The sequence below is a fragment of the Carcharodon carcharias genome, chromosome 4 (assembly GCF_017639515.1).
Source record: "Carcharodon carcharias isolate sCarCar2 chromosome 4, sCarCar2.pri, whole genome shotgun sequence".
Classification (NCBI taxonomy): Eukaryota; Metazoa; Chordata; class Chondrichthyes; order Lamniformes; family Lamnidae; genus Carcharodon; species Carcharodon carcharias.
Genome location: NC_054470.1, coordinates 17,485,451 through 17,557,539, shown reverse-complemented (window position 1 = coordinate 17,557,539; position 72,089 = coordinate 17,485,451). Strand labels below are relative to the sequence as shown.

The window sequence follows — 72,089 nt, the reverse complement described above, 5'->3', positions numbered from 1 at the left end:
TTGGTGTGACATCAGTTGTCTCAATTTCTCTGCTCTTTTCACCCACTCTAACTTGTCTCTCTCTGAACTTGCTGCACTCCGTTCTCTCAGGTCCAATCCTGACATTGTCATCAAACCTGCTGACAAGGGTGGTGCTGTTGTTGTCTGGCGCACTGACTTCTACCTCGCAGAGGCTGAGCGTCAACTTAAAGACACTTCCTCCTACCTCCCCCTGGACCATGACCCCACCACTGAACATCAAGCCATTGTTTCCAGCACTGTTACTGACCTCATTTCCTCTGGAGATCTTGCTTTCACAGCTTCCAACTTCATAGTCTCCCAACCTCAGATGGCCCCCTTCTACCTCCTACCCAAAATCCACAAACAGGACTGTCCCGGCAGACCGATCGTGTCAGCCTGTTCCTGCGCCAAGGAACTCATTTCTTGCTATTTTGACTCCATTCTCTCTCCCCTTGTCCAGTCCCTTCCCACCTACATCCGTGATTCCTCTGACACCCTATATCATATCAACAATTTCCAGTTCCCTGGCCCCAACCACCTCCTCTTCACCATGGACATCCAATCCCTCTACACCTCCATCCCCCACCAGGATGGTCTGATCTTTCTCCGTTTCTTCCTCGAACAGAGGCCCGAACAATCCCCATCCACCACTACTCTCCTCCGTCTGGCTGAACTTGTTCTCACACTGAACAATTTCTCTTTAAACTCCTCTCACTTCCTCCAAATAAAAGGTGTGGCTATGGGTACCCGCATGGGCCCCAGCTATGCCTGTCTCTTTATGGGGTATGTGGAACATTTCTTGTTCCAGTCCTACTCCGGCCCCCTCCCACAACTCTTTCTCCGGTACATCGATGATTACTTCAGTGCTGCTTCATGGTCTAGTCTGGACCTGGAAAAATTGATTAATTTTGCTTCCAATTTCCACCCCTCCATCATTTTCACAAGGTCCATCTCTGACACTTCCCTTCCCTTCCTTGACCTCTCTGTCTCAATTTCTAGTCATAGACTGTCCACCAATATTCATTACAAAACTACCGACTCCCACAGCTACCTCGACTACAGCTCCTCACACCCCGCTTCCTGTAAGGACTCCATCCCATTCTCTCAGTTCCTTCGCAAAGGTTCTGATGATGCCACTTTCAAAAACGGTTCCTCTGACATGTCTTCCTTTTTCCTTGACCGAGGTTTTCTGTTCATGGTGGTTGACAGGGCTCTCAACCGTGACCGGCCAATCTCCCGCGTATCCACCCTCACACCTTCCTCTCCCTCCCAGAACCACGATAGGGTCCCCCTTGTCCTCACTTATCACCCCACCAGCCTCCGCATTCAAAGGATCAGCATGATGCCACCACCAAACACATCTTCCTTTCACCCCCCTCCCCGGCGGCATTCTACAGGGATCGTTCCCTCCGGGACACCCTGTCCACTCCTCCATCACTCCCTACACCTCAACCCCTTCCCACGGCACCTTCCCATGCAACCGCAGAAGGTGCAACACCTGCCCCTTTACTTCCCCCCTCCTCATCATCCAAGGGCCCAAACACTCCCTTCAAGTGAAGCAGCATTTCATTTGCATTTCCCTCAATTTAGTCTACTGCATTCGTTGCTCCCAGTGCGGTTTCCTCTACATTGGAGGGACCAAATGCAGACTGGGTGACCGCTTTGCGGTACACCTTCGGTCTGTCCACAAGCATGACCCAGACTTCCCTGTCGCTTGCAATTTCAACACACCACCCTGCTCTCTTGCCCACATGTCTGTCCTTGGCTTGCTGCAATGTTCCAGTGAAGCTCAACGCAAACTGGAGGAACAGCACCTCATCTTCCGACTAGGCACTTTACAGCCTTCCGGACTGAATATTGAGTTCAACAATTTTCGATCATGAACTCTCTCCTCCATCCCCACCCCCTTTCTGATCCCCCTTTTTTCCAAATATTTATATAGATTTTTCTTTTCCCACCTATTTCCATTATTTTTAAATGTATTTCCATCCATTGTTTTATCTCTACCTTTTAGTCTATTTTGATTCCTTCCCCCCACCCCCACCCCCACTAGGGCTATCTGTATCTTTATCATCACATTCCTTAGATAATATCACCACCTTCAACACCTCTTTGTCTTTTTGTCTGTGACATCTTTTGGTTATCGCCACCTATCACTGGCCCTCTATCCAGCTCTACCTGTCACCCCCCCACCACCCCCCTTAAACCAGCTTATATTTCACCCCTTTTCTATTTTTCCTTAGTTCTGTTGAAGGGTCATACAGACTCGAAACGTTAACTGTGTTCCTCTCCGCAGATGCTGTCAGACCTGCTGAGTTTTTCCAGCTATTTTTGTTTTTGTTTTGGATTTCCAACATCCGCAGTTTTTTTGCTTTTAGAAAATCCTACTTCATGTCTTCAGACCAGGCGATTGGTGGCCCCCAAAGCAAAGAAGACGACAGCCACCAAATTCAGTGAAACCTCTCTGGGGCACCTGCTGGAAGTCCACCGCAATGTCGTCTGCCCCTGCTCTGGCCACAGGAGGTCGACCAGAGTCACCAATCTGTCATGGAAGGTGGTAGCAGCGGTGGTCAGCACCACCAGAGAACAAAGGAGGACAGCTATCCGGTGCAGGAGGAGGATGAATGCTCTCATCTGTTCCGCCGGGGTAGGGCAACCACCTCATCACCCTCAACTCACACACTCAAAACCGTCACACATCCACAGAGACCTCACACCTCAGGGGACAACACCACTAACTCTCACACACATCCTCACCTCTTCCCTCAGTCTCATATCCTCTGGAGCTCGCGTCCTCATCCCATCCGTGGCTCCGCTCACCGCACAGACATTCCACGCAGTGCCATGTGTCCTGCTCACACCCTCTCCATCTGTTTTCATACAGGAGAAGCCAGCTCACATCAGTAGGGAGAGGCCCCAGACCGGGGATGGAGTGGCCCACATTAGGCCCCTCACTCACTTTGAGGAACAAGCCATCGTGCTGACTGGTGAGAGTGTTGACCATGCCTGTGGCAATGGTGAAGACAGCGGCTAACTCCCACATGAGGATCCTGCACCACATCATCCCTCCCTCAATGCAACTGCTTTTGACTCTGCTGCCATGCACTAACTATCTTCAATTTGGTTCACAGGGAGCTCTGCCAAGCAACCAATGCCCTCAGCCAGCCAGTCCCTCAGCTCCATCCACGTCCTCACCTCCAGTCAAAAAGGTACCTCCTCCATTGAAGAGCTAGACATAAGCAGCCTGGAAGATCCATCACAGTGCTCACCCACACCCTGCACCAGGGCAGAGACACACACCTCGGTGGGACCTAGATCTAGATCAAGCTTGGGTTCACAATCTGGTGGTCATCACATGGACACGCGTCCTTGGAAGGAGGAGGCAGGTTCAGCTGAGCTACCCAGAACTCAGAGGACTAGTGGAGAAGCTGCATCTGTGACGTCCGAGCCAGATGATGAGCCTCTGGATTTGGCCTTCCAGCTCATCCTGGAGAGTCAGCAGAAGGCGGGGGAAGATCATGCAGAGCTGTTGAAATCCCTCAACAAATAGGCACATGAGGTCTCGGAGTGCGCCTGCCTGCTCTCTGATGAAGCGATGCCCACTTGAGCAGGTATGGATGTCTTCATGAGAAGGATGATGGACGCCATGGAAACCCTGGTCCAGCAGGACCCGGAGATTTGTGCAGACCTGCACTCCATCATGATAGCCATGGGTGAGTTCTTGCAGTGGATTTGCAAGAGGAAAACGTGGCACTTCGACATCCCTCCAGGTGCTCCTTCCCCTCAAGTAGTCAGGCAGGGGCTCTCTGACACCTGAAGGGAGGAGGAGTGGCAACTGGACACCCCTGGGTCATCCATTCAGGAATCTTAGAGGCTGTCCTCTCTCTCTGAATCCCCTTTGCCTTTCACCCACTCAGCCTTGTCCTCTGTCACTGCAGAGGGAGCAGTTGGCCCACAAGAGGACAGCCAGAGCAAACCAGGGCCTTCAGCCCTCCAGAGGAACCATGCCAAAGTCATCAGAGGCAACCGGGCCAACCATTGCACAGGCTGTTTCCACCCCTGCTGCAGATGTCAGGGCAGCACCTAGAAGAAGTGGTAGGACTAGAACAGTTAAGAAATTCGGATCACAAGTGGCTACATGGGTGAACATATTTTGTGACTTGATAATCTGAAAATATATTCACATCCACTGAATAATGATTAATGTTGTTTTTCAGCTTCAGTTACAGGCTTCGCGAGTTCTCCCACTGCATCCATCCCTCCCCCCCACCCCAATTAGCAGCTCAGCTCACCCTTCCTGATACATCTTCCTCTCCAAGTCAAACCTAAAGCTTGCTCTCCCCGGCCTTGCCAATCGTCCAGAGCTGACCACGGCCAAGACAATGATGTCCTGAAGCAGACTGCAGACAACAATGGAGACCTCCCACCTTCCGTGAGCTGCTTTGCGGTGGAGACATGTGCATGAGAATCCACCCAGCATGCAATGCATGTGCTCCTCCAGGGTCCGGTAGCTGTGGGGCTCCAACACCTTCTGCCCCTCGAATGCCTGTGAGCTGAGCAAGGCCCTAACAGTAAGTCCCGACTTCTGCACGTCACACTTATCCAGATGTGTCCTGGGCCAGTAAATCTAGCATGGGGGGCAATTCCGCATGGGTCTCATTTTGCATCCCATTAGCGGGATGCAAAGCGTGTTCACGCCGGCCACCAGCAGGTTTGGTGGACGCCATCGGATGTGAAACCGATTTTTGGCCTTCTTGCCATATTGTCCCCTCCCCACCTGCCATGACACCTGACGCCAACAGGGCGGAAAAATTCCAGCCTGACTCGTCCCTCAGAAATGAGGTGCCTCATTTTCTTTTTCCGGCAACGGCGAAGAGGTTGCCTCAAGTTTGAGAATGGAAGGTCCAATTTGGTGGGTAAACTCTTTTTCTTGTGGCTTGGTGAAGGGCTGGTGCAGTATTGGATGGAGTCTATCATGTATTTTAGCCTGGAAATTTGTGGGGTGATGTGGTCCAGTATCAGTCAACAGGCCCAATGCTGCCAGCCAGTCCCACAGTTGCACCTGTGTTCAAGTTTGCCTTTCCACTTTGGTTCAATGACACCTTTTCAACTTGGACAAAGCTGCAGGTAGGTTATTAGGGCTGGGACTTTTTCAGGTTATTTTATCGGGTATAGCGATGGATGATCAAGCTGACTGCGGGCCGCGTGCACTTGAGATAACAACTTCCAGGAGTTACATTTTGACTGAGTCAATTATATTTCTAGAATCTGCTTTCTGAAGCTTTTCCCCTGCATCCATTTAGTTCCATCTATTTGTCTCCCTTCAGTCCAGTGATCTCCACTGAACAGAAGAGCAGTGACTGAACAGATCTCCACTGAACAGAAGAGCAGTGACTGAACAGATCTCCACTGAACAGAAGAGCAGTGACTGAACAGATCTCCACTGAACAGAAGAGCAGTGACTGAACAGATCTCCACTGAACAGAAGAGCAGTGACTGAACAGATCTCCACTGAACAGAAGAGCAGTGACTGAACAGATCTCCACTGAACAGAAGAGCAGTGACTGTGGGGGCATCAATTACTACAGTTGTTTTTGATTTGAAGCAGCTGCCACAACACTGTTATTAGGGTCAGTCCCTTCGTTTCAAAAATGTTTTCTTTCTGTCCCTCATTCTTGGGGTTGCACCTAACAGCACAGGTTACATTGAGTCATTTGTAGTCCAAACGCAAATGTGACCAGAGTGCATTTGAACACTCCATCAACTGCCTAACTGCCACCTCAGCCTATGACCCATGGTGATGAACATGGGTGAACTGCATACTCCACATTTTCTCTGTTAACAAGATCACTTTCTTCCAATCTTTCTAAGTCTGTCCTTGGGATGTGGGAGATTTTGGCCTAGCTTCTCCGGGAAGGTAGGAGTGGACCTTCTTCAGCTGCTGCAGTCCTTGATGAAGATGTGGCCACTATCACAAAATTCCCTGCCTGTTCTGCACTGCTGTTAAAATCCTCACCTGAATCTTTGTTAGCTTGAGGCTCAATCCAGATGTTCTTTTAAAGAAAAATAAAAATAAAAATACCTGGAAAAACTCAGCAGGTCTGGCAGCATCTGAGGAGAGGAACACAGTTAACGTTTCGAGTCCATATGACTCTTCAACAGAACTAGGTAAAAATAGAAGAGAGGTGAAATATTAGCTGGATTAAGGTGGTGGGGGGGGTGGGTGGTGGGACAAGTAGAGCTGGATGGAGGGCCAGTGATAGGTGGTGATAGCCAAAAGATGTCATAGACAAAAGGACAAAGAGGTGTTGAAGGCGGTGATATTATCTAAGGAATGTGCTAATTAAGGGTAGAAAGCAGGACAAGCAAGGTACAGATAGCCCTAGTGGGGGTGGGGTGAAGGAATCAAAATAGGCTAAAAGGTAGAGATAAAACAATAGATGGAAATACATTTAAAAATAATGGAAATAGGTGGGAAAAGAAAAATCTATATAAATTATTGGGAAAAAAAGAGGGATCGGGAAGGGGATGGGGATGGAGGAGAGAGTTCATGATCGAAAATTGTTGAACTCAATATTCAGTCCAGAAGGCTGTAAAGTGCCTAGTCGGAAGATGAGGTGCTGTTCCTCCAGTTTGCATTGGGCTTCACTGGAGCAATGCAGCAGACCAAGGACAGACATGTGGGCAAGAGAGCAGGGTGGAGTGTTGAAATGGCAAGCGACAGGGAAGTCTGGGTCATGCTTGTAGACAGAACGAAGATGTTCCGCACAGCAGTCACCCAGTCTGCGTTTGGTCTCTCCAATGTAGAGGAAACCGCATTGGGAACAGCGAATGCAGTATTCCAATTGAGGGAAGTGCAAGTGAATGCTGCTTCACTTGAAGGGAGTGTTTGGGCCCTTGGATGGTGAGGAGAGGGGAAGTAAAGGGGCAGGTGTTGCTCCTTCTGCGGTTGCATGGGAAGGTGCTGTGGGAGGTGGTTGAGGTGTAGGGGGTGATGGAGGAGTGGATCAGGGTGTCCCGGAGGGAACGATCCCTGTTGAATTTTTGCTTTTGTTCTTTTAAGGACTTCGCTCTTCACAAATTACAACTCATTTAGAAACACTTGCAGAAAGTCCTGCACTCCAATCACTGTCTTTGTGAACTCCAAGAACTTAAGACGCTTTAGCAACTTGTCTTTGTCTTTACATTAAAATCCCTTCACGACCTTACCACATTTTTCTTTCTGGTTTCCTCCAGCCATGTATTGTAGAGTGCATTCTTTGCTTGTTTGAAACTGAGGTATCTCTTGTTTCACTTCTTCATTTACTATACTCGCAGGGACTCATTCTCTATATCCCTGTGGCTTGCTATTTTGGGCATGGTTTCAGAGAGCTCCTCAATGCCCTCCTCTTGAATCATGCCTTCACCTTCACACCCTAAACATTCACTTTCCCTTCTGCTTTGATGTCCACTGTCATCCCCTTGTCTTGTAAGACACTGCAAGATGTCACTGTATGTGAGTAGCGCCATAGGAATTTAAGTTGCTATTGTTGGAGTTGGAACAGAGGTTGCATGATTATATGCACAGTATATGCATCCACTAACCTAATCTCTTAAAGGTGCAAATGTAATGCACAGATCAGTCTTCAAGAATGGGGGAAGGAACCTAAAGGGCTTTGTGGAAATACTTCTGTTTCCTGTATTTCTGTACACTTGTGTACTGTATCACTTATTATATCATTCTTTAGTGTTTGAACAGCTGCAGAAAATGATAATAAAATAGTCATAAAATTATACAATTCACAGAGGCCCTCCGTTTACTTAAACAGTCAATTCAAAAAATGTGATGTTTGTTTTTCAGCATTTATTCCAGAGCTGCACATTTTAGTTTATAATCTGTTGCAGCAGATGGGACTGAAATGATCCAATGTATTGCTTGTGCAGAGAAGCATAACTATTTTAGATTGGTTCAATTGTGCAGACACAGAATCTGTTTAAACGAGTTTTAAAAAAAAAAGTATGAAATGGTTATTTTGTGCTCCCCGATACAGGAAACTGGAAAGAATTACTTCAAAACCTCATTTTCTTTTATTTGGATGTGTAGAACAGCTCATTCAAAGGGAAACAAAATCAAATGTCCACGAATTCAGCGGGGATAGTCTTAGGTGCAGTAGTGACAACTCGATATCAATGGGTTTAGCCAAAAATTTAGTCAGAGTTCCATTCCTGATCACTATCCATTGATACAACCAGGGCCCAGGGCAGTGTGTAAAGTGGGACAAGAATGTCAATGTTGATGATGATCGTAGGCTGTCGAATGCAGGAATAAAATTCTCAACTTGTGATTGTCCAGGTTTACACGTAGAGAATGACCACTTAGCTAAAATATCAAAGAACGGCCAATACCCAAAAACGAAGAAAAGACTTGCATTTTTATGGCCTTTTATGACCTCAGGACATTCCAAAGCACTTCACAGACAATCAAGTACTTTGCCAGTGTAGTTAGGAAACCTAGCAGCCAATTTATGCAAAGCAATCTCCCACAAATGCCTATGTGATAATGATCAGGTAATCTCTTTGTTTATTGATGTTGAATGAGGGATAAATATTGGCCAGGACACCAGGGACAACTCCGCTATCCTTCTTCAAAATAGGGCCTTCAGATCTTTTACATGCATCTGAGAAGGGAGATTGGAGGCGGAATTGTCTGTGCCCGCTGGCGTCTGGCGTGCTCAACAGCATGAGTGGACAATATGGCAAGAAGGCCAAAAATCGGTTTCACAATGTCACAGAGTCATAGTCATAGAGTTATACAGCACAGAAACAGGCCCTTCGGCCCATCGTGTATTTGCCGGCCACCAAGCACCTATCTATTCTAATCCCATTTTCCAGCACTTGTCCTGTAGTAGCCCAGTATGCGATGGCGTTTCAGGTACTTATCCAAATACTTCTTAAATGTTGCGAGGGTTCATTCCTCTACAACCCCCTCAGGCAGTGAGTTCCAGATTCCAACCACCCTCTGGGTGAAAAATTTTTCCTCAAATCCCCTCTAAACCTCCTGCCCCTTACCTTAACTTTATGCCCCCTGGTTATTGACACCTCTGCTGAGGGGAAATATTTCTTCCTACCTACCCTATCAGTGCCCCTCATAATTTTGTATAAGTCTATCAGGTCCCCCCACAGCCTTCTCTGCTCTAAGGAAAACAACCCTAGCCTATCCATTCTCTCTTCATAGCTGAAACTCTCCAGCCCAGGCAACATCCTGATGAATCTCCTCTGCACCCTTTCCAACGCAATCACATCCTTCCTGTAATGTGGCAACCAGAACTGCACACAGTACTCCATCTGTGGCCTAACTAGCATTTTATACAGCTCCAACATAACCTTCCTGCTCTTATATTCTATGCCTCAGCTAATGAAGGCAAGTATATCCCATATACCTTCTTAACTACCTTAACTACCTGTGCTGCTGCCTTCTGGGATCTATGGACATGTACATCAAGGTCCTTCTGATCCTCTGTACTTCCTAGGGTCCTACCATTCATTGCATATTCCTTTGCTGTATTTGCCCCCCACACCCACCCCTCCCCCTGCTCAAAATGCATCACCTCACACTTCTCAGGATTAAATTTCATTTGCCACTGCTCTGCCCATCTTACCAGCCCATCTATATTGTCCTGTAACCTGAGGCTTTCCTCCTCACCATTTACGACACCACAAATTTTCATGTCATCTGCGAACTTACCGATCATACCTCCTATATTCACGTCTAAGTCATTAATGTATACCACAAACAGCAAGGGTCCCAGCGCCAATCCCTGTGGTATACCACCTGTCACAGGCTTCCAATCGCAAAAATAACCTTTGCCCATCACCCTGTGCCTCTTGCCACTAAGCCAATTTTGGATCCAATTTGCCAAATTGCCCTGGATCCCATTGGCTGTTACCTTCTTGATCATTCTCCCATCACTTCAGCCTTACTGAAGTCCATGTAGACTACATCAATTGCACTATCCTCATCTACACAACTAGTCACCGCCTCGAAAAATTCAATCAAATTTGTTAGACATGATCTCTCCCTGACAAAGCCATGCTGGCTATCCCTGATTAATCCCTGCCTCTCAGAGTGGAGTTTAATCCTGTCCCTCAGAATGTTTTCCAATAGTTTCCCTATCACTGATTTGAGACTCACTGGCCTGTAATTACCTGGTTTATCCCTGCTACCCTTCTTGAGTAATGGTACCACATTCACTGTCAAGTTGTGAAGCCAGTTTGTGAGCGTCTGCTCAGCCCGCTGAAGGAAGGCCATGTTCACCACCATCGGATGTCAGGATCCTCATTGTATTGCATCTGCATATCATTATTAGGTCAGCCCTCTGGACTGCCGCTAGCCGCACACCCCCCCCCACCCCCCCCAACCCCACTCCATCCCCGCCCCACAGGATCATGATTGCACGCTGGTGCAGGGCACATCTTGACAACTGTGATGTGCAGAAGTCGGGACTTACTGCCAGGGACTTGCTCACAACGCGGACATCCGAGGAGCAGAAGATGCTGGAGCCCGACACCAACAGGATCCTGGAGAAACGTCCATGGCTTGCTGGGTGGACTCTCATGGACATGGCTCTGCTGTGAAGCAGCCCACCGAATTCAGAAAGTCACCATTGAGGGTCTGCTCACAATGGTTGGTGGTCAAGTGGGTGGAGAGGAAGGTCCAGCTGTGTTTGGGAGAGGAAGATATACTGGGCGGTGGAAGAGGAAGGTCTAGGATCGACTGGAGGGAAAAGGGTGTCAGGACGGGGTGAGTTTGGGAGGGGGGAATGATGGTGTCGGGGGGGAGGTTGGGAGGAGGGAGGGAGTACGAGGGGAGGGGGGATAATAACAGGTGGGAAGACAGCAACTGGAGATTTAGTGGTAAAGTGGGTGGAAGGTGTGAGGGAAGGACTATGGGGGGAGGGCAGAGGAAAGTGGAGAGGGAAGGGAATCCATAGGGAAGAGGGAGTGTAGAGAGGGAAAGGAGTCCATGGGGAGGAAGGAGTGCAGAGAGGGGAGGGAGTAAGGATGGAGAAAGAAATATGGATGGGGGAAGCATTGAGAGTGTCTGAAGAAGTCAGGGTAGGGGAAGGACTAAGCAGGAGTGGAGTCCGAGGGCAGGGGGGATAGGACCAAGGGCAGGGGTGTCTTGGGGGAAAGGGTGGTCAGGCGTTCTAAGGGGGGAAATGGTGCCAAGGGAGGGAGTGGGTTTCAAGCGTGGAAGGGGTCCAGAGGGGGAGAAATCCAGTTGAATGTGCAAGGGAGGGCTCTGATGAGTCCATGACTGCCTCCTGGGGAGCAAACTGAGGGTGGGTGTGGAACAAGGGAATGGTGAAAATGACTGAGGGCAGAGTGAGTTGGTAGGGTGGGAGGGTAAGGGTTTGACTGTAGTGATAGAAGGGACGGTAAGGGTGGTCAGTGAAGACTCAGAGATAGTCACGGATCCTGGAGGTGGGAAGGAGGAGGTTGGGCAGGTGAATGTCGATGGGGTGGGAAGGAAGGGCATGTACATGTTCACCTAGACAACCCCGAAGGAAAAGGATTGTGGCTGGTGGGTCACAAAGGGGAGGTGGAAGGTGACGCCAGGGGGTGGGGGAGGGGGGGGTGGGTCAACAGTGATGGGGGAAAGAAAATGGGTGACTGGAGGAGGGGAAAAGAGAAGAGAGCTGACAAAAAAGTGAATCCAGACCATGCTGCCTAAATCAAAATTGAAATGACAGTCGTGGTGGGTAAGCTCAGGTGCTGCATGGGAGTGTGATCAGTGGGTGGGTGGAGATGCAGGTCAGCTCAGATGGACAACTGAAAGTGAACCCCAGCAGGCAACATTGAAAATGCTCAGGCTATTGAGGTGAGTATGATGCGTGAAGGCTCCATGTGCGTGGCAGATCGTCTGCACAAGGCTCCAAAAGGTCGTGTTAGGAAATAGAGACAGTTTAAGGCAGCTATATTGGTATTTGTAGGTGTTAGGAATGTGTTTTAGCTTTAAAGTTTAAGTTTGATTTGTATTTCTGTATCTGTGTGTTAAGAAAGGTCAAATGGAGTTTTAGTTTCACTTTAAAAAGGTGCCTGCATTTCTAATGAGGTTTTTTACAACTATTGCAGCTAAGGTAAACAAACAGGAAGAATTGGGCTGTTGCCTAGCAACAGGGGTCCAGAGAGGCAGGCCCTTCCCACGGACACACACACAAAAGCTAGAAACAGCAGTTTGTTTTGGACTTGTTGGAGTTCAGCAGGCTTTGAAGATAGCTGCCAGCAGGAGCAGCCTAGAGGGGGCAGATAACCACCTCCATCTAAAGTTAGTAGCAGCCAGAGAGAGACTGAAGCCAGAGGGACAGATAGTCAGGCCCAAGCTAAGAAAAACCCCCAAAATTCAGGGGAATGGAACACTGGAAAGCCCCAAGAAAACCTTCTAGACAAAGGAAGGACAGGAACCTGGAAATGGTCCTGATAATGAAGTCAAGAGGGGGAGGCAGAAAGGCTCCAAGCTTCAGATTTAAAGACACAGAAGCTGCAGAGAGCAGATTTAAAGCGAGAACAGCTTGCAAGAAGCAAGAATGTCCAAAGAGACAACTGAAGGCCTGTAACTCTTTTATATGGGCAAGTGATGCAGTGCTGTTCTATTGATGGCTGAGTTGGTGAGAGAGAGTGCATGGAAGACAGTTTGAATGCACATGGTGACCCAGGGGAGATGAACATCGGAAGAAGAATTCAAAACCCTAGAGGTGAACACTTGCAGAAGGCGTCTGAGAGAAAGCATCAGTTTGGGAGAAAATTCCAAAGCGAGTTCTTTGAGAGTGGAGATTGAAAACCCTTGTGTGAAAGAAGGAATTCTATGAGACAAGTGTGACAAACATCTGGGGTCTGTTGCGGAGAGATCCATAGCACCTGTCACTTGGTTTTAGGGTGTGGTGTGTCTGACCACAGGGTGCCTATTGGTACATGGACTGTGTACTTATTGTGGCCTTTACAGTATAAGTTAGCTTTTGTAACTTGTGTTATCTTTACAAATCTGTATATATCTGTAAAGGTATGGTTGTGGGTGTAGGAGAATTGTAATATAGTTCATAATTTTTTGTTGAATAAATGTTTTATTCTTTTGTTAAAAATTCATCAGCTGACTCCTGTGACTCTGTTCAATAGCTACTCTCTACGTATCTAAACAAACGAATAAAAATTAGGATCTATCAAGCTGTGTTCCAACCTGGGATCAGGTTTGTCCAGGGGTAACCTCAGCTGGGGGTCATAACATCTGCCGCACGCACACCTCTCCCTCCAGAATCACTTGCTGGCCAGTTGCTTCTTCATTGGTGACAGAGGACGAGGTTGAGGGGCTCACAGGCAAAGGGGACGGGGAGGAAGAGGACAGCCTCTGAGATTCCTGAGTGGATGACCCAGGGGGTGTCCAGCTGCTGCCGCTCCTCCGCCCGCTACCTTACTTAGTGCAAACCTGGGACGATTCTGCCCCGGGCCTTGGATTAAAGTCTCATCTGAAAACGGCACCTCGACTTCGAGTTTCTGGAGTCATGTTTGAACCTACAATCTTCTGACTCAGAAGCAAGAGTTCTAGTAAACAATTCACAGCTGACATGTAGCTCAGTGGAAAATAGAAAGAAAACTGAAAAGTAATAAAAACAACTAAAATATTAAATATTCAAACCTCTAGCTCAAGTTTTGCAACGCAGCAAGTGCTCTTCTTCAATTGCATTTCAATAAGCTATGTTACATATAAATATACATTGTTTCACAAACTGTGTCCCATTTGCTTGCCATTCAGACACAGTGATAGATGTGAAAGCAAGCCATTCATAACTGCTAATGTACCATGTAGTGCCTTTGAAATAAAACTAGACAACAGGTGAATGAGAATGTATTCCCATTGTCCCTCACATGCCTTTAAAGTGGATAGGCATTTGGAGCAGAAGCAAGGGCTTCTGTAGAACGAGCAAAATTGGCTGATTTTGCTACCCGGGAACTTTGCATGTTGCTGTTGCTTTTCTCTGTGAAATATTCTCATAAAATGTGGCAGTTGCAAGGGATGGTCCCTTAATTCACCCACGTCTAAATGCTCATTTTGGCAACGCAGCAAGTGCTCTTCTTCAATTGCATTTTAAAAAGCAACATTTTATATAACTTTACATTGTTTTACAAACTGAGAGCAAGATTGATTATGACACTTGCATTTCTGCAAATAGCAAACAGAGAGTTGTAAACTGTTCCTCCTAATGATGAGGTTCCGTGTTTGAAAAGCTAAACAGGATTTCGGCAAACGTACTGGACCTCGTTATTAACCCTCCGTGACGGGTGGGACAGGGTCAGGAGGAGTTAAAAAATGAAAAATATGGGGAACATGACCCCAAACGTCCGCGTACATTTTTATGGCATTGGGTTTTGTGGTGTCTAACTATCAGGATGCCTTGCTGAGGTCTCCTGCCATTAGCTTTGCCATCTGCCAGCTGGCCAGGCCATTAATTTGGCTGGCTACCAGGCAGAAAAGGGGAGAAAAAGAGATTATAAATACATTGCTGCATTTGAGTTCAGCATGACATTCGTATCCCTGGCCTTGTTGGGTTCTTCAGCCCTTTCTGGCCTCCCCTGCACCTTCCCCTCCTCCCTGTAAATACCGGAACCATTGAATCTATTTAAATGAGAGGGGAAAAAAAACAGAGGAGTCTGTGAAACAATTAAATGTACAATATACTGTGCTCGTTCAGTTTTTCTTACCAATCATATTTATCAACCAGGCCATTTAATCTAAATGCATTTAAACTAGGCAGAGAAATTCATAGCCTGGTAATGACCTTTGTACAGTGCAGCACAAATTGATTTTAAGGACCTTTAGCCCCAAGATAATAAGGCTCGTTTCATATATATTCGTCAGCCACCTGCTGTGAGGAGATCACACGGGGCTAGTCCACTGCTGGTTCATCTTTAATGGCTGTTTGTTGTTGTGCCATGACTTGTGTGTTTCAGTTTCAGCTCGTTCTTTTGCGTGTTGTTACATGTCATCAGAAATTTCTTCCTCCAGTTTGCTTGAAGTATGAAGTTCCTGTTGACAGAGTGCTGAGCAGCCCTCACTGTTGATTCATCAGCGTATTTATCATTATTAGTAAGACTAACTTTACAATAACTGTTTTTCTGAACAAGATCACAAGATAATATGGATGACGAAGGTTGTTTGGCCCATCTTAGATCATTCATTTGTACGTGCGTTGCCCATAAATCCAACCCTGAGCATTCTTTGTATGAAGAGAAATTTCCCTTTCAGAATTTGCCTTTCAGCAGTTTGAACCTTCTTATCATGCTGTGAATGATTTACAACAACAGCAACCTGTATTTATATTGCTCCTTTAACATAATGAATGTCCCAAAGCTCTTCACGGGAACATTTAAACAAAATTTGACACCAAGCCACATATTAGGACAGATGATCAAAAAATTTGACAGAGAGGTAGATTTTAAGAAGCACCTTAAAGGAGGAAATAGAGATAAAGATTTATAAGGAGGGAATTCCAAAGTTGAGGACATTGGTAACTAAAGAAATAATCACCCATCAGAGATGCTCAAGAGGCCAGAATTACAGGATTGCAAATATGGGGTTGAATGAGATTACAGGAATAGGGCGTGGCGAGGCCATGGAGAGGTATGAAAACAATTATGAGAATTTTTCAAATCAAAGTATTGTTCGATCGGGAGCTAATGTAGCTCAGTGTTGGAACTTGATTCAAATTAGAACATGGACAGCAGAGTTTTCAATGATCCCAGGTTTACAGAGGGTAGAATGTGGGAGCTGGGCCAGGAGCCCCTGAGAGTATTCAGGCCTAGTAGTAAGAAAGGCATGGCTGAGGGCTTCAGAAGCAGATGAGATGAGACAGGCAGAGATGGGCAATGTTACAGAGATTGAAATGAGTGGTCTTAGTGACCCTTGTCCTATCATTCTTTTAACTATATTTGTCCTTTTCATATGTTTATAAAAGATTTCTCATTTCCCCATTAGGTTATCCACTAATCTTTTGTCATGCTCTCACTTTGGCCTTTTTTTAATACTTTTTCAATTTCCTCTCTGTATTGTGGCTTGTTTCTGTGCTATAGGTTGTATGAGCAGAATTTGTATGGGCCGTTGGCAGTGGGTTTGTTTTGGGGGGGGGGGACATAAAATGAAAATTAAAAGATAGTCTTCCTGCTGCATCCCACCTACCCCTGATCTGTCTGCAATTTACAGGTGGTGCTTATTGAGGCTCTTATGTGGTAATTGACTGGTTTGAATTTGTCCTGCTTTTTGTGGACAGGATATACCTGGGCAATTTTCCAAACTATCGTGTAGATGCCAGTGATGTGGATGTAACTCTTTTGAGTACAAGCCTGTTTCCATCTGTTTCAGATGAAGTTACATTATTTCATAGTTTGTCATTGGGAGATTTGAACTCTTGATCTTGGGGTTACAAACCCAGTACCATAACCACTTTACTATGATGTGGATGTACTGAGACAGTTTGGCCAAGGGTGTGGATAGTTCTGGGGCTCAAGGCCTAAATTTTCACTCCCGAGTCGGGCGCACAGAGTCAGGAGAATTCCCAAACAAAAACAGGATTACCTGGAAAAAACTCAGCAGGTCTGGCAGCATCGGCGGAGAAGAAAAGAGTTGACGTTTCGAGTCCTCATGACCCTTCAGCAGAATTCCCGCTCCACAAACCCAACTCAGGAGAAATTGCCCCGGACAATCGGTTTTTCATTCTGGGAAATGGGGCAGGTGGGAAGTCAGGTCTGCCGCTCCCGGAAAGTGTTGGGAAGCAGCCACAGGGGCTGCCGCATGCAGAGGTGCACTGTGTGAAAGGCCCGCTTCAGCGCTTCAGGGCTTTGTCTGAAGTGTTAAAAAAACAACAAAAACAGCTCTCTAGCCCTCACCCGCACAGTCCCCATGCCCCGTCCATGCCAGCCCAATCCATCCCATGCCTCCTCACCTATCCCCTATGGCCCTTCATACCTTCCATGCCAACCTATGCTCTTCTACTCACCCCCCCCCCATGGCCGTTTAAGCTGCTATGCCACCTCATGCCAACACAGCCCCCACACTCACCATCCTTTGCTCTTACACCCTCCATGCCAACTCACCCAGCATCTACCATGAGCAGACCTCAGGACCCAGGTTAAGATGAAATAAAGTTCTAAGTATCAATTGCAGGCTTTACTACTTTTAAAAAAATCATAAAAACCCATTCACTACATTTATATTCCTTCAAATGATTAATTCCTTATACAGATAAACATTCATTCAACTGCTTAATCCCTTATAAAAACAAGAAGTTTGTTCATAGATCCACATCAAAGATGTTATAATCACTTGGAACTGTCAATCGACCTGAACTGATAGGCATCCTACTATGTTAAAAATATGTTGTAGAATTAGTCATGCAGCACAAATCCTATAATTATAACCCTCAGGCTTGTGACAAGAGACAGAGTGAAATAGCAAGCACTTATTATTTTTTAAACTGCAGACTGCTTGTTTTTTTTAAATTTAAAGGCCAGAAGATTTTACTGCCTTGACAGTTTGACAGTTCCCTTGACAGCTTTACAGTTCCAGTGAGGTAATCCACTTTTTACGCAAATTCATGTTCATTTTAAACAATCCTAAAGGACTCTTGACATCTCCAAAAGTGCACATTATTTCTCCCAAAGGTGTCCCTGGACACATGCAAAAGGGCACCCTACCTCTCCAGATAACTCTGGCAGCTTCAGGTATTCTCCTGAAAAGCATAAAGTCCACAAGTCATGTTTTGATCATCCCATTGGTGAAAATTGGTTCTGTTTGAAGTCAGCTACACTTTAACACATGCAGCTGCCTCTGTGAACCATGGATGTGCCAAGTACCACCTGTCTCCATTCACCGCATCCTCCCCACCCCCCAACCAGCCCGTCACTCCTCTGGCGAAAATGGTGGATGCTGGGTTCAAGGTGCGACTCGCAGCTCTCTAGTGCCATTTTGGCTAAGACAGTGACCTTCTCTGTCTTAACAAAAATTCAGGCCCAAGTCTTCAGTACTACTGTCAGAATGTTGTCAAGGCCCATAGCCTTTGCAGTATTCAGCCTTTACTTGATATCATGTGGAGTGAATTGAATTAGCTGAAGACTGGCATCTGGTTTGTTGAGGACCTGAGGAGGAGGCTGAGATGGGTCATCCACTCAGCACCTCTGGCTGAAGATGGCTGCAAGTGCATCAGCTTTCTCTTTTGCACTGATGTGCTTGGCTCCCCCATCATTGAGGATGTGGATATTAATGTTTAATTATCCACCAGCATTCATGATTGTACATGGCAGAACTGCGGAGCTTAGATCTGTTCCCTTGGTTGTGAGAACACTTAATTCTGTCTATTGCATGCTGTTTCCATTGTTTAGCATGTAAGTATTCCTGTGTTGTAGCTTCACTAGGTTGACACCTCATTGTTAGATATGCCTGGCATACCCTCACACACTCTTCATTGAACCAGGATTCATCCCCCGGCTTGATGGTAATGGCAGAGTGGAGGATATGCCAGGCCTGAGGTTATAGATTGTGGTTGAATACAATTTTGTTGCTGCTGCTGATGGCTCATAATGCCTAATTTTGAGCTGCTAGATCCATTCTGAATCTGCTCTGTGCCACACAGCATGGTAGAGGATATCCTCAGTGTGAAGAAGGGCCCTCGTCTTCACAAGGACTGAACAGTGTTCATTCCTGCCAATACTGTTGTGGCCAGATGCATCTTTGACAGGTAGATGGTAAGGGTGAGATGCAGTAGGTTTTTCCCTCCTGTTAGCTCCCTCACCACCTGCCACAGGGAAACATGTCCTTCAGGATTCAGCCAGCTTGTTCAGTAATAATACTACCAAGGCAGTGATGGACATTGAAGGCCCCACCCAGGTACATTCCGCATCCCTTCCCATCCTCAGCGCGTCTTCCAAGTCTTGTGTTCAACATGATGAATACTGATTCTTCAACTAAGTGGGTGCGGTAGGTGCGATTCATTGGGAGGTTTCCTGACCCATATTTGACCTGATGCCATGAGACTTCATGGGGTTGGGAGTTGATTTTGAGGATTCCAGGGCAACTCCCTCCCAACTGTATACCCCTGTGCTGCCACCTCTGCTGGGTCTGTCCTGTTAGTGGGACAGGATATACCCAGGAAAGGTGATAGTGGCGTCAGAGATATTCTCTGCAAGGTATGATTCCGTGAGTATGAATATTTCAGGCTGTTACTTGACTAGTCTGTGAGACAGCTGTCCCAATGTTGGAACAAGCCCAAGACGTCCGTGAACAAGACTTCCCACGGTCAATAGGGCTGGGTGTGCCATTGTGATTTCCTATGCCAAGGCCGATGTCTCATTTTTATCCTTTTTGACTTTTCTGTAACTGTTGGTAGAACTGAGTTGCTTGCTCGGGCATTTCAGTGGACAGTTAGGAGTCAACAACATGGCTGTGGGTCTGGAATCACATGTAGGCCGGACCAGGTTAGGACAGCACGTTTCCTCCCCTAAAGAACTTTAATGAACCAGGTGGCTTTTTACAACAATCCAATAGTTTCATGGTCACCATTACTGATACTAGCTTTTAATTCCATATTTATTAATTAATTGAATTTAAATCCCACCAGCTACCATGCTGGAGTTTGAACTCATGTCCCTAGAGTATTAACCTGGACATCTGGAATAATTCTTCAGTAACATTACCAGTCAGCCATCATTCCTGAGTTCAATTTACCTGTTCCCTGACAGGCAGAACTTGCATTTATATAGTGCATTTCATGATGTTAAGCTATGTCCTATTGCTTCAAAGGCAATTAACTATTTTGGAATGCAGTCACTGTTACACTGTAGGAAGACACGACAACCATTTTGTGTACAGCAAGGTCACAAAAACAGCAATAAGATAATGACTAGTCAATTTGCTTTAATCATGGTGGCTGAGGAATAAATGTTGGTTATGACATCAGGTGAAACACACCTGCTCTTCTTTGAATACTGCCATATGGGCTTTTATACATCCACCCGGGAGCACAGATGGATTCTTAGTTTAATATCCATGAGATGGCGCCTCTAATAATGCAGCCCTTTCTCAGTACTGCATTGTCAACCTAGGTTTTGTACTCAAGTGTTTGGAGTTTGGCTTGAATCCAGAATGTCCTGACTTAAAGACGAGAGTGATATCACTGAATCAAGACTGACAGCTCAATAATTTTGAATATTTCAATAACTTCAATAACACGTGTTTCTCACATGTCGGGGCAGACTCGATGGGCCGAAGGGCCTCTTCTGCACAGTGTGATTCTGTGATTCTGTGAACTTTCTCCAAAATAAATCCAAAGCTCTTTAGCCTATTCTCATAGCCCAGATGCATAAATATATAGGTTTGGATGCCCTTTTCTACTTGGCTATCCCTGCTGTAGTACAATCACCATAATTGTACACAGTATTCCAACAATGGCTGTATCTGTGCCTGGAACATATTCATTATCACCTCCAAAGATTTATGGTTTACCCCTTTAGATCTACATAACAAGATCCTTACTGATGCTACTCACTTTAAAATTTGTTCACTGGATATGGATGACTGGCAAATCTGCAATTATTGCCCATCTCTAGTTGCCATGAGAAGCTTTTCCTTAAACCACTGTAATCCTTGTGTGGGTGCTGTTTCCACAATGGAAGTTAACAGGATGATGATGAAGGATTGGTGACATATGTCTAAGTTCAGGACATTGTGTTACTTGCTTGACAGGAACTGGATCTTGGCCTGTCAAGCACACTTCTGCCAAACTTATGCAAGTAACCTGGAGAGTCATAGAATTCTTTTATGAAAGCAAAATACTGAGAATGCTGGAAATTTGAAATAAAAACAAGGAATGCTGGAAAAACTCAATCGGCCTGGCAGCATCTGTGGAGAGAGAAACAGAGTTAACATTTTGGAAACATAATGACTCTTCTTCAGAGCTAAAGAGAGGAAGAAATGTGATGGGTTTTATACTGTTTAAGAGGGGGTGGAACATGTGGAGCAAAATAGAGGGTCAGGGATAGATGGGAGCTCAGGAGAGATTGACAAAGATGTAATGGACACAGGACAAAGGAGTGTTAGAGAGAGTGGTAAAGACTAAAGAAGGTGCTGATAGTGGCATAAAGGTAAGAGCAGAATGTGTTAATAGCAGAACAAGGGACAGCACTCTGTGAAAGCACAACATAGAAACCAGTGACAGATAGCCCTGTGGAGGGTGTGGGGTGGGGGATAGGAGGGGATTGGGGAAAAATAATAAAAAAACTGAATAAATAAAAATAAATAAATAGCAAATAAAAATAAAAATAAATAATTGGATTAAAAAAGGGGTAAAGATGGAGGAGAGTGTTCATGGTGTGAAGTTGTTGAACTCAGTGTTAAGTCCGGAAGGCTGTCAAGTGCCTAATCAGAAGGTGAGGTGCTGTTCCTCCAGTTTGCGTTGAGCTTCACTGGAACATTGCAGCAGGCCAAGGACAGACATGTGGGCATGAGAGCAGGGTGGAGTGTTGAAATGGCAAGTGACAGGAAGGTCTGGGTCATGCTTGCGGACAGACCGAAGGTGTTCTGCAATGTGGTCACCCAGTTTGCATTTAGTCTCCCCAATTAGAGGAGACCACATTGGGAGCAGCGAATACAGTAGATCAAATTGAAGGAGATGCAAGTGAATCACTGCTTCACCTGAAAGGAGTGTTTGGGGCCTTGACGGTGAGGAAGGAGGAGGTAAAGGGGCAGGTGTTGCACCTTCTGCAATTGCATGGGAAGGTACAGTGGGAAGGGGATGAAGAGTTAGGGGTGATGGAGGAGTGGACCAGGGTGTCACAGAGGCAAAGGTCCCTGCGGAATGCTGATAAAGGGTGAGGTGAAGATGAGTTTGGTGATGGCATCATGCTGGAGTTGGTGGAAATGACAGAGGATGATCCTTTGATTGTGGAGGCTGGTTGGGGTGAGAAGTGAGGACAAGGGGCACCCTATCATTGTTCTGAGAAGGGGTGGAAGGGTGAGGGCAGAGGTGTGGGAAATGAGGGTCCTGTCAACCACAGTGGTGGGAGCCCTCAGTTAAAGTAAAAGGAGAAGCGTAGTTTTGGAAGGTGGCTTCATTTCAGCAGATGTGATGGAGGTGAAGGAACTGGGAGAATGGGATGGAGTCCTTACAGGAAGCGGGGTGTGAGGAGCTGTAGTAGTCGAGGTAGCTGTGGGAGTCAGTGGGCTTGTAATAAACATTGGTAGACAGTATATCACCAGAAATGGAGAGATCAAGGAAGGGAAGGGAAGTGTTGAAGATGGACCATAAGAAGGTGATAGAGGGATGGAAATTGGAAACAAAATCGATACATTTTTCTAGGTCCAGATGAGAACATGAAGTGGCTTCGATGCAGTCATCGATGTACTGAAAAAAGAGTTGTAGGATGGGGCCTGAGTAGTACCCCATAAAAAGAAAGGCATAATTGGGGCCCCTGCGGGTACCCATAGCCATACCTTTTATTTGGAGGAAGTGAGACAAGTTAAAGGACAAATTGTTCAGTGAGAGAACAGGTTCAGCCAAATGGAGGAGAGTGGTGGTGGATGGGAACTGTTCAGGCCTCTGTTCAAGGAAGAAGCGGAAAACCCTTAGATTGTCCTGGTGAGGGATGGATGTGTAGAGGGATTCGGTCCTTGGTGAATAGGAGGTGGTTAGGGCCAGGAAACTGGAAATTGTTGGTATGCATGTAGGAAGAGACTGGACAAGGGGAGAGAGAATGGAGTCAAGATAGGAAGAAGTGAGTTCTGTGGGGCAGGAACAGGCTGACACGATTGGTCTACTGGGACAGTCCTGATTGTAGATTTTGGGGAGAAGATATAACCGGGCTGTGCAGGGCTGAGTGACTATGAGATTGGAAGCTGTAGAGGGAAGATCTCCAGAGGAGATGAAGCCAGTGACAGTCCTGGAAACAATGACTTGAAGTTGAGTGGTGGGGTCATAATCCAGGGGGAGGTAGGAGGAAGTGTCTGCGAGTTGGCGCTCAGCCTCTGCAAGGTAGAGGTCAGTACCCCAGACAATAACAGCACCACCCTTGTCAGCAGGTTTCATAACAAAGTCAGAGTTGGACCTGAGAGAACAGAGTGCGGCAAGTTCAGAAGGAGACAGGTTAGAGCGGGTGAGAGGAGCACAGAAATTAAAACAGCCAATGTCACGCTGGCAATTCTCAATGAAAAGATCAAGAGCAGGTAAGAGGCCAGAGGGAGGGGTCCAGGTAGAAGAAGAATACTGGAGGTGGGTGAAAGGATCCATTGAACAGGGGTGAGGACTCCTGCCCAAAGAAATGAGCACAGAGACAAAGGCGACAGAAGAAGAGTTCAGCATCTTGCTGAGCCCAAAATTCATTGAGGTGAGGGTGTAAGGGGATGAAGCTGTGTCCTTTGTTGAGTATAGGACGTTCAGCATCAGAGGGGAGGTCAGAGAATATGGTGAAAACACGGCACGGGCTGGGATTAGAAGAAGGGATGGGTTCAGAGGGACGAGAAGGGTTGGAAGGTGCCGGATGGGCGTTGGTATCAATAAATTGTTGGAACTTGCGTTTCAGTAACACCTGAAAGGAAGAGACAAAGTTTCTTGTTAAGGCATCGGATGAGATGAAGAATAAAATGAAACTGGGGACAAGGACAGCTTTGAGATAGGGTGAGTTAGTGCTGCTGGAGAGAGAGGTTGAATGTGTATATATGGTGACGCATGGCACCGAGTGTGGATCTATGCTCTCCTTTTTCCATCATAAGCCTGACTTCAAATTCCATTACATTGTGGAGATTGTTGCTAATGTGTACTTTGACTCTGATCTGCTTTACCATCTTCTAGCTGTTATTCAATATCATGTCCAAATGGAAATTTACTCATTTGGGATTCTTGACCAATTGTTCCATGTAACAATTCAATATTGTTTCCAGTTGGAAAGGAAAAATATCATCCAGGGTTCATTTCCTGATTCTTGTGTTGATGACAGCTGAGGATGGGAACTATCCCAGTGTGATGCCGTTGGACTGAATTACCTGCCAATATTAGTTGTCAAAGTTCACACACAAAGAATGTTGCAATGGAACCCATGAGAAAATTAAGAAAAAATGGTACCTGCTAAGATGTGAGTCTGTGCTGGTCCCAATTACTGAGGGAATATGAAGAAATATTCTCAATCCCTGTGCCTAAAAGGGAAACATGTCAGCAGTAAAAATATATTCCACGTACCACCATAGCTGTGAAATACACAAGAAGAATAATTGATTTGCTTTCTATAATTCTGCCAATGTAGCTTTTTGATGGGGGAGGTCTTGTGGTGCAGTGGTAGCATCCCTACCTCTAGGCCTCAGGGTTCAAGACTTGAATGCTACAAAAAGTACATCATAACATGACAAAACAGGTCAGTTACCAGCCTGCAAGCCCTTCCAATGTGCCTGATAGCAGGCAGTAAGAGTGGGAGAATTTCCTGGCCAGCCCTACTGCAGAAGGCAATGGCAAACCACTGCAGTACTTTGTCAAGCATAATGATGGACCAATCCAATGGAAGTCCATGGTTGCCAAATGTCCCTTAGGGCATAATACCTTATGGAGGAGGAGTTTTCCTGATCCAAATGTCTACAAGAAAATAAACATGTATATTATGTGACAACAATTACAGTATCATTTCTTGTTAGTTTATTCAGTGTCCCACAAATTTACTAAACGCTTCTATGTTGTATATATTAGTGCATATCATTACATTTGATATAGGAAGTTTGACATAGCGTGCAAGGGAGGTTGTTCTTTTGTAAAGACAACAAATGCAACAATAGAATGGAAAATTTATATTGGCATTCAACCCAAGGAGATGGCAGGAAACAGGAAGTGACAACAGCAGATAATATGGCTACATTATCACAGAGTGTAATTTTTCCCTTTAGGAAACATTGATTTAGACCTTATGTGGCCCTGAATTGATATGCTACCATTTCCAGCACAATTCAGAAGTATTTTCTGGCTCAATGCGGTCAATATTTATAATTCAAACCCCACTGATATACAAGTGGTGAGTTTTCCACAGATTAGGTCTTTAAAAAAGGACAATTGTGTTCACGGAGCACCTTTAAATAACTTTTCAATGCCTAACTTCTTCAAAAAGAAATTCAGCACCACTGAACTTAGGCGAATGGCAGTATTTTGGGGGGAGGAAAATGTCAATCTTTGTGAAATTTTAATCCAGGCAGGAATTGGAAGCATTTACATGTTTTTCAAGTTCCTACTTTAGGACAAGGTGAACCTCAGGGCAGTTCATTGAAATCCTGCATTATTGCTAGCTTACACTAAGCTGCAATGATTGGACAATGTTGAATTCTCAAATCTGCTCTGTATAAAAGGCACATATTTACCACCTCTGTACAAACAGGGATGCTCACAATTGAAAACTTTTCCAGGGATTTGCTTTCCTCTCCCGTGCTACCTTAGAACCCCCTCTCACCTGCTGCTGGCTTTCCATGATGTCACTTCCATTGACATCTCCCAGGGTCTAGCCAGGGTTGACAACCCAAACTGTATGTTTAATAACCTCCGGCCCATTAAAATGGGTCAGGCTTCCTCTGAGTTTAGTCAGTGAACAGAAATCCCACCACTGGTGACTCCAGACGGGTGTCCAGCCAAAAATGTTTGCATCAATGTTCCAGCGGGAGGCCCGAGGCCTGTCACAAATTGAGCCTTGGGCCTCATTAGCATTTTATGTGTGAGCTGCTGGCACCTGCCTCATATCCGTAGGCTGCCCAAGCATTGAAGACGAAGAATGTTGGGCTTTTTGTGTCTCTGTCGGCGGACCAAAGTTACATTTCAGGAGGAGGGATAGGATGGGCAGCAGCGGTGAGGGCCAAGGTGGCGGTTACGGGTAGGGGGGTGAGTTTTTGCAGTGACCGTGGAATCGAAGGAGCACCCTGCTCCTCCTGACTCTTGGGGGAGTGTTGGTTTTAAAAATAAATATTTAAAAGTCTGGCGACAATCCACCCTGGATTGGCCCGAAGTCTTCGGGAATCAGTATCTATCTCCCATTGACTATTGAAAGCAATCCAGGATCTTTTTTTACTATATAACATGATTTTGATTTATCGGAATTATGAAATGGCTTATTCTGATCAATGGCATTGGGAAGAGAATAAGGTGCCTATCCCAACACCAAGATGTAGCCAGAGGGGGCAATCTGGACCGGGGCCCTCTGTCCATCCAGACCTGGGCCTACCTCCTCACTTTCCTGCTCCTGCTGGGTTGGGAGGTGTTTGATTGATTCCTCGAATGGGTGTCCTCGTTTTAATGGTGTGAGAAAATACCCAAAAAGTTTAATTGGATTCAAGGACGAGCAATGTTTGCCAGCATTTTGACACCAGTTTGTGTTTGTTTTTAACTGGGTGTGTAGGGGTCCCTCAGTCTCTGCCCCCTGCAATCCCCACAGAGTGAAACCGGGTGCTAAAGCCACAAATGGTGCTAGGAAATTGGTGCTGATTCTGGGGCAGTTCCGCCCTCCTCTTTTTGGGGCTGGGGCTCTGTGTTAATGTGGGTGATTCCAGGATGGCGATGGGACAGAAGCTAATCCAAGTGGGATGTTTTTTGGGGTTAGGGGAAAGAGAGCAAGATGTTAGTGGGATTTTGGGGAAGAAACCCGTTCTACCCTAGCAGCGCTGTGGATTTACATCGATTTCCTGGAGCCAGACAGCACCACGGGCGTCCTCAATGATTTCAATGTGTGTCTGTCTCCAGAGAATCGATATAAACCTGCAGCACCGCTAGGTAGAACCAGTTTCTCACTGTTTTTCTTTTGGGTGGGAGCTGATGGAATTTATTTTGAAAAGAGGAAAATATCAATCTTCATGGGATTTTAATCCAGGCAGGAATTGGAAGCATTTACATGTTTTTCAAGTTTCCACTTTAGGACAAGGTGAACCTCAGGGCAGTTCATTGAAATCCTGCATTATTGCTAGCTTACATTAAGCTGCAATGATTGTCCAATGCTGAATTCTCAAGTCTGCTCTGTACAGAAGGGATATATTTCCCATTTCTGTACAAACAGGGATATTTACATTAGAACATTTTCTCCAGAGATTTGTTTTCCTCTTGCATGTTACCTTAGAACCCGCTTGAGCTGGGGGCAGGGGGTGGGGGCTGGGGGTGGGGTGGGGTGGCGGGGGGGGGGTGGTTTGGGGGTTGGGGGCGAGTAATTGCAGTAACTTTGGAATCAACGGAGCATCCTGCTCATCTTGCCTATGGAGGAGACTTGGATAACCTACAGCAGGCACCTCAGAGCACTGGAGAAGTACCACCAGTGGTATCTTCGCAAAATCCTCCAAGTCCAGTGGCAAGAAAGGTGATCCAATAGCAGTGTCCTCTCCTAAGCCACCTTGCCCAGCATTAGGCTCTAATAACTCAAAACCAGCTGCGCTGGACTGGACATGTCATTTGTATACCTGACACCAGACTCCTGAAGCAACTCTGCCACTTGGAATGCAGTTGCAGCAGGAAACTCCCAGGAGGACAGGGAAATACTTTGGCGATGTCCTTAAAGCATCCCTGAAGATTCAAACCTCCCCGCTGACTCATGAGAGTCCCTGGCTTGTGACCCAATTCCAATACTGAATAATCAAGGGGCAAAAGAGGGGGAAGAAATACTTACATTAACTATCGCTAGAGAAAAAGTACTAGGGAAGCTAATGGGGCTAAAGGCCGAAAAGTCTTCTGGATCTGATGGGTTGCATCCTAGGATATTAAAGGAAGTAGCTACAGAGATAGTGGATGCACTGGTAGTAATCTTCCAAGAATCCTCAAATTCTGGAAAAGTCCCAGAAGATTGGAAAACTGCCAATGGAACATCCTTATTCAAAAAGGGAGGGCGACAAGATACAGGGAACCATAGGCCAGTTAGCTTAACATCCATCATTGGGAAAATGTTGGAGTCTATTATAAAGGATGTAATAGCAGAGCAGTTAGAATTACGTAATCTAATCAAGCAGAGTCAACATGGCTTCATGAAGGGGAAATCATGCCTGACAAATTTCTTAGAATTCTTTGAGGAGGTATCTAGCAGGATAGATAAAGGGGACTCAGTAGATGTATTGTATTTGGTCCAAAAGGCATTTGATAAGCTACTGCACGTTAGGCTACTTAATAAGATAAGAGTCCATGGTGTTGGGGGTAGTATATTAGCACGGATAGAGGATTGGCTAACTAATAGAAGACAGAGAGTTGGGATAAGGGGGGCATTTTCAGGATGGCAAGCTGTAACTAGGGATCAGTGCTGGGGCCTCAATTATTTACAATATATATTAATGACTTGGACGAGGAAAATGAATGCACTATCGCCAAATTTGCAGATGATACAAAAATAGGTGGGAAGGCAAGTGGTGAGGATGACACAGGAGTCTACAGAGGGATACACTCAGGTTAAGTGAGTGGGCAAAAAAGTGGCAGATAGAACATAAAGTGGGAAGATACGAGGTCATGCACTTTGGCAGGGAGAATAAAGAAGCTGAATATTATTTAAATGGAGAAAGACTGCAGAAGGCTGCAGCACAGGGGGATTTGGGAGTCCTTGTTCATGAATCCCAAAAAGCTAACATACAAGTTCAACAGATAATAGGGACGGCAAATGGAGTGTTGGCTTTTATTCCAAGTGGAATGGAATATAAAAATAGGGAAGTTTTGCTAAAACTACACATGACACCAGTTAGCCGACACCTAGAATACATTGAAAAGTTTTGATCCCCTTATCTAAGGAAAGATATACTGTCATTGGAGGCAGTCCAGAGAAGGTTCACTAAGTTGATTATGAGTATGGGGGTATTTTCTTATGAGAGGTTGAGTTGGGCCCTGTACTCATTGAAGTTTAGAATGAGAGGCAGCTTTATTGAAACATACAAGATTTTTAGCGGGCTTGACATGGTAGATGCTGAGAGGTTGTTTCTCCTTGTGGGAGAGTCTAGGACCAGAGGGCACAATCTCAGAATAAGGGGTTGCCCATTTAAAACAGAGATAGAGAGGAATTTCTTCTCTCAGAGGGTAGTTAATAGTGGGCACGGCTGGGACTACAAGCAGTCTCACAAAGGTGATCAACAGGGCCTCGACATAAGTAAGTCCTGGGCCTTTTGGATGGGAGGGATCAGGCACCCTAGAGAGGGTGTGAAGTGGGGCAGAGGTGGCAGTTATTGGAGGCCAGGCAAAGGATACAGTACCCCCCCCCCAAAAGGATTCAGAACCTTCCTGCCTGCCCTTTCACCAACTTTGGTGAAAAAAATGGCCTTTCCACTCTCACCCGCCTTCCACTTATGGCAGCAGAGGTGTATTGACACCTGTAAGTGGCATTAATTTGGCTGTTAAGGGCCCCAATACACCTAAGGGAGGGCGGCTGAATGGGCACTTTACCCACTCCCTGTAGTATGCGGACTGCGTCGGGGGTGGGCAGGAAGGTGGTGGGCTACCCACCCATTATATTATACATGGCACCTGCTGAAAACAAGTCCGGTAGGGGCGCTGTAAAATCCAGCCTCCTAACTGCCAACTTCTAGGATCTGTGGACGTGCAATCCAAGGTCCCTCTGTTCCTCTATGTTTCTCAGTTTCCTGCCATTTGTTGTGTACTCCTTTGCCTTGCTTGTCTACCCAAAAGTGACACTTCAGATGGGTGCGGGATGTCCCAATGCTAAACTCACTAGCTTTGCACATGTTTTACACCCCACTAATGGGCACAGGATGTACCAATTTCTACCCTAAGACATTTACTGCTGTAATACAGGTGCATCACTGGACCTGCATTGGAGTTTTCTATGATTGACAAATGCACTGTATCATTTTTGCAAAGAGCAGCATTCTTTTAACTGGAAGAACATGATATCTTTTCATCCTGCGACTTTGTTTCCACGAGCACTGAACCTTAGTGAACAAATCAGCATTTTCCACATTCTTTGTGGAACCAGTACTCAAGAATGTTGCTGGACTGGAGAAATTTTTATTTATATCAGTCAAATGCCTGTTTAGCTGCCTGAGAGGTGTGAAAGGAGCTTTATTAGAGGTATGTTCCAATTGGCTGGTTTTCTTTCGGCTACACAAAGTCAACCGAAAAAAGTGATGCGCACCCAGCATTTAATTGAAGTCTGTTGAAGCCACTGCACTTTTATTCTTTTAGGCAGAAAGGCTTTCATTTGTTGTTTCCTTTCTTGATTTAAAGGTCTGCCTATAAAAATGGAGGCAGACAATGATTTCCCTGACAGAATTTGTTAGCGGGCAAGGCAGAAAGCCAGCCAATCAGAACTCGCTTGTAATAATGTTAGTTTCACACTTCATAATCACCTAAATTGGCTGTTAATTTGTATAAATGCTGTAATTTTCATTCAGGCAGCTGTGGATTATGCAGAAGAGTGTCAAACTTTGTATTGATGGCTGCCTGCCAAATTTTAAAAGCCCAATTTACAAACCAGGACATGAAGAACATAATTGATAGCCATTTTACAGAAAAAAAAAGGCATAGCTGGACAGTTCATTATTATGATAGCAGATATAACCTGCAGCAAAATGTTAGACACCAGATAAAGATTAGGATTCTTGTAAGATTATATGGCAAGGGGAGGGAAGGCTGTAGTGTTATTATATAGTGTCACCAAAGAAAAGCTATGAATATGATGGACATATATGGATGGGAATTGACTAGTTTTCACTGACTCAGAAATAAATGCATGTTTCAAATTTCACTATCTTAACCTGTATTGTTTTTATTTTTAAAGAAAGACTTACATTTATAAAGCAGTTTTCACAAATAGCCGACATTTTAAAGCACTTTACAGCCAGTTAAGTTTTTTTTTTGAAGCGTAGCCACTGTTGTTTTATAGGAAATTGATAAGGAAATGTTGCACATAACAGATGGCCATGGCATATGAAGAGTGACACATTCTTCCATGGAATGTAGTTAACAAGAAGTTATGAAATAAGAGTTGCCCTATCAATTGTGTGGAATATTGTTGAAGGAGTGCAAGTGAATGGGAGTGGATAGGTACTGTACAAACCCCCCTCCATGATGTGTTCTACCTCTGCTGCACAACTGTTTAATAATGTAAGGGGTTGATTTGCAACTCATTTGGTGTTCTGCATGCTGCTGTATTGTGTGATGTGCTTGTTGGATGTGAAGGGCCGATGTCTGTCTGTTGCGGGCTGGCTCATGCCTTTTGCAATGTTGTCCACACTGAGGTCTGACAAAATATGGGATGGCCACCAGTGTATCACCTGCTGCATAAGGTGCCTTCTACCTCATTTTTACAGAGCAAGGTGAATCAGGTGGTGTAGAGTAACTGGAAGCGCATGACCAATACACACCAACATCTTTCAGGAAGATCTAAAGAATCTCATCAGATGGGCCAATAGATGGAGAATGAAATTCAACGTAGAGAAATGTAACATCATGTGAATCAGCAATACGCAATGCCCAGCAGTACCCAATCACACAATGCATGATTCCTCCTTGAAGTTACTAAAGAATGCCATTAATTAGGAATCCACATGCAAAATAATTTAAAGTGGAATGTGCAAAGTCAATATGCAGCCGCGAACGAATCCAAAATGCTTTGGGTTTATGAAACAGAACTTCCAGAACCCTTCAACTGCAGTAAAGGAAATCCTGTACCAGACGTTCATTGGACCACACTCAGAATACAGTATTGTGCTTGGGAGCCATATACTACTAAAACCATTACCCTCCTTGAGAATGTTCAATGCTAGGCAGCTTGTTTCATAACAAACAATTACTCATGAGATTCTAGTGTCTCTCAGTTGGTCACATTGCTAGGCTGGCATAGTCTCCAGAACTGAAGAAAAGCCCATGGGTTGACATGCATTTATAACATTTTAAATGAGCAATTAAATATTTCTAAGCAGTGCATTAAGTTTAAAAGTGACTGAGCTCAAAGGGTTCATAGCCAATAGCTCCAAGTGTACACGCTCCAAGTGTATATACCCCAATGTGCTTCCTTTGCTAACTCTATTTTCTTAAGAAAAATTAAGGACCGGAACAATCTTCCACAAACCTTAATCTCCATGTTTTCTAAGGATTCATTTAAGGAAAATCTGTTGAACTTTCAAAATTAATGTGACTATCGGCTACATTCATTGTGCACCTACTGTGAAAATTCCCCGGTGGAAGTCTATGAACGGAAACCTTACACCAAGTACCACGTTTTATCCATTTCATAATTTCCCTCATCAATAGCTTGGATTCAAGCATTTATTAACATTCAGAATGATATTTTTGGTAACACTATAGATAAAGCTTGTGTGTTACGTGGCTTTACATATGCTGGCAATGGGAAGGGTCCCTGCTGATTGTGTATTCAGAACATTAGCATCACTGTGGAAGGGTCCTGGCCTAATTCGTGGCCCTTCTGCCACAATCCTGTTGGAGATTTGGGAATGTGATGGAAGGACCAAAGACATTTGGTGCCAAAATGTTAGATCGTATGCATAATTTTTGGGCAGTCACTGGCCTCCAAACAAATGTGAATAGGTTTTAACCCAAATATTCATGGCCAATTGCAACTTAGAGAACATATAAAAGCAACCATGAGGGGAGATTTATGGAGTTCATGAGTGTTTATACTCAGATTGGGGTCTTGTGAGCAAATGCTGTTCCTTCAATAGTGCACGTGCAGAAGCAAAGGCTGCCTTACCTGTCAGCGACTATTCTTGTCAGTGTGGTGCTACAAAAGTGATGCCATACTCAAAGCGCCAAACCTCTTGTGATTAAAGCAAAGAGCTATCCTGGCATTGATGCAGATATGATGCAGAGGAAGTGAAAACATAGAGATGCAGTAAGTGATGGATCTCATGCTGCTGAGAATACCTCACAGATGAAGAGAGTTAAGGTTAGAGGCTTCAGGAGAACTGAAACAAATAAAGATATTAAAAAGAGCAGTAAATACACCAGAAAAAATGTGCATACAAAGGGTACACTTATTTAAATCCAATGTTTGTTTTAAATGTGTCTGACTTCGGGGTAGGGGATCCAATTGTCCAAAATGGTTATCTTTGATGATGACTGACTTACATCCTAAAGCCACGAATGGTGAATAGTTGGACTGGATTTTACATTTTTCGACGGGGTTAGGGAGATGGGATGGAAAGTGAATGGTCTGTTCACTCCTGCACCTGTCTCTCAGATCAGAAATCAAGCACGGGTGGCCAATTAGTAGCCGTCGGGTGGGAAGGCAGCCAATCAGAGGTGTAAAGCAGGGTTCCATGCCCAATCAGGAGTCTAGATCGGGACAGAGGTGTTGGGCCACGAACAGGAAGTCAGTCACGGCAATAAATTTAAAGGCCCCTGCTCACTAAATCTGTCTTTATTTTTTATTGAAGGCTAAAAAAAGTAAAAAGAAAACGATGCTGCCACCTTCACCAGCAGAACTTAGTAGTGGTGTGAAGGAGCCTGAGCATCATCTTGCAATGGCTCTTTGCCATGGCCAGAAAACAACTATGCTTTTGTAAATGTAGTCCTTGTAGTGGTTTGTTCTTTGGTCTGGCCCCTGCTCTGTTCTCCCAGACTGTACTTTCCTTCAGGTGCTTTTGCTCTATGCTGTAGTCAATAGTGACCACTGCACCAATTTTATGAGGTTGAATGGTCCTTTATATCTTTTACTTGTTGGAAGTCCTGCCTTTTGGATGAGTCATTAAACCAAAGTCCTAACTGCCATCTCATTGTCCGCAAAAAAACCCTATGGCATTATTCAAAGATCAAGGGAGTTCTACTTTCCTAACCAACATTTAGCCTTCACCCAACATCTCTAAAGCAGATTATCTTGCCACATATCTCATTGCTGATTGCCAAACATTGCTCTGCAAAAGTTGCCTGCTGTGTTTCTCCATATTACAAAGTACTCTGAAAGTGTTTCATTAGCTGTGAAGCACATTATGATGTACTACAATCATGAAGAGTGCTACCTTCCTCTCATGCGGTACAGATATATATAAATGTTTTTTTATCATTTCTTTGTAGCATTAACTCCAATAGCTGGTACGAGTCGGCAGTGGCATTGCATGCAGTTTCTGGAGTTAAAACTCAGCAGCATGTGAGGAAACCCTGACTTACAGCATAAGGTTCCCCACCGAGTCCTACCTCACTTCTTCTAGGAAGTTCAAATCCAGCCCAATATCTTGGCGACATCCGCATCCTTTTCTAATATTGGGAGCAAAACAAAAAATACAAATAAAATATATAGAGGAATTAAATCGCTGTTCAGGCTGTGTAAAAGCCTGGCTTTTCCAATAAGGACCTGGCTGTGCAAAACATGTGTGGTTGCTGCTGCCTGAAAAAGTTGCCATGATGACTCACAGTTCAAAACTGCGAGTACCTCCAGAAAAAAGCCGTGATGCGCCACTGATCGATGCCTAGGGTTGTGAAACTAATTCTGCAAGCTGTACTTCTGCCTTGGCTGTCTGTGGAACGAAATATTGGTCTCTCCATAATGACCTTGTACTCTTGTCCCCAGTTTCATTTCTACTTTAAATCACTTCATCAGAACTTGCAGATGCCAGATTCCAACACCATCCCTGGGGAAAATTAAATGTTACTTGAAGTAAGCAAGCATACTAAATGTTAATCATTACTGAATATCATTTTTGCTAAAAAGAGATCTTTTGAAAATTGCACCGTAAAGCATTAGTTCAGCTCTCCCACAAAACAAAGTGTCATCATCTATCCAGAGGTGTGTGAACAATCACTCATGCCCTCACCCTATGTCTACTCGTAAACACTTTCAAGTTTGAGGTCACCAAAGGAAGCAAGAACCCGACTGATTTTTCACCTCCTAAACCCTGGTATATATTGAAACCAATTGCAGTGTCGGTAATGCTGCCCAGCTGGGATCAGTTAATTCAGAAGGGACCAGTAATCAAATGTTGGGACCTTGTTGATCTGCATGACTCAGACTGTACTGGCTGCTGAATATACTCACAAATAAGAGTCAAAATGTTATTTTCTCATGTTAACAGCATGCTTAATTATTCATTAGTAAGCGATTTCAAATCCTGTAAACCTTCCTTACTAAGAACAGCAACATCAAGATAATTCTTAATAGAAAACTGAATTGTAGCTTTCAGTTCTGGAAAACAAATATACAGAAGCCATCTGTGATATTTTAATTTCTGTTGCAAAATGTGTGGTTAGTCACACGGCAGTGTGATGGCGTTTACAAAAGAAATATGTTCATACTTCCTGTAAACTCAATTGGAAATTATGTTTTGGTTGATCTGCAGCCATATTGTTCCATTCATAAAAGAAGCAAATCAGCATTAAATATGGTCCTGACTTGTTTTAGCAAAGAAATGAAACAGCACAATTGTTTCTGGAAAATGTGAATAATGCATTCATTACAATTTTTTTTAAAGAAACATCATCCTACTTTTAATCTTGTTCTTTTAAAAATGTGTACAATCAACCTTTTAAGTATGGAAATCTACATCCTAATAGCAGCTAAACAGGATTTTTTTTTTGAGAAAGGAAGAATCCCAGGATATTTGAGGTGCTTTACAGTAAAGCTAGTTGGCCATTTCATGAATTACTAGGCTTCTTAAAATGACATGTATGATCTTCACAAGTTGAGCTCATGACATCATTGTCAGAAATCCACAATTTGTTCGTTGTGCAGCATCTGAGTAATGCTTGGATCTAACCAGATCAAACAGAAATGTCAGAGGCTCAGAGCACTGTTTGTCATCAGCTCTTTATTCCCAGGCAGCTGAATGGTGAAATGCAAGCTTTTGCACATAACACATATACACACAGACAGGCTCTTGTTGGCAGGCTCTTGTTGCAGAATGAATGCATGCTGTGAATGTAGACCATTTGTCTGCTGATTACTGAAAACCCCAGGGGACTGGTGTTGGCTCTCCACCTTTTCCCTGTGTCTGCTTGCCATAACTACCCTCCTCCATCCCAAACTACCCTTTCCTTCTAATACTTCAAATGTATATCGCTTCACAGTTTAACTGCAAATTTCCCTTTCATGGATATTATTGGATAATTGCAGTTCTGCATGGAGATGAGAAAAAATGTATGACATTCACCATTGTGAAAGGGGCAATAAAATTACACACACAGGAAGAATTATTGTGCTTACATTTTGCAATATGCTGTGATTTATTTGTTTGTTGCCCTTAATAGGCATGCTCAGCAGTCAACGCTAACTTCAGTCAAACTGAAAAACTGGGAAAAAGATTCTAAGTGACTAAATGAAATAGGTCATAGCTGCAAGTATAATCAATCAAGCATAGGCTAACTCAAACAGTCTGCATCACCATGGAGCCAATCCCTCTCTGGGAACTGCCATATTTCTTCAGTGGTTTTTGTCGACAGCTTGTCTGTTCCAAGCTTCCTTAGGTGGTTTAAAAACAATTAGCATGGCATATATATATATATATATATATACATATATATATTTTAAATGAAGACTCATCAAAATGTATTTGCTGAAGAGATAATGGGTACTTGTACTTTGACACAACTATTTTTCTTCATTTGCAGTTTGTAACGTATTGATAAAAGAAATGAAATGTGAGCCAATATTTAAAGCACTCTAAGTGGACATAGCATTTTAATGAGCTGAAATCTGCTGCATACTCTTTTGCTTGCATTCTTATCTTATCTGACTCGTTAGTCAAAATGTCAGCAGGGACGTTAGAGCTGTTTTTTTTTCTCTGGGTACACTTTAGCAGGATTCATGAGAGCTCTTGTAACACTGAGATGGTTAAGTGCATCGGTAATCTGTACTCCTTTATAGTGGGTGGTGACTGGTAATAGGTAAAGAGCATTCTGACTATTGTGATCATTGTGATTTCAAATAAGACGACTTGTCTGTCACAGTAATGCCTTCATTGCACTCTAACTATCGATCAGCTGGTCAATTTTTTCCTACAATAAAGTGGTGTTACCAAAGGGAAGGGAGGATGAGTAGATATGAGTGTGTATGGGTGAGCAGAAGGCATATTTTGGGTGAGAGAATAGCTGTTAGAGAAATTACTCTGTAGCTGCACTGGGATTGAAAAATGAGACAAAAGCAGGTTAATTTTTAAGTGAAGAGAGGATTATGCTCCAAGATTAGTCTGCAACCATTCACTCATCCCTGGCATTTAGTGAGGGTTTGGGCAATGTATTTGTAGCTTCTGGAACTCTCCCGCTCTAGGTAATGACATTTAGGATAGGAGGAAGGAAAATGAAATGGAACTAAAATAGAATTAGTTTTAGTCTAAGTAGGTCCAAAATATTAAATATTTTCATAAGTGACTATAAGGATGACTTAGGCACAACTGCACTTACGATCGCATTACTCTATTATAGAAAACAATGTTTATTGAGAGTCCTGGTGTTTCTAAGTGAGGATGTGTTGATCATGTGATTAGAAAGCAAAGTGTGATTGGCACCAATGCACATGGGTTCACAGCATTTTTCTCACACCCTTGACCTTTGTTGAAGATTTCACAATTACTCGTCTTCTCTTTTTTGTGGGTTGGTTCAGGGGAGGGACTGGCTTTTGCTACCTGCTATTCTGTATTGTGCTTTCTCCACACTTCACTATAATTTTAAGGACTGTGAAGAATGTCAACTGGGTGAACAAAATGAATAGTGATCCTATTACTTCACCTTATTCTAGTGCCTCTCTTTTTCCCCTGGCCTCCCTACTGAGATTGAGGACAGCTGTAGCTTTGCACTGAATATTAACTAACCCCCTAACTGAACAGATTGTGGTTTAATCCATGCAAATTCAACACAATAAAAATTTAATTACACATACAGAGGGCCCATTAATGTCTAAGAAATATTTGATAATTGGTGGCTGGGTTTAATTAAGCAAACTGCCTCTTGCAAACTGTCCTGAAGTCCTTCTTTCACTCAGACTAATTGCTTTGATGTAAGAAAGTGCACCTAATTTACATCCACTGTGTGTCCTGGCTCTGGCAGAGTAATTTCTAGGGTCTAGGTCATTGTTGGAGGAAATCATTCAGAAACTTGCACAAAGCAAAGCTGCACTCAAAGGAGTTTTGGCTGCTCTGGGAGAATCCACAACAACAAAAAAATAGTGACATTCTTTATTTATTATTAACGCTTTTTCAGGATAAAGCTGTATCTTTCCTGTGCTCATTTCCTGATGGCGCTGGTTGTTGTGGTTCCACAGGTACTGGCGACCCTTCCAAATGGCTTCTGAAGAGGCTATTCCGGAGCCAGCACCAGTTGGGTGGTGCCCTGCAATACCTTCCTGAAAAAGTCTCTGTCATTATGGTGGTTTGTTGTCTTTTCCATACCATATCCTTCCAGACAGTTGTGGACCTTGAGACCTTGGAAGGGGCCGGCTTATTGGGGGCAAAAGGTACACAGGTTCTTGATAAGGAAAGGGTGAAAAGTTTCAGGGTTAGGGAGGAATATGAGGTTAAAATCAGGCCAGTCATGATATTATTGAATGGCGGAGCAGGCTTGAAGTAGCCTACTCCTGCTACTAATTGTTATGATCTTATGTTTGAGGAATTGTAGGGGGATGACGCTTAACAGAGAGGTGCCCCTGCTTCATGACAAGGCTGCCTCCTGCCACCATCTAGAAGGAGGACTCTCCTCTCCCACACAATATGCAACATTAGATCTAGGTTGGCCTTGATGAAGTGAGGGACAGCCCGGATCTGGGTGCCAGGCTTCTGGCTCCCCTTTGACAGCTTGCTTCCCTATGGTGCTTAGGAAGGCTTTGGCACATTTAGCAGATTTTACCCTTCGTACAACGATCAGCCTCAGTGTTGGCTGCCATGGGTTATCGAAGTGAGCCCCACACTTTTTCTGACCTACCTCCGTTTTCGTCTCCACTGATTCTAATTGGGCAAGAAATCCATCTCCATTCCGATTCAGGCCTCACCCCTGTGAAAATCTGAACTTCAATTAGTTAGTTTCTCACCAGAGGCAGTTTTCTAACACAAAAGCCTCTGTGACGGAAATTCAGTGGGACATTAGCTGATTTTGTAAATTCCACACCACCCACACCCCCCCCGATTCCTAGTCAGGCCAATTGTGCTTCCCGGATGTTGCTTACTGATCAGGGCCATAACCATGACCTTAACCATAACTTTGTCTGCTTTTATGTACGGAGCATTGGAGGAGCTTAGCTTTGGGTCTTGGTGACTTATTTTCCCTTATTGCAATGTACTGTATGTGTACAAGAGATGTTGGCATCTCAATGATAGGTTTTTACACTAACTGATATACTGGGCAAGCTGCCCTGAATCAATGTTACTGCTCTACCAGGTTAGCAGCAGGAAATAGAACAGGTGATGTATTTCTATCCTTTGCACAATATTACAATACAACTGCTTATATAAGGGTTTGTTGGAACATTCTTTATTATTGTGGAGAGTTAGAGAAGAATCTCCCAGAATCTTTTCTAAATTGACCTCAGGTATTTTTCCTATTTCTTTTGACTTTTCTAGGAAATTGCATGGCTAGATGATGTAGGTCACTGGTGTATATAATAGTATCCTGTTTGAAAGGAGTGGTGGGCTTGGCAAACTAGATGGTCTTTCCCCAAACTTTACTTCATATGTTTGTATGTTCCATGATACAGTTCATCATGGGGGAACTTCAATCTACATATAGGCTAGGTAAACTTAACTAGCAATAATGCTGCGGAGGTTGAATTCCTGGAATGTATATGAGATGATTTTCTAAAACAGTATGTTGAGGAAACAATTAGGGAATGGGCTATTTTAGATTGAGTATTGTATAATGAGAAAGAGCTGATTAATAATCTTGTTGTAAAGGAGCCTTTAGGGAAGAGTGATCATAATATGGTGGAATTTTACATTAAGTTTGAAAATTATGCAATCAATCCAAAATTAGGCTGTTGTATCTAAACAAAGGAAGCTACAAAGTTATGAGGAGCAAGTTGGCTGTGGTAGATTGGGGAACTACATTAAAAGGTATGATGGTAGACAGGAAATGGCTAGCATTTAAGGAATTAATGCATGATTTACAACAAATATGCACTCCCTTGAGGCATAAAAACCCAACAAGAAAAGTGATACAACCATGGCTAACAAGTGAAGTTAAAGATTGCATTAGATCAAAGGAAGAGGCTTACAAAGTGGCTAAAAAAAAGTTCTGAGGATTGGGAGCATTTCAGAATTCAGCAAATGAAGGCCAAAACACTGAAAAAGAAAGCGAAAATAGAATATGAGTGTAAACTGACGAGAAGCATGAAAACCAACTGTAAAAGCTTCTATACATATATAAAAGGTAAAAGATAAGCAAACAGAAATGCGGGTCCATTACAGGCAGAGACGGGAGAATTTATAACGGGGAGAAAGGAAATGGCAGAGAAACTAAACAAATGGTTTGGGTGGAATTTTCTCTACCGGAGACTAAGGGCAGGATTCTAACCTCTTTGGGCAGTCATGGCGGGTGGGCCCGGGAGCAGCTACAAAACCAACTACCGCCCGCGATCGGGGCCCAACTGCGATTTCAGGCTGGCTGGCCAATTAACGACCGGCCAACATGAAAGGCGCTCCCAGAGCCTCAGTGCTTCTGGGGTGGGAGTTGGAGGAGCATTAGTGCTGAAGTGTGTGCATGTGCAGGCATGCGCTCAGTAAAAGCTCCCTGAAGGCATAAAGCTGCCTCAGGGAGCTGAAGCTTTTTAACATTACAAATAAAGAATTAAAAAATAAGGAAAACATGGGTCCCCTCATCTGACTCTGTCACATGAGCAGGGACATGTTAAAAATTAGTTTTAAAAGTTCTTATTTGTTTTAATGGCTGGTCAAAACCTCATCCCACCTGTGGATGAGGTTTCCCAAAAAATGCAAAGGCAGCTCGGCTTCTTTGCCCGCCTGCCAATCGAACGGTTGGATGGGCAGCAAAAAATTTGATTTAATTAATTGATTAAGGGTCTTAATAGGCCTCTAATGTCAGTAGGTGCACTGCCACCTCCTGCGCGCTCCGCGAGCAAAATATTGCAAGGGTGCACGCTGATGTCAGGACGCTCTCCCGACACCATCGTGCACTACTTTACTCCCATTTGGGCTGGGCGCTTGCCTGCCCGATGAGGGGAAAATTCTGCCCTAAGTGTGGTGGCAGGTGTATTTTGTGGTGTGTTTTCCGCTGGAAATTGCACCCTTTTCGTGCTCCTTTGCTTAGTAATTATGTACAGGCGAGTTTCTCTCTGAATCACGTAGCGGGCCAGGAACTGATTCGCCCACCCCGCCATCACCTAATGTGGTCAAAGGTCCAGGCATCATATTTAAATGTATCCTTACTCTCTCCAGCCCAATTCAAAGGGTTGCACTACTCGGGTGTCTCACCCAATATTAGGAGGAGATGCATCAGCGCTGATTGTCTCATGTGCACTTTAACATCACCAGCGTTTCATCTATCATGCTGCACAAACTCCATCCTCACTCCTTGCTAGGGAGGGCTCAGCACACACAGCAGGCATGCACACCTCTCATCCCTCTCTTCTCGTCACATTCCATCGATTTGTCTTCATCTAAGCCAAGCTTGCTCACAACATCCCACAAGATGCCCACAAGATCCCAGACTGGAGGAGGGAGGTCAGATATTGTGGAGCTCACAAAATTCAAGGAGGATGTGTCTGAGTTGGCAGGGCAGGACATGGACATCCTCTGTGGGGAAGGCGAGTTTGGCTTCTCCCAGCAAGCCAGTACGGATGAGTCCTCCATGAGTTGATCACACCCTGACATTCTCAGTGAGTGACTTGCAATATTGTATTCAGTCTGTTCATGAACTAAATCTATCTGCTGTCTCTTACTGGCACCGTCAGGTCCACACACACACACATTGATACCCAAAATAAGCCCCAGCCCACAGTCCACCTCAGATGAGGAAGCTGAGGAGCCATATTGAAGAAGACCCGTCACTGCATTCACCTCCACCCTCCACTAGCTCAGAGACACAGCACCTTGGTGAGTCCTAGTTATCGAGCAGGCTCGGGGTCACGTTCTGGAGAACACCTCACAGACACGTCTCCGCAGCAGTCGGAGGCAGTGACAGCCCAGATCTCTGGCACTCAGAGGGCTGCTGGAGATCAGGCTGAGTCTGATGATGCGCCTCTGAATACGAGCACGTCAAACATGCTGGAAATGCAACGACAGAAAGCGGGAAACCAAGTAGAGTTCCAAGACGCAGCCGGCAGACCAGAGTGAAGGATGGAGGAGTCTGTTCGCATTCTGTTTCATGTCGTGGCTCTGAAATGTAAGCCCCTTGGCCTCCAAGAGAAGGGTGGCAACTGCCTTGGAGACCTTGGTCCAGCAGATCCTGCTGGATTTGCACTCAGACCTGCACTCCATCACTATAGGCATTAGTGGGACCCATCAGTGGCTAGGTGAGAGGGATGTGGGGCACCTTCATGTGCTCCTTCTCCTCAGGGACTTAGGCAGGGGCTCCTGGACATCCACAGGGAGGAAGACTAGTGGGTGGACACCGTGGGGCCATCTGCACCGGTGACCCCAAGAGTGTCCAGTCCCCTCCAATCCCCCTCTGCCTGGGAATCCATCACCTCCAGCTGAACAGACCGAGGAGGATGTGGTTGCTCCACAGAAGGGCACCCAAAGCAGCCTGGGGCCCTCTAGCTCCCGGCTCTCTAGAGGACGGCTGCCAAAGTCATCAAAGACAACAGGGCGGAGCAGTTAGCTATACCTCTGGTGTGGATGTTGGGGATGCACCCAGACATTGTGATAACGTTAGAAAAATTGGGAAGCTTTGAAATCACTTCTGGGTCACAGTGTTCAATCATTGTAAATAACCTACACCTTCGTAAATACACTCGCATGAGAATGGTGTAGCAATTTGAAAGCATCATGATACGCCCTCTTATCGTGAGGGTGAGCCATGCTCCCACTCAGTGTTTGCCTCCGTTTCTGAGCCTCACGTTGACGTGGTGTGCAGCTGACTCATGGGCCAGAATTTTCCGTTTGTCAGTCGGGCGGGCCTGACCGACTCGGCGGTGGATGGCCGGTCGATTGCCGCTGGAGAAACGGGCCGTGCCGCCATTTTCCGCGTTCGGGCCAATGAAGGCCCACCCAGCGGGTTAGTGACTCCCGTGGAGAACAGGAAAATAGTCGCGGGGGTTCCAATGGGGAGCCAGCAGCCTGCATAAAGAGTGGCCAGGCAGCCTGCTTGAGGCAGTGCACCATGGCCACTCGGGGAGTGAGGGAGGGAGGTCCGAGTGGACAGCAGCAAGAGCAGGAGGAGGGGGGGGGTGGTGCAGGCTGCAGGAGAGGCCAGTGGTGGGGGCCACTGCGCCCCATGATTTTCTGATGCATGCCTTGCTGTCCTCCTGCAAGAGGTGGGCATCCAGGCGGGCTGGAGCACTGAAGAGCCCCGGCACCTGGGAGTGTCTGAGGATGTAGGCATCGTGGGAGCTGCCTGGGTACCTTGCACAGACTTGCAGAATCTGCATTCTGTGATCACACACCATCTGCCCGTTCATAGAGTGGAAGCCCTTCCTGTTGACGAAGGCACTGAGCTCACCTGCTGGCGCCTTGATGGTCATATGTGTACAGTCTATAGCACCCTGGACACGGGGGAAGCCAGCAATGGCCGCGAAGCCTCTGGCTCACTGTGTCTGGTTTGCCTGGTCTCAGCGGAAGTGGATGAGGGTGGATACCCAAAGTTCGCAAGGGCCCCTCAAAATCGTACACAATTGGCAAGTTTAGGGGCTTAACGAGCCCTTCAATTAATGGTGGCCGAGTATCCTGCTGCTCAGCATGCCCGCCCACCACAATATCGCGATGGTGCGTGCTGATGTCAGCACGCTCGCACGACGTCAGCGGGCATCATGTTACGCGCTGACCTGTGGGCTACGCCATCCGCACGTTAGCCAGAAAATTCTGGCTATGATAGTTACTCTACCCTTTGTGTTAAGTTAGTGATATGTGTGAAACTCTTTACTGAGGTGTCTGCAAAATGTACTCGCGACCAAGCTCCTCACAAGACAGCATGGAGTTCGACATCCTCACTAGCCTTGGAGGGTTAGCTATAATTGTCTTTCAAAATGAGAAGGCTGCCTTCATTGGTAGTGCCAAAGCACAAGGCCTGCATCCATGATACTCTCTCCAACCATGCACACATCTCAGGGTGCGCAATAAGCTTCTCATAAAGGTGGCCACCACTGCATCAAGCCTTTTGGCGCAGCATCTGCACTGTTGAGGGGACTATCACTTCTCAGAGGGCACCAATGGAGGGCTCGCCACTGATCTTTCCAATGAACAGGGCTGGGTGAAACATGAGGTTTGAAGGTGCAAGGCCGAATGCTGCACATATGGATGATGAAAATCCTGTCCAAACATTTTTTTAAAAATTAATATCATCCCGGCCTTGGATGAGGCTTCCTCAAAAAGGCAAAGGTCACCAAGCCGATTGGTAATGTTGGACAGGTAACAAAAAATCTCCAACAATTGCAATGTTAATGGCCTGTAGTAGGCCCCTTAATTTTCAGCAGGCACACTGCCAACTGAAATATCGCGCGAGTACATGATGATGTTGGGACGCTCGCCCGACATCATCATGTACTATTTCACTCTTGAGCGGGTCAGACATGTGCCCACACGCCAAGTGAAAACTCCTGCCCAACGTAATGCCCCAGAGCTGCACTAATAGCCTTTCACTGATGCAGCCTTGTAGCTGAGACACACAATCAGATACCTAGGTGCTCAGGCCCTGACACTTTACTTCACAATCCCACAGAACTTGTGAGAGCTTTGGCGAAAATATGAAATGTGTGACCATACTAAAGGAACATTGGAATCAATCATTAAGGAGGTTATAGCTGGCACTTAGAAAAACTCAAGGCAATTGGGAAGAGTCAGCACGGTTTTGTGAAAGCGAAATCACGTTTAACTTATTTATTGGAGTTCTTTGAAGGAGTAACATGCACTGTGGATAAAGGAGAGCCTGTAGACGTACTGTACTTGGATTTCCAGAATACATTTGATAAGGTGCCGCATCAAAGGTTATTGCAGAAAATAAAACCTCATGATTACCTCATATTAGCATGGATGGAAGATTGGCTGGCTGGCAGGAAACAGAGAGCATACATAAATGGGTCTTTTTCTTTGGCAGGATGTGATGCGTGGAGTCCCACAGGGGTCTGTGCTGGGGCTTCAAAGTTATACAATTTACATCAATGACTTAGATGAGGAGAGCGAAGGCATGGTAGCTAAATTTGCAGATGACACAAAGATACGTAGGAAGGTATGTTGTGAAGAGGACACAAGGAGGTTACAGATGGAGGTAGACAGGTTAAGTGAGTGGGAAAAAATCTGACAGATCGAGTATAATGTGGAAAAATGTGAAGTTGTTCACTTTGGCAGGAAGAATAAAAAAAAGCAGCGTATTACTTAAAGGGAGGATGGTTACAGAATTCCAAAGTGCAGAGGGATCGAGGTGTTCTTGTGAATGAGTCACAAAAAGTTAGTATGCAGGTACAGCAAGTAACTAGGAAGGCTAATGGAATGGTATCCTGTGAAAGGAATTGAGTGTAAAGTGGAGGTGGTGGTGTAGCGGTATTGACAGCTGACTAGTAATCCCGACAGCCAGGGTAATGTTCTGTGGATTTGGGTTTGAATCCTACCATGGAGGAGTTTGGATTCAGCAAAAAAAATCTGGAATTAAAAGTCTAATGATGATCATGAATGGTCTTGCAAGGTGGATGTGGAAAGGATGTTTCCTTTTGTGGGTGAGTCCAGAACTACAGGGCACTGTTTTAAAATTAGCAATTGCCCTTTTAGGACAGAGATAAGGGGAATTCTTTTCCCCCCCAAACGGTTGTGCCACTTTGGAACTCTGCCCTAAAAGGCGGTGGAGGAGGCGGGGTCATTGAATATTTTTAAGACAGAGGTAGATTCTCCTTGGGCAAGGGGATCAAGTGTTATCAGGGGTAGATGTGATTGTGGCATTCAAAACACAAACAGATCAGCGATGGCCTACTCCTGTTTCTATTTCGTATGAACTCCTGCAATCTATTATCTTTTATGCTGATCAACCTTAACTTGCATTTCAGCAATGACTTGATGCCAATTGGATGAAGCACATTACAGGCTTTCATTGATGATCTGGCACATATACACCAGTTGCGTTTTCCAGATGCTTGCTCTCATTAACATTCTCACATACCTCTCTGTTGAAGCTCAAATGGGGGACGGCATTGTGAGACCAATGACTCCTTCAGTCTCTCTTTAAAGCATTAAAAAAAGGCAGTGGCTCCAATGGAACCTTATCAAGGAGACCTTCCACTTCTCTCTCAGCTCTGACTCCATTTTAATGTTTTGTGTGCCAGCAGGTTAAGCCTGTCTGCTGAAATGGGCCCCAGAGTCCTCCCATACTGACTCAAACCCTCCCATCCAGATTCTTTTCCACTTTCAATTTGTTGCTGTACCATTACTTTGTGTTGCCAATATGGTGGCGTTGAGATTTTATTATGAGACGAGCTTCGACTCTCTCTCTGCGAGTGTTACTGTCTCAACAATCAGGTGGAGCTCCCTCCAATTATTCTTCAACCTCCCCCAACATATCCTACCGGATACCATAGTAATTGCACTTGATATTCCAAACCTGCACCTGAACCCATAACTGTTGATGCCCCCATGCCCACTGTGGACCTCACCCCTCCTCATCTTGAGGTTGTGTGCACAGTCACGTACAGAGGAGAACCCTCCCCAGGAAATTTTTGAATACCCCTTTTTGTATTACCTTTTCCCCCTTTATAGGCTGCAGATGCCTCCCCTAACGCTTACCATCCCATCTGCAGTCCAGTATCAACCCAGACAAGACCATGGCCAGCAACATTAAGACCATGACCATGCCCTGCATACCAAGCTGTGCCTTATCCCAGTTGAACACACAGCTCTTGCCCTTCCCTGAAGCAGGGCGACGATGTTGTGTGCCATGCATAGCCCTGTAGCATGGTCCGCAAAGCCCCAGGACTGATTTCACTCTGGCACTCTTAACCACCACCCCCCACCTCCCCCCCCCCCCAAAATCGGTCACTATGCTGGTCTCTGTTTGGTTTGTTGCCCTGCCTGAGCCCCCAGATAACACACTCCCGGATAACGGAGGGAGCCAGTGAGGAGAGCAAGCCTACAACCCCACCAGTGTAGCGTCTCACCATCTTTGGTGAGAACCTGGAACAGCACTTTTGCAGGTAGCCTTTCAGTCTTGCATTCACCTTGAATTCAGGAGCGAAGTGAGGGTTAACAGCTGCATGCCACTTATTTCCAAGCGTGTTTCAGACCTGTCTAATTTTCCACTGACGTGTTGCTAGATTGGGGGGGGGGGCTACCTGGTTCCGGTGAATGGTGTTTTTAATGAGCATTCATGTCCTGGTAATGCATGCGAATGGGGTTCCGCCATGGATCAGCAGGAAACCCTACCCTCCATCAGCCCACCATGAATGTGTTGAGGGGAAAGTTACAAACTGTTTCCCGCTGCTGGGTTTCCAATTTTTGGCCTCTCTCCAAATTTCCTGCTCCGCCCACCAGAAACCTGCCGCAGGCTGGAGGGGAAAATTTCACCCTGGGTCTGTTTTCATGGAGGAAGATACAGAAATCCTCCCAAAAGTACTAAAGAACCAAGAGTGGCAAGAAAGGCAGTCCAATAACTACATCCTCTCTGAAGCCAACATGCCCAGAATCGAGGCGCTAATCACTGAAGCTCCGTTTTGTGGGACGTGTCGTTGGTATGCCTGACACCAGACTTCCGAAACAACTGCAATACTTGGAACTCAGTCATGGCAGGAGACTTCAGGAGGACAATGGAAACGCTTTAGGGATGTCTTCAAAGCATCCCTGAAGAGGTGAAACATTTCCACTGACTCATGGACATCCTGGGCTTGTGAACAACCAAAATGGAGAAGATGCATATGGAAGGCGCTAAACACATCATGAGACTTTGTTGGGAAGACACAGAGGCAAAGTTGAGATGCCAAGAGAGAGCACACAAACCTTCCAGCAACTGATCTACCTAACCCTCAAGTACCACCTGCTCTACATGTGGCAGAGTCTGCAGATCATGCATTGGCCTTATCAGTCATCTCAGAACCCATCAAACTAGAGTGGAAACAAGTCACCTTCGATCCTGAGGGACTGCCTAAGGAGAAATCCTCCAAGTATTTTCTATTCAATAGAACCAGCAACATAACAAAACCCTGCCTTCCTTGCATTTATCCCAGATTGCGTTATTTAACAAGCGAACAACTACTGCCCTTGAGGTCTTTTTCTTGATCTGTTAACCTGCATATGTGTAAACATACCTAAAGAAATTCTGCTTATTTATCTCATTGTTGTTTGGGGGAGTTTGCTCTGCACAAATTGGCTGCTGCGTTTCCTGCAATACAACAGTGATTGGATTTCAAAAAAAAAAATCATTCGTTGTAAAGCACTGTGGGAAGTCCTGAGGTCATAAAAGGCTCCATATAACTGCAAGTCTTACCTTGTCCTTGTCCACGTCAAAAAAACATCTGCAGATCCATTCATTTAACTGATTTAACTCAACTTAAATCTGCATCTGGTCTCATTTGATGCCATCAATTGCAAGTGTTCTGCTTTGTCTCAGCTTTTATTAAAATAAACATTTGCTATATTGAATTATTTGTGAACGGAAAAAGCAAGCACAAATACAAACAACAAAAAGTGACATTAAAACAGATCAACATTTCATTAGTACAGCACAATCACACAATATAGCAACAATAACAAACCTAAGTACAAGCTATTCACAGCAGGATTTAATCCAATTAACAATAACATTCGCTATTTTTATACGATGCAAGTCCTGAACTAGCCCGGCTTCTAATTCCTGACACATGGGCCTCCTACAGCCACATGCAGCCTGAACATAAACCTGCTGGATTCGATAAGACCAGATGCCTTAATAAATCTAGTAGGTTTAAGTTCAGGCTGTAATCAACAGTGCAACAAGTCTTAACAAAACCCAGGAGATTAACTGAACCAGAAGCAAAATACTGCAGGCGCTGGAAATCTGAAACAAAAACAGGAATTGCTGGAGGAACTCAGCAGGTCAGTACAAAATTAGTGTTTTGAGTGTGGACCTCTTCAAGGAGTTCCTAAGAAGGCAGCTCAAGCTCAATATTGCCAGAGGTGTTTGGGAGCAGGATACTAAACTCAGAAGTATAGGCAAGATATTGAGTGCTCTGAAGGATTAAGTCAATAAAATGGAATGAATGTTTAGGAGAGGAAGGTAAAAATGATAGAATGCATTCGCCCCCTTCTTCCTCTCGAGCTGCTCCTCCATTTTCTCTCTGTTTCTGGTGGAAATTGAAAATGGCAGATCTGGAGATAACTTTTTAAAAAATAAATCAAGCTTTAAGAGTATGCTTCCCTTATAGAAAAGTGAAGGATTGGATTGCATTGACCCACAGCAAATGAAAAACAAACTACAAATGACCCAAATGAATCCATTTACAAGGGAAGGAATTGCTCCACAGAGAAAAACAGGCCGGCAGAGTTTGAAATACATGATTGCTACCAAAATGGGGTGAGTCTAACCATTATGACCTAATGATCCAAACAATCTAATCCATGGAGGTCTTGCTACTCCCTGTGATTCTGAGGTTCTATTTAAAAAAAAAATTCCAGCACCAAATATAACTTATAATGTGATAATATCACTGGCTCATCAACAAACCTGACTGTATTTGCGACATGGAAAAAGATCTTGCCAGATATTGATACGGCCCTTTAAGGGTTATCTTACAAATACATGAACAGCGTCATTGTCTGGGAATTAAAGTACTGCATTTAAAATTTGGTGATTACTTGAAATTCTTTTATTGCATTTTTTCTACTGTGTGACATATTTCTAAAAAAAAGCTTAGTGGAAGTAACTATAATTGGATGGCAACCTCCTTAAATGATAACAAGATTTTTACTAACAGAATAATCAGGATAATCACCTTCACCCCAAATACACACTCTGATCTTGATTAAGCTAGCTATGAAATTGGCAGAGGCTTGATAAAACCTTATTATAGGAAGCAATCATTAGTATGTTATTATTAACTATTTAGCATTTCTCCTTGCTGAACATCATCAGACTGTGTGTGTCAGTTTCACTGAAGATTAATAACAAACACACTGAGGAGAATTTAATACAGTATTTGAAACTGCATGCAAGTCACAGTCTATAAAATGTACCTCCCTGGCAAATGCTGAGGTAATATGATCTTCCAAGTGGCAGATTTGTAATTTATTGCTACATCCTGGCAAGAAAAGGAATTGTAATTGCTTTAAAATCATGCCATGTTCCTCCAGCTTTCACCTTTTTTTTTGTAATGATAATGTATCGCAAAGTTCACTTCTCCCACCCAAGATGTTCATGAATAGTCCCAACAGAATAGCAGTAGGTTTCTCCTGAAGAATACTAGTGCATCAACTCTTAACATTTTGTTAGATGTCATACATCTTAAGCGGCGCAGACTAATAACATTCCACAAAATGGAACAATTACCCATTGTTTGTTGCTCTGTGTTTGAACGCTGAAATTTGGTGTCAGGCTTTACCAGTTGTGCGACTGGGGTAAACACTAGGGATATGTGACATTTTATAAGCGTTAACACAGGCTTCAGAAAAAGCCACCTTTTTCATCCTGACCTTCTTGACCTTTTGGAAACTTTCACTTGTACTCCAAGCGTCAATATGTTTGAAAACTATTGATTAGTCAAGTGCAGTTGACCCTGTCGACCTTTTTAGCATTGCTTGCAATAACCAGGATCAACTGTTATTAGCACACAGATAGCTTATTGTGCTATACCAATGAAGTGCAAATCTAAACCTGCATTTAATAGTTGTAACTTTTAGAAATGAATTACCTCCTTTTAATGACCATATTTATTCAAGTTTAATAACTTTCCATTGTACGGAAATGAACTTTAACCTAAATTTAGCAGTGATTGAAGAATTTGGTTACATAACCTTATTTGCGTGGCTTTTCATGATGGTTGAGTTTCAGAAATCCAATGGTTCAGTAACATGAATAAATCAAAACAATCCAGGAGAAATATTTATTTGAAAAAAAGCTCATCAGAAATTGTGGTCTATATTTATTAGAAGATACAAAAACCATGTGTGCTGGCAGTATCTGTCAGATGGTGGCAGTTACTGTAAATGGATCTGATTGCAGCTTCCACCAATCTCAAACAGCCAGTTGTGGTCAGTGCTGACGGTTAGTGCTTAAAGCTGCTCTTCACCACAGTCCTCTATTTGTGGTTTGAAAGTTTGTAATTAAACTTGGCCTCGTGCCAAAAATTAACCTTTGTAGTCCAGCTTATTTTTAAGAAATTTCTGCTTTCGTACAGTACAACCCATTTTCGTTCAACCCTAAATAGATCAAGCCTTTTTCACGTAATGCAAAATACTGCAGATAATTGAATTTGAAAGATTTAATTTCACTTAAAGGAACAGTATTTCCCTTCCTTTTTAATTAGAAAAAAGTTTACTCACCCATACTCCTGCCGAGGCTTTTTTTAAGGATCAGACTGTTTGGATTTAAAATTTACCATCATTTTGGCTGACTACGTGCTGCCACTCGATTATGTGGCATAGTATATGAAGCTTTCAAAAACTTACCTGACACCAAATATCAGCGTTCAAGAAACAAATTAACCTTTGTAGGGAATATACATAAAATATTCTTCAAAATTCAATAAAACAGCATTACTAATTCCCTGTGGGCTGGAATTCAAAATCATTAGGAGCAGCCATTGACCAATAAAGAGAGAGCATTGTAAATGGGGAAGAATTTGAGGATAAGGCAGAAAGGAGGAAGTCACACCTCATGACCTGGAATATCAACAATCCGTGAAGCATGCTGGTGGCAGTAACAAGATTCTTCCTTAAACTGCATAAGATATTCAAGTAAAACGCCTTCAATCTCTGGCAAGATGCTGGAACACGCAAACCTGATTCCAGCACTTCATTTTCGATGTAGGTTTCTGTGAAGCCTTTCAGCTTTAATGTGTATCTATAAACAAAGGCCCCACTGATCTTGGATGCAAAATTGGAAATATCTTGTAAATGAGATAGGTTTAGAAATGTGATTTTTGGTGAGGACTCAAGTTTTACTGTGAACTTTAAGAGTCTGGAGGGGTAAATAACTTCCTCCCTTTTCCACTCCTGAGGTTGGCTATAACAGAATTTGAATTTTTGAAAAAGGTTGAGAGTTTTCAATTCACTATGTACTTGACAACATGTACAGCGAAATGAAGAAATAATCCAGCCAGATCTCTTGAGTTAACATGGAACAAGTTATTTTTATTGTTAAAAACTCACTCAGGTAGAATTCTAAGACATTCTTTTTTTATATCCATTGATGGAATGTGGGCACTGCTGTCTGGGTCAGCATTTATTGCCCTTGAGAAGGTGGTGCCTTCTTGAACCTCTGCAACCCATGTGGTGTAGGTACGCCAACAGTGCTGTTAGGGAGGGAGTTCCAGGATTTTGACCCAGTGTCAGTGAAGGACATTGATATATTCCCAAGTCAGATGGTGAGAGGCTTGGAGGGGAACTTGCAGATAGTGGTGTTCCCATGTGTCTGCTGCCCTTGCCCTTCTAGGTTGTAGTGGTCATGGGTTTGGAAGGTGCTGTCTAAGGAGTCTTGCAGTGCATCTTGTAGAAGGTACACACTGTTACCATGTATGTCAGTGATGGAGGGATTGAATATTTGTGGACAGGGTGCCAATCAAGTGGGCTGCTTTCTCCTGGATGATGTCAACCTTCTTGAGGGTTGTTGGAGCTGTACTCATCCAGGCAAGTGGAGAATATTCCAACACACTCCTGACTTGTGCCTTCTAGATGGTGGACAGGTTTGGGGAATCAGCAGGTGAGTTACTTGACGCAGGATATTCCTAGCCTCTGACCTGCTCTTGTAGTCACAGTATTTATATGGCTAGTCTTGTTCACAGTAAAAGGTAAAAACACATCTCAAATCCAATGAGTCACAAACACACACACACACACACACACACACACACACACAAACTAGCATGCAAAGCAGAACAAGTTACAGGGTGGAGGAGGTGGAATTGATAAGAGTTCAAGTCCATATGAAAGTAAAGAAATATGCATTCCATGTTCCTTTGGTGGTCTTGAAATTCCAGGATTGTTATAGTTGATGTAAGCTGTTTGTTTTTCTGGAAACAGTCTTTTTTAAACTGTAATCCATCTTTTTCAAAAGTGAATGCTATGTCATTTGAAGTTCCTTTCAATCGAAATTCAATCTATCTCGGTGATGTATTCCAAAATGTAACAGAGATAGGGTTCCAAACTGTAGAATAGCAGGGAAAGAGAGAGAGAGGTGATGTTACATTTTGCAGTCTTCTTCTGGATGTTACTGGTCTATTCTGCAGACTCTTTTTGCTGGAACAAAACAAACAAGCTTATAATCATAGCTTTGCACAAGTGGGGTTCTGATCATGTGACACCGGCTATTGGCACACAGTGGAGGACAATACATATTAACAAAGGAGCTCTTGGTGGCCTATTGTTCTTATGTTTTTCAGAGAATTCAGACAATGGCAGGTGATGAGTCTATCAGGAAACTTCCTAGACATATCCCCTGCTAGCCCACTTTCAGTGGCTTCTAGAAACTTGGCCAATTTGTAGGTCAGGTTACTTTTGCAGCCATTTTAACACACAATGTCTTTGCACTTCTAGCCTTTTTAAAACAAATCCAGGGCATTACACCAGCCGATGAAACTAACGTCTAATATTCCATTGGGCGGAATGCTCCTAGATTTGTAACAAGTGCAGTGACAGGTGGGAGAAAGGAGGTTTTACACAACTGCCATAATGGCAGCTTTTCCGCAGTCCCCTGCCATGCACTAATTACCTCTCCTTGCTTTTGCAGGTAGATCTAGGAAACAGCTGACGGAATTCATGACCCAGGCCCTCGACTCAAGCCCTGCAGGTATCTCGGAAGAAGAATCTGATGACACCGTCATTGAAGACCCGTCACAGCGCTCGCCCACACCCTCCTCCAGTGCAGAGACACCCACCTCAATGGGACCTAGTTCTAGAGCAGCCTCGGGATCACAATCTGGTGAGCACATCATACTGTCTGATCCGCAGCAGGTGGCGGCAAGGGCCTCCCAGGTGTCCTGCACTTGGAGGACTGCTGGAGGCCAGAAGTATGCCGAGTCTGAGTCAGGTGAGGTCATACCTCAGTTGCTGGAGCTACAAGGGCAAGCTCAGGAACATCAGGAAGGGATGTCTGCTGCACTCCTCAGATTGCAAGACAAGATGGAGGAGTCCATCCGCCTTCATTATGAGGTGGTGGCGCTGGCATGCCAATGCATTAAACTCAATGGTGGTAGGAGGGCAGCTGCCATGGAGACCTTTGTCCAGGATATCGCTCCTACATGGCTGCGCGGACTGAACTCCATTGCTGATGCCATAGCTGGCCTCCAACAGTGTCAACGCGAACGGGGTGCCAGGCAGCTTGTTCTCATTCCAGCTTCCCCTTCTCCTCAAGGTTTCAGCCAGGGGCCCTTGGGCACCCATAGGGAGGACGATCAGCAGGTGCACACCCCAGGGCCATCCACCCAGCAGGATCCTGAAAACAGGTAGAGGCCTCCAGTTCTCAGCCCTCCAGAGGATGTCCTTCAAAGTCATCACAGGCAGGGTGTAGCTGTCAGCAGGCTGCCTCCACCTCTGCTGTGGATGTCTGGGGAGCACCAAGATGTAGTGGCAGGATTAGGAAAGTTAAGAAGATATAGTTGCACTAACGGGCATTAATCACTTGTACATAATGTTCACTACTGTAAATAAACTCCCAAGAATGTCTCCCTGCCTATGGTTCCTTGTTCTGATGAGCAGTGTCAGTGTCAGTCAGATGTGAAACCTTTCTGTACAAGATAAAGGCAGGTGTCTCAGTCCAGGGCCTCTTCCCTGTGCTCTGTGTAACCTTCAGACCAAAGTGATGGTCCAGCCTCACACTCACTGGTCACATTACTGATGCCTGCATCTCAATGGTGCTTGTCATTGCTGCTAGAATGTCGTGGGCAGGCATCACAGAGTTCTGTCATTCTCTCTGTGTGCTCTCAGCACCTTTAAGGTGGGTCTGGCTGCCCCCATCTCCTCAGTGTCTGTGACCAGTGACACTGTGTTCCTGAACGATCAGGTGCTGAAGGCTGACAAAGGATCTGGTGCATTTAAAGTTTCACAGCTACATCTCCATGATATGACCCTGATCACAGAGTGCAAGCGAGCTGCCCTCAGTTAAACAGGTGTCGGACATTCTCAGAGGCTATCTGAAGATCAATGGAGTGTCCTCACTACATGTTGCCATCATTCTTCTGGAAGCTCATGACTATTCAGGCCTTCCCTGTGTCTTCATGACATGAGCCTGAGCATTGAGGGTTTGTGCACTGATACCAGCCACACAGGAGTCAAACATTCACAGATGTAAGGTGAGGATATCAGGACTGTCCTCACTGCAGCTCCTCATCATCCTTCATGAATCTTGCAGCTATGAGGGCCTCCAGAGCACGCCTGCCTCATCTGGCCAGTGCAATGCCCTCATTGTCGGCATCCTCATTTTCGAGGGCCTTAACATCATCATCCCCTTTGATGTCCTCCTCATCAGAGGAGACGTGCAGCTCCTCCATCTCCTCCTCAGCCAGGTCTTGCCCCTGTTGCAGTGCCAGGTTGTGGAGTGCGCAGCGAGCGATAATGTGCAACACCCTCTGGAGACGGTATTGCAGCGCTCCACCAGACTCTTCGAAGCACCGGAATCTCATTTTCAAAATGCCTATCGTTTACTCCACCAAAATCCAGGTCCCGGCATGAGCCTTGTTATGCTGCGGTCCGAGGCCAGCACACAGGTGTCACCAGCCACATCCTCTGCGGGTAGCCCTTGTCCCGGATGAGACATCCCTGCAGCCTCTGTGGACCCTGGAAGATGTCAGGGATCTGAGACCCTGCTGAGGCTGTATGAGTCATGGATGCTCCCTGGTGACCGTGCACAGACCGGCAGGATGCATTTATGGTGGTTGCACACCAGCTGCACATTCAGCAAGTGGATGCCCTTGTTGACTACTTGTTGCCACGGATATCTAAGTGTAGTCAATGGCACCCTGCACCTGTGGAAAACCTGAAATCTGCACAAATTCCAGCGTTCTTGCTGCCTGGCTTTTCTGATCCCGGGTGAAATGCACAAATTTCAGTGCCTTTGTGAAGATGGTGTCCATGATCTCCTGGATACACTTGTGCCTGGAGGCTTGTGAGATCCCACTCACCTGTGGAGCCCTGGAAAGAGCCACTGGCATAGAAATTGAGCACAGCGGTCACTTTCACAGGCACTGGCGGTGGATGCCCTCCATGTCCCTGTGGCGCCAAATCCTGCAGCAGGTGGCATATGTGACTGACCAATTCCTAGACATGTGCAGTCTTCTGGGACACTGGCTCTCAGTCATCTGCAGGAATGATGGACGGCATCTATAGACCCTGAGTCTAGTGAGGCACCCATGAGCCACGGTTCACTGTGGACATTCAGTTGCATGTGCAGCAGGCCCTGCTGCCCCTTCATCTTGAGGGAGATGCTCCTCCCTTTGCTGACCCAGGCACCTTCGCCGCTCTCTTCTTCTACTTCTCTGATCCTGTAAGCCATGAGGCATAGCGCCAAATCACCAGACTCCATGATCCTGATGTTCTCCTCCTGCAGGATCAAAGAGAAAGATGCGTGCATTCGCTAATGTGTCTAAGAACCTCTCTTGGTTAAGCCTAAAGGCCGCTTCACGCATTCAGGAAAGTACTGGCCACCACATGGATGGCCAGTGTGTAGTGCGCTCAATGGTCTCCGAAACCCCACCCACCTCTGCCCCACTCCACTTGACCGATTGGCAGCAGACGCAGCATTCTCCGAACCCGTACTGCAAGGCTGTATTGTTAACCTGAACTATGATGGATACTGGTGCAAACCTTAATAAAGACATTGCAAAGGGCTGTGAGTGTCTCCACCAGTGTGCACTCACCTCCGAGTTCCCCTCGAAGTTTAGGTCACCAAGTGCATGACTTTTAAAGGAAGCCGTGAAGCATGCCATTCTGAAGTCATGCCAACATGGGTAGTAAATTTGACGTGGGCGTTTGATTCCAGCAAGAATGGCTTATAATTCGATGCAAATGTATTAGAATGACATCCCTGACTTCCGGCGGTAGGAAGCGTAGCCCACCATTGATGGGTGGAGCGGACAATCGCAAACTGGTATAAAACCGATTTTTGGCCTCCTTGCCATATTGTCCTCCAACCCCCCACCCACCATGTGTCCTGATATCAACAGGGTCAGACAATTCGGCCAGCTCAAATCAAAACAACAAAACTTGTATTTATGTAGCACTTTAATGTAATAAAATTTAAGGTAAGTCACTTCAAAGGAGCATTTGAAAACAAAATATCAGACCGAGTCACATGACCAAAAGCTTGGTCAGAGGGGTATGTTTTAGGAACCGTGTTAAAGTGGGAAAGTGAGGTACAGAGGCAAAGAGATTTAGGGAGGGAATTCCAGAGCTTAGGGCCTAGGCAACTGAAGGCATGGCCACCTATGGTGGAGTGATTAATATTAGGGTTGTTCAAGAGGCCTGAATTAGATGAGCACAGCTATCTTGAAAAGCTGTGGGACTGGAGGAAATTATGGAGCTCAGGAGAAGTTAGGCCATGAAAGGATTTGGAAAATAAGGATGAAAATTTTAAAATCAAGACATTGCTTGACTGGAAGCCAAGTAAGTCAATGAGCACAGCAATGATGGTTGAAGGGACTTGGTGTGAGTTAAGACATGGTCAGCAGAGTTTTGGATGACCCCAAGTTTACGGGGGGTAGAATGTGGGAGACCAGCCTGGAATGTGCTGGAATCCTCAAGTCTTGAGGTAACAATAGCATGATTGAGGGGTTCAGCAGCAAACGAGCTGAGACAGGGGCAAAGTCGGGTGAGGTTATGAGGTGAAAATAGGCAGTCTTAGTGATGTGCAAATGTGTGGTCACTCATCTTGGGTCCAAATAGGTACGAAGATTGCGAACAGTCAGCTTTAGTCTCAGACTGTTGCCAGGGGAAGGGATTGAGTCAGTGACTAGAATATACAGAGTTTGGAGCAGGAAAAAATACAATAGCTTCAATTTTCCCACTTTTTAAAAATTATTTCATGGGATGTGGGCATTGCTGGCAGGGCCAGCATTTATTACCCATTCCTAATTGCCCTTGAGAAGGTGGTGGTGAGCCACGTTCTTGAACCGCTGCAGCCCATGTGTTGTAGGAACACCCACATTGCTGTTCGGAAGGGAATTCCAGGATTTTGACTCAGTGACAGTGAATGAGCGGTGATATAGTTTCAAGTCAGGATTGTGTGTGGCTTGGAGGGGAACGTCCATGTGGTGGTGTTCCCATGTATCTGCTGCCCTTTGCCTTCTAGATGGTAGTGGTCACAGGTTTGGAAAGTGCTGTCAAAGGAGCCTAGGTAAGTTGCTGCAGTGCATCTTGTATGTGGTATACATTGCTGCCACTGTGCATCAGTGGTGGAAGGAGTAAATGTTGAAGGTGCTTGATGGGGTGCCAATCAAGTAGGCTGCTTTGCCCTGGATGATCCCAAGCTTCTTGTGGGAGCTGTACTCATTCAGGCAATTGGAGAGTATCCCATCACACTCCTGATCTATGCCTTGAGGATGATGAACAAGATTTGGGAATCAGGAGGCGAGTTACTCACTGCAGAATTCCCGGCCTCTAACCTGCTGTTGTAGCCACAATATTTATATAGCTGGTACAATTAAGCTTCTGGTCAATGGTAACCCTCAGGATGTTGTTGATGGAGGATTCAGCGATGGTAATGTAGCTGAACGTGAAGGGAAAATGGTTCGATTCTCTCTTGTTGCAGATGGCCATTGATTGGCACTTGTGTTGCACAAATGTCACTTCCCACATATCAGCTGGAACCTGAATGTTGTCCAGGTCTTGCTGCATATGGACATGCACTGCTTCAGTATCTGAGGAGCCATGAATGGTACTGAACGTTGTGCAATCATCAGCGAACATCCCCATTTCAATTTTATGATGGAAGGAAGGTCACTGATGAAGCAGCTGAAGATGACTGGGCTGAGGACACTACCCTGAGGAACTCCTGCAGTGATGTCCTGGAGCTGAGATAGTTGGCCTCGAATAACCACAACCATCTTCCTTTGTGTGAGGTGTGACGCCAACTGGTGGAAAGTTTTCCCCCTGATTCCCATTTACTCTAGTTTTGCTAGGATTCGTTGATTTCACCCTCGGTCAAATGCTACTTTGATGTCAAGGACAGTCACTTTCACCTCATCTCTTCACTCTTTTTTGTCCATGTTTGGACCAAGGCTGTAATGAGGTCAGGAGTTGAGTGATCCTGGTGGAACAGAAATTTGGTGTCATTGATTAGATTATTGCTGAGTAAGTGCCACTTAATAGCACTGTCGCTGACACACCTTCCACCACTTTACTGATGATCGAGAGATAGACTGATGGGGTGTTAATTGGTTAGATTGGATTTGTCCTGCATTTTGTGGACAGGATATACCTGGCCAATTTTCCACATTGCCTGGTAGATGCCAGTGTTATAGTGATAAAAACAAAAAAACTGCGGATGCTGGAAATCCAAAACAAAAACAGAATTACCTGGAAAAACTCAGCAGGTCTGGCAGCATCGGCGGAGAAGAAAAGAGTTGACGTTTTGAGTCCTCATGACCCTTCGACAGAACTTGAGTTCGAGTCCAAGAAAGAGTTGAAATATAAGTTGGTTTAAGGTGTGTGTGGGGGGTGGAGAGATAGAGAGAGGTGGAGGGGGGGTGTGGTTGTAGGGAAAAACAAGCTGTGATAGAAACAGATCATCAAAAGATGTCAACGACAATAGTACAAAAGAACACATAGGTGTTAAAGTTAAAGTTGGTGATATTATCTAAACGAATGTGCTAATTAAGAATGGATGGTAGGGCACGCAAGGTATAGCTCTAGTGGGGGTGTTTTTTTTAAATAATGGAAATAGGTGGGAAAAGGAAAATCTTTATAATTTATTGGAAAAAAAAGGAAGGGGGAAACAGAAAGGGGGTGGGGGATGGGGGAGGGAGCTCACGACCTAAAATTGTTGAATTCAATATTAAGTCCGGAAGGCTGTAAAGTGCCTAGTCGGAAGATGAGGTGTTGTTCCTCCAGTTTGCGTAGGGCTTCACTGGAACAATGCAGCAAGCCAAGGACAGACATGTGGGCAAGAGAGCAGGGTGGAGTGTTAAAATGGCAAGCAACAGGGAGGTTTGGGTCATTCTTGCGGACAGACCGCAGGTGTTCTGCAAAGCGGTCGCCCAGTTTACGTTTAGTCTCTCCAGTGTAGAGGAGACCACATTGGGAGCAACAAATGCAGTAGACTAAGTTGGGGGAAATGCAAGTGAAATGCTGCTTCACTTGAAAGGAGTGTTAGGGTCCTTGGACGGTGAGGAGAGAGGAAAGGAAGGGGCAGGTGTTGCATCTTTTGCGTGGGCATGGGGTGGTGCCATAGGATGGTGTTGAGGAGTAGGGGGTGATGGAGGAGTGGACCAGGGTGTCCCGGAGGGAGCGATTCCTACGGAATGCCGATAAGGGGGGTGAAGGGAAGATGTGTTTGGTGGTGGCATCATGCTGGAGTTGGCGGAAATGGAGGAGGATGATCCTTTGAATGTGGAGGCTGGTGGGGTGATAAGTGAGGACAAGGGGGACCCTATCATGTTTCTGGGAGGGAGGAGAAGGCGTGAGGGCGGGTGCGCGGGAGATGGGCCGGACACGGTTGAGGGCCCTGTCAACCACCGTGGGTGGAAAACCTTGGTTAAGGAAGAAGGAGGACATGTCAGAGGAACTGTTTTTGAAGGTAGCATCATTGGAACAGATGCGACGGAGGCGAAGGAACTGAGAGAATGGGATGGAGTCCTTACAGGAAGCGGGGTGTGAGGAGCTGTAGTCGAGATAGCTGTGGGAGTCGGTGGGTTTGTAATGGATATTGGTGGACAGTCTATCACCAGAGATTGAGACAGAGAGGTCAAGGAAGGGAAGGGAAGCGTCAGAGATGGACCACGTGAAAATGATGGAGGGGTGGAGATTGGAAGCAAAATTAATAAATTTTTCCAAGTCCCGACGAGAGCATGAAGCGGCACCGAAGTAATCATCGATGTACCGGAGAAAGAGTTGTGGAAGGGGGCCGGAGTAAGACTGGAACAAGGAATGTTCCACATACCCCATAAAGAGGCAGGCATAGCTGGGGCTCATACCCGCATGGGCCCCAGCTATGCCTGTCTCTTTATGGGGTATGTGGAACATTCCTTGTTGCAGTCCTACTCCGGCCGCCTTCCACAACTCTTTCTCCGGTACATCGATGATTACTTCGGTGCCGCTTCATGCTCTCGTCGGGACTTGGAAAAATTTATTAATTTTGCTTCCAATCTCCACCCCTCCATCATTTTCACGTGGTCCATCTCTGACGCTTCCCTTCCCTTCTTTGACCTCTCTGTCTCAATCTCTGGTGATAGACTGTCCACCAATATCCATTACAAACCCACCGACTCCCACAGCTATCTCGACTACAGCTCCTCACACCCCGCTTCCTGTAAGGACTCCATCCCATTCTCTCAGTTCCTTCGCCTCCGTCGCATTTGTTCCGATGATGCTACCTTCAAAAACAGTTCCTCTGACATGTCCTCCTTCTTCCTTAACCGAGGTTTTCCACCCACGGTGGTTGACAGGGCCCTCAACCGTGTCCGGCCCATCTCCCACGCATCCGCCCTCATGCCTTCTCCTCCCTCCCAGAAACATGATAGGGTCCCCCTTGTCCTCACTTATCAACCCACCAGCCTCCGCATTCAAAGGATCATCCTCTGCCATTTCCGCCAACTCCAGCACGATGCCACCACCAAACACATCTTCCCTTCACCCCCCTTATCGGCATTCCGTAGGAATCGCTCCCTCCGGGACACCCTGGTCCACTCCTCCATCACCCCCTACTCCTCAACCCCCTCCTATGGCACCACCCCATGCCCACGCAAAAGATGCAACACCTGCCCCTTCACTTCCTCTCTCCTCACTGTCCAAGGACCCTAACACTCCTTTCAAGTGAAGCAGCATTTCACTTGCATTTCCCCCAACTTAGTCTACTGCATTTGTTGCTCCCAATGTGGTCTCCTCTACATTGGAGAGACCAAACGTAAACTGGGCGACCGCTTTGCAGAACACCTGCGGTCTGTCCGCAAGAATGACCCAAACCTCCCTGTCGCTTGCCATCTTAACACTCCACCCTGCTCTCTTGCCCACATGTCTGTCCTTGGCTTGCTGCATTGTTCCAGTGAAGCCCTACGCAAACTGGAGGAACAACACCTCATCTTCCGACTAGGCAATTTACAGCCTTCCGGACTGAATATTGAATTCAACAACTTTAGGTCTTGAGCTCCCTCCCCCATCCCCCACCCCCTTTCTGTTTCCCCCTTCCTTTTTTTTCCAATAAATTATAAAGATTTTCCTTCTCCCACCTATTTCCATTATATAAAAAAACACCCCCACTAGAGCTATACCTTGAGTGCCCTACCATCCATTCTTAATTAGCACATTCGTTTAGATAATATCACCAACTTTAACTTTAACACCTATGTGTTCTATTGTACTATTGTCGTTGACATCTTTTGATGATCTGCTTCTATCACTGCTTGTTTGTCCCTACAACCACACCACCCCCCCTCCACCTCTCTCTCTCTCTATCTCTCCGCCCCCCCACACACACACATTAAACCAACTTATATTTCAACTCTTTCTTCGAACTCAAGTTCTGTCGAAGGGTCATGAGGACTCGAAACGTCAACTCTTTTCTTCTCCGCCGATGCTGCCAGACCTGCTGAGTTTTTCCAGGTAATTCTGTTTTTGTGCCAGTGTTATAGTACTGGACTAGCTTGGCGAGGGGTGTGGCTAGTTCTGCAGCACAAGTCTTCAGCACTATTGCTGGAATGTTGTCAGGCTCATAACCTTTACTCTATCCACTTCCTTCAGCTGTGCAGTGAATGGAATTGGCTAAAGACTGGCACCTGTGTTTCTGGGGACCTCAGGAGGAGGCCAAGATGGATCATCCTCTCGGCACTTCTGGCTGAAGAGCGTTGCAAATGTTTCACTTTTGCACTGATGTGCTGGGCTCCTCCATCATTGAGGCTGGAGATATTTGTGGAGCCCCTCCTTCAGTGAACTGTTTATTTAACCACCACCAATAATTTCATGGGCACCATTATTGGGAGACTAGCTTTTAAATCAAGATTTATTGATTAAGTTTCAACTCCACCAGTCGCCGTGGCAGGATTTGAACCCATGTCTCCAGACCATTCACCTGTGCCTCTGGATTACCCGTCAGAGACATTCTCACTATGCCACCAAGCCCTCATCCACTTCTGCTCATTCAGTACTGGATGTCAGATAAGCAGACTGATAATTTAGTAACAATGGAGGAATCGAGAAGGTGGCAATGAGATAGAGCTGGGCACCATCAGTGTACATGTAAAAACTAACAGTGTGGCTTCGAATGATATTGCCGAGGGACAATATGGAGTTGAGAAACAGGAAAGGATCAGTGAAAGATCCATGGGGGACACCCAGAGGTATCAGTGTGGGAGCAAGAGGAAAAGTCATTGCAAGTGATTTCTTGGCTATAGTTATGAATGGATCCAGGTGAGAACAGTTCACCCCAGCTGGATGACTGGGAGAAGCAATGGAGGAGGATGGTGTGTTGGACCATGTCAAAACCTGCAGACAGGTCGAGAAAAATGAGAAGGGATTGTTTACTTTTGTCACAGTCGCATAGGATGTAATTTTATCTTAGATAAGAGCTGTTTTCGTACTGTGATAGGAGCAGAAACCTGATTGCAGGGGTTCCAGCATGGAGCTTCAGGAAGGCTCGGATTTGGGAGGTGACAACATGTTCAAGGGAGAGGAAAGGGAGTTTGGACATGTTGACGGGTCAACGGCAGAAGCAGCTGATCAGAAGGCCTCGGTCTTCGTAACAAAGAAGTTCCTCGCACATATTATTGTATTAGAAATATTCCCTTCAATAACCTGCATAGTTTTAAAGCTAGGAGGAAAATAAATACTGGCTGTATAAGGCATTGAAGCTCCAGCATCATTACTGTTGAACTGACCAGCCACACAGCTTAAAGCAATTGACTGATGCCAGTATTACCGGGTGAGCTTGCTATGTGTTCACATGGTACTCCTTTGTCTGTTTAGAAGAGGCATTAACTCATTTAAAATAAGTGGTCTTGTGCCTGTGTTAAAATAGTAGATAAAGGGTATGTCCAGTGGCTAAACAGGAGGTAGTTAAATGGCAGGAGTGATATGAGTTTCATTGGAACAGGGTCTAAGGTGGGAAACAAAGAGCTCCTCAGACTGGGACAGGGAGCTCAGGGTCCAGCTTGCAGTCAGAGGAAGAGTTCCACAATAGAAGCATTAATTTATGTTTGTTTGACAGATGCAAGCTAACCCGCAGCTGGAAGGCATGTGTGTGAGATGACATAGGTTAAAGATCTGCCGATACTCTGATGCTATCCGCTAATAGTTTGCCACCACTGGCTGGGATTTAATGGGGCGGAGGAGGGCATGTTCACTGACTGGAAAGTTAGGGGCGCTCTGCCTCTGCTGGTCATGGAAGCTCCAACTGCATTTTACTTTCCTCAGGCAACTAATTGTTTGCATTTGGGACTTTTGCCCCTTCAAAAGGAGAATGTACCACCTCCAAAGAGCTGCCAGCCCATTGGTGACAAGTAGCTCTTCAGTGCCAGCAGTATCATTGGGAGCAGTGGCCATTGCTGGGACTGCAGCAGGCCTGGTTCAGCAAAGATGGACAAAGGCCCCAGAATGCATGTAGGTTTGTGGGGCTTGCCAGGGTCAGCCAAGCAGACTCCAGTGAGTGACCGGGGTGGGGGTTGGGTGCGGGGGTAGAGTGAGCTGGTGTTGGGGTGGGAGGGGATCTCTTTCAGCACAGATAGCCCTTGCCATCAGAGAGGCCATCTTTGGGTCACAGAGTGCCCAACCAAGGGGGCACCCCTCCCGAGCCTGGAGGATATGTCTGCCAATCTCCCCACGTGGTCAAAATGCCCACCTGCTGCAAGTAAAATACCAATGGCATAGGGATGAGACCCTTAAGTGGCCATGAATTGGCCATTTGCTACCTTCGTTCCTGCTAGTAAAATGGCAGGGGTGGCTGATAGGCAATGGGCATGTACCCCTCTACCAGCCCAACTGATTTTACATCCCCCTGCTTTCTAGCATGTTCTTTCAGGCCCTGTAAAATCTCCGCTACTATCTAAGTTTCCATAACTGAGGGCGACAACCATCCATAGTACCCAACCAATTTAGGAGAGGTGTTGAGAAAATTAGGGGGAGGAAATATTTTGGTTTCTACGGGGCGTCTCCAACTCTTAATTAGTTGTGATTGACTGTATTTAGTGTGCAGAGTTAAAAAAAGTTACATTCATTTCTTTTGTCTTTTGATTGCTACTGTTCATTTGAAAGTGTTGAGTATAAAATGTTAAAATCAGGAACATCTTGCACTCGATTTTTATATTTTGACATTACTCTTAGCTCAGAGATTCAATGCCAGCATGTGAATGGAGAATAGGTTGGTTCATTAGAGCGATGTGCTGGTAACAGGTAAGGAGTTTGTTTTGGCAGTCAAATCTTATCGTGAACTTTTGTGCCAGCAGAATACCATGCAAAGCTTCCTTTGTGAAACAACTGAAACTGGAGATGTCTTCCGCATGCACGTGAAAGTCACATTCAGTTTCCTCTCAAATCCAAATGCATGATCGTCACAAAATGCATGGACTTCTGTGTTTGCAGGAAGGAAAATACAAGCAATCCTAGGCTTGCCTCTTAGGTCAGTATTATGGAACTGAGAGCAGATCTGAACTATAATTGTATTAACTAAATCATGAAGATAATGGGACAAACAGGCAAAACTGTCCTTGGTCATTTTCTTTGTCTGACCAACAATTCAGAATCTAAATACCTGATCGTACAATGAAGGGGTGTCACAAGTTAAGCATACAGGCTGAGTTGATCTGCTCCTGCCCTACACACTGAATGGATAAAAATGGTTTCAGATTTGTTTCTAACAAAAATGGTGGCAAGACAGATGGGGGGGCATTTTGAGGCATATGTGACATGTAGTTTCAGGGAAGGGATGCAAATAGGGAAATAGCCAGCTTCAAAAGAGCATTTGGAATTTAGTCTGCCACCAGGCTCTGAGTCAGCAGTGATATCAAATCCTCAGGCCTGCGTGTTTCAGAGGTTTGGTGTCTAGGCTGAATCCGAACCCGGGAAACATTGACAGTAAAATTAGATGTGAGCAGGGACACAAAGCATGCAGTATCACGTTGCTCGTCTGTTATATGTTCTACTCAATATTCAGTTTCCATTCACTTTGATGAAACTGAATATTGAGGATGTTTTATAATGGCCAGTCAATGCAATTCCATCTGTCTTGTGCACCCTTTCATATCAGATTTTACCCCCACTACCCAGAGAACCATAATAGTGCTTTAGAAACATTGCCAGCGATAAACTGTGTCCTGTCAGGGAGATGAATTAACTGGTGATACATTGGGCAGGATTTTCCAGCCCTTCCCATTGGTGGGATCTTCCTGTCTCGCTGAAGTCAACAGGGATTTGGATAGAAAAATCCTGGCCGTTGCACTTTTTAAAAACACAAAACACTCCCATTCAGTCACAGCAAGGATGAAAACTAAGAAATAGGGTTGGGATTAAAATCCTTCCAAATTTATCAGTGAACACCCAAAAAATTAAATTGTCCTATATTCTCCAAAGTGCTGATTTTCACATTTCTTTAAATATAAATGTTGATTTCTGGTTCGCACACCTGAACCAAATCCTCAAACACAAGCAACACAATTCACATTCTTTTACTGTAATTATTAGAGAAAAAGTTTGGCCCCTATCAGCTGCCAACTGAAGCATGAGAATGGAGAGTAAAATCACACAATGTAATACCGTGGCAAACTCACCAGGAAGATTAGGTCAAAATGATTTTAACTTAAGACAATATCCTGCTGCCTTCAACAAGAATGAAGTGTTATAGGGAACAAAAACAGAATTACCTGGAAAAACTCAGCAGGTCTGGCAGCATCGGCGGAGAAGAAAAGAGTTGACGTTTCTTCTTTTCTTCTCCACCGATGCTGCCAGACCTGCTGAGTTTTTCAGGTAATTCTGTTTTTGTTTTGGATTTCCAGCATCCGCAGTTTTTTTGTTGTTATAGGCTTACAGTCTTACAATAATCACAATAATTGGATAAGGTGTGTGGCTATATGAATCTTCCATCTGTTATACAGAGCTGTGCGTAGTGACAAAATCTGGGCATAATGCAGATCTGGTTTATATTTGAACAGTGATCACGCTTGAAAGACAATTGATACTCTTTCGAGTACAAACCTGTTTCCATCTGTTTCAGATGAAGTTACATGTTTCATAGTTTGCCATTGTGAGATTTGAACTCTTGATCTTGGGGTTACAAACCCAGTACCATAACCACTTGGCTATTTAGGCCAAGCCAAAATTGTTTTATAGTTTGCCATTGTGAGATTTGAACCCTTGATCTTGGGGTTACAAACCCAGTACCAATACCACTTGGCTATTTAGGCCAAGCCGTTAAGCCTACTGCACCTGGTATTCCCAGGCAGTCTCCCATCCAAGTACTAACCAGGCCTGAGTCTGCTTAGCTTCTGAGATCAGAAGAGATCGGGCGTTTTCAGACTAGTATGGCCGCAGGCTTTTTTATTGGGATACTTCATAGTTTTGCCCTTGTGAGATTTGAACTCTTGATCTTGGGATTACAAACCCAGTACCATAACCACTTGGCTATTTAGGCCAAGGCCTTGAAAGACAATTGATATCAGATGACTGATTAAAACAGTTTGATTGGCTGTCCTTCCAGCTGAACAATAGTTGGACTGAATGTCATATTGGCAGCTGAACCGAATGATTTCAATACTCTCACATTTGGCTGTGATACCTCAAGCTCAATGCCACGGCCTATACTTAAGGGGATATTTTAATGTGACAAGGTAGGTGGGTTTCTGTGTGCGTGGCAAGTTGAAACTGATGGCTGGCCAGGTTGGGAGTGAGGAGGTTCCTGGACAGTGCTATGCCCAGTGAAGTCATGTCCTATTCATAACTTTAAACATGGACAACACTCAGTATATAAATTTCTGGAATTGTCTTACTTGAAAGTGGACACTCACAGGGGCTGTTAAGGTGGCTGCTAAGGGTCACAAGGCTTTTGCAATTTCTGCACAGATAAAGGATTAACTCTTGTCTGAAAATGCCTTTGGAAAGTTCTCAAATGCAAATTGGTTTCTCAGGTACAAAAGGGCTATCCTAACCAGCACAATGTGATAAGTTTAACAAACAATGACTGCCAGACATGTCAGAACCGTGAGGATAAAATAAAAAGTCAGATCTTCCAGTGAGCCAATCATAGCTCATATGTTGGTGGGTTACTAATCATTCCCCCTTTGTGTATCAATCATCCTAGCTCCTACCCATTATGCGGACAATGGAAGGCACTGGAATTTGCTGTCATGTGACCAAAACTAGCTCCTGATACCAAGTACTTTATTATTCCAAGAACCAGAGCGAAACTAGTCAGTCAGTTTACATAGACCCTCCCAGCTGCAAAATATCAACAGCAGAAAAGGCAGTACTTTTTGAACCTGGAGATTGTTATAGCTAAAAGGTCTCCCAGCTTACAACCACAACCACACCACCCCCCTCCACTTCTCTACCCCCACCCAACCCCGCGACCCCCCCCTGCCCCCACACCACCACCACACCATCACCACCTTAAACCAGCTTATATTTCAACCCTCCCTGGGATTCACCTAGTTCTGTCGAAGGGTCATGAGGACTCGAAACGTCAACTCTTTTCTTCTCCACCGATGCTGCCAGACCTGCTGAGTTTTTCCAGGGAATTCTGTTTTTGTTTTTATCTCCCAGCTTGATCCCTATTCCACATCCACCTGTGAAGAAACTTGATTCCTTGATAAAAATAAACCGCAAGTGACTAACATTGCGGCCTGCTGAACACCCATCTTTTTACTGAGGCAGATCTGGCCTGACAGGAAATTTCCAGTTTCGAGCTACCCAGCTCAGTAATGAAAATTCTTAAGGAGCATCTGAAGGGAGGAAAGAGAGGTTTAGCCAACATTGCACTTTTGATCACCATCCAATGATCTTTCCTGGAAAGTATGTGTGTGATTTTGTGGGTATGGTGTGTTTGTGTCTGTGTGTAACTGTGGGCATGATTTTGTGTTTGTGTGTGTTTTATATATATATATATATAAATATATATGAATATGTACAGTAGTATAGTATATGTACTGGGGATTGTAGCTGACTGGTTATGTTACTGGATTATTAATGCAGAGGCTTGGAATTTAAATCCAATTACAAAATAATATTGGAATATTCATACATCGGCAATGGTGACCATGAAACTATCGGATTGTCATAAAAACCTATCTGGATGATTGATACCCTTCAGGGTAGGAAATCCATCATTGTTACCCGGTCTGGCCAACATGTGACTCCAGGCCCACAGTAGTGTGGCTGATTCTTAGCAGCCCTCTGAAAAGACCCAGTAAGCCACTCAGTTTTTATCAAACCGCTGCAAGAAAAAATGTAGTAAAACCAGACAGACCACCCACCATTCACCCAGACTCTGGAAACGACACAAGAACACCTTGTCCAGCCTGTTCTGCAAAGCCTTCTTCATGAACACCTATGGACTTGTGTCAAAGTTGGCAGACCCACATACTATTCAAGTAACACCTCACACTGTCATACTCCTTGAATCATACCCTTAATCTACAGTCCCATACTCCTTCATCAACATTAGTAAGGAGGACTTTGCAGGGTTGACAGGGCTCAGTTTGCCGTTGTCGTGTCTGGTGCCTAGGTCGATCCATCTGATTTCATTCATTTTTGTGACTTTGTAGCAGCTTGTTACAACTGAGTGGTTGCTAGGCCATTTCAGAGGGCATTTAAGAGTCAATCATATTACTGTGGGCCTGGAGTTGCATGGAGGCCGGACCAGTTAAGGACAGCAGATTTTCTTCCCTGAAGGGCATTAGTGAACCAGATGAGATTCTTACAACAATCGACAATGGTTTCTTAGTCATCATTAGACTTTTAATTCCAGATTTTTATTGAATTCAATTTCCACCATTTGATGTGGCTGGATTTGAACCCGGTCTCCAGGGCATTACTCTGGATTACTAGTCTAGCAAAAATGCCACTATGCCATCTCCTCCCCCATTACCAATCTGGTAAAGCCCTAAAGGATATATATGGCAGAATGGGCTTGTGGTAGGTAGTGAGAAAACCAATATGAGCAAAAACCTACTTGACCTCGTTCTCATGAGGAGATTCATCTGTCCATGACAGTATAGGTTGGACTGAAGACCACACAGTTCTTGTGGAGATGAAGTTCCATCTTCACACTGAGAATACCATTGTGTTACCGCAGTGTTAAATGGGATAGATTCAGGATAGATGTAACTTCAAAGCTGGGCAACCATGGGTGTTATGGGCAATCAGCAACAGCAGAATTGTACTTCACCACAATCTGTAAACTCACGGACCGACATATCACTCATTCCACCTTTACCATCGAACCATTTGAACAACTCTAGTTTAGTGAGACTTGTAGGAGAGTGTGTCAGGAGCAGCAACAGGTGTACCTGAAAATGATATACCAAGCTGTTGACGTTACAACCTATTGCAAGCTAAAGAGTGGAAGAAGCACGCAGTAGGTAGAGCCAAGCAATCCTGCAACCAACAGATCAGATCAAAGCTCTGAAATCCTGCCATATCCACTGTGAATGGTGGTGGACAATCAAACAACAAATAAGAGGCCGAGGCTCTATGAATATCCCCATCTTCAATTATGGCAGAATCCAGCATGTGAGTGCAAGAGACAAGGTTGAGGCATTTCCTCCCATCTTCAGTCACCTACTGACCTGACTCTGCAGTTAAACATTTGATTCGTGCTATTAATTCGATATACATGTTGAGTCGGAGACTCTGAGGTCTCTTTCAGCTTCAGCTTTTACAATACATCTTTCGAGCAGATGGATTGCTTATTTTTCTTTTCCTTGAGCAATACATTGCATACTTATTAATTTCTACCTACAAAATTGTCTACCAACATTTATTTGTCAGAAGGCCAAGTGGATGATCTATCTTGGCATCTTCCCGAGGCCTATCACAGAAACCAGTCTTTACCCAATTCGGTTCACTTGATTAATCAAGGAATCATTGAAGGCATTGGATACAGCAACAACCATGTGCTCCAACAACATTCCTGCCATTGTGTTGAAGACTTGTGCTCCAGAACTAGCCATGCATCTAGCCAAGCTGTTCCAGTACAGCTACAACACTGGCATCTACCTGGCAATGTGGAAAATTGACTTTTAGGTGTGTACTGTACCCAATAAACAGGACAATCCAATCCGACCAATTACCACCCTAACAGTCTACTCTCAATCATCAGCAAAGTGACGGAAGGTATCATTAATAGTGACGTGTTTACCAATAACCTGCTCACTGATGCTGAGTTTGGGATCTTACGCAATCACTTGGCTCCGGACCTCATCACCTGGGTCTGTTGATAGAAGAGCTGAATTCCAGAGGTAAGGTGCTAGTGACTGTCCTTGACAGCAAGGCAGCATTTGACCAAGTGCGACATCAAACATTGACATTCTAAAGCTAAAGTCAATAGGAATCGGGGGTGGGGAAACTCTCCACCAGTTGAGGTTATATCTTGCACACAGGAAGAAGCTGTGGTTGTTGGAGGTCATACATCTCAGCTCCAGGACATTGCTGCAGGAGCACAATGTTCAGTGCCATTTGTAACTCCTAATGAAACAGTCCATGCCTGCATGCAGCAAGACTTGGACAATATTCAGGCTTGAAATACCTT

The 72,089-nt window shown here is 45.0% G+C and overlaps 1 long non-coding RNA gene and 1 other non-coding gene across 2 annotated transcripts; both read right to left on the bottom strand.

Annotated features, from left to right (window-relative positions):
* Positions 1 to 24,145: 24,145 nt before the first annotated feature.
* LOC121277048 lies at positions 24,146 to 34,804 on the bottom strand. The gene is made up of 3 exons (XR_005942793.1): positions 34,772 to 34,804; positions 34,155 to 34,214; positions 24,146 to 24,205 (listed from the first exon to the last, which is right to left on the bottom strand). It is a non-coding gene; the product is annotated as an uncharacterized LOC121277048 (long non-coding RNA).
* Positions 34,805 to 67,759: 32,955 nt separating this feature from the next.
* LOC121277585 lies at positions 67,760 to 67,878 on the bottom strand. The gene has a single exon (XR_005942944.1). It is a non-coding gene; the product is annotated as a 5S ribosomal RNA (ribosomal RNA).
* Positions 67,879 to 72,089: the final 4,211 nt, after the last annotated feature.